Source organism: Colossoma macropomum, unplaced genomic scaffold, assembly GCF_904425465.1.
Source record: "Colossoma macropomum unplaced genomic scaffold, Colossoma_macropomum, whole genome shotgun sequence".
NCBI classification, from domain to species: Eukaryota; Metazoa; Chordata; class Actinopteri; order Characiformes; family Serrasalmidae; genus Colossoma; species Colossoma macropomum.
The window spans coordinates 1,750,113-1,821,025 of NW_023494808.1; the positions used below are offsets into that span (position 1 = coordinate 1,750,113).

Below are 70,913 nucleotides of genomic sequence, written 5' to 3' on the forward strand. Positions count from 1 at the left end.
GGTTCTTTAATTGAAAAAGTGGTTCTGTATAGAACCATAAACACTCAAAGAACTAATTGCATTATTAAAGTGTTCTTGGGATGGTGAAATTGTTCCTCAGATTCATGGAGAATGTGTTGTTGAACCATTTTCTTTATTAAAGAATCTTTGAAGAACCATCATTTTTAAGACCGTAGGCTTAGTCCACACACTTTAAAAAAGGTTCTTCAAGGATTCTTTGGTAAAGGTAGTGGTTCTATTTAAAACCATGAGTTCTATATAGAACCATTTGCATGCTAAAATGGTTCTTTGCTTCGTGAATTGTTCTTCAGATTGATGGAGAATGTGTTGTGTACAGTCCTAGATGAAACTTTTGTTGATAATGGTTCTATGTAGCATCAAAAATGGTTCTGCTATTGTTACAATGCCAAGCTTGCAATGATAGACAAACCCTTTTTTGGTGCTACATAGAACCATATACAACACATACAACTCTCCATCAATCCAAAGAGCGATTTCACCATACAAAGAACCATTTAAGCATGCAAATGGCTCCTTGAGTGTTCATAGTCCTTAACAGAATCATTGTTCTCACTATAGAACTCTCTCTTTAGAGTGTTCATATCTGGGAAACCAGGTCAGTGTTAGAACTTGCCTAAGCAGGTCTATTAGAGATTCCTTAACAGTTTCCACTGGTAAAGTCATAGACACTGTTGAACAATTCTTGTTTTTGCTCTGTGTTTGCCCCTCTCTCAGGTACAGGTCATGTGGTTTATAACGGTTCTCTGTACTATAACAAACACCAGACCAACATCATCGTCCAGTACCACCTGCACTCCCGGACCGTTTTGATGCAGCGTAACCTGGGCCAGGCTGGCTACAACAACACCTTCCCCTATTCCTGGGGTGGATCGTCTGATATCGATCTCATGGCTGACGAGACCGGGCTGTGGGCGGTTTACACCACCATTCCCAATGGGGGGAACATGGTGGTGAGCCGTCTGGACCCTGTAACCCTGGAGGTGGTGAAGTCCTGGGACACAGGGTTCCCTAAACGAAGCGCTGGAGAGGCATTCCTGATCTGTGGGACTCTTTACGTCACCAACTCCCACCTGGCCGGAGCCAAAGTCCACTTTGCGTACCACACGAACACATCTTCATACGAATACACAGACATTCCCTTCCATAACCAGTACTCGCACATCTCCATGCTGGACTACAACCCTAGAGAGCGGGCGCTCTATACGTGGAACAATGGCCACCAGGTGCTGTATAACGTCACGCTCTTCCACCTGATCAAAAGCATTGCGGACACCTAGACACCAAACCCAACGAGAAGCCAAAGAACGAGGAGAAAACTAAAGGATTAGGGATGTCCTGGTCCGATCTGAACAATCAGAACCAGAGGTGATCATGAGAAATTTTCATTTTATCTTACCAGCTATGTTCAGTCCTGTTCCCTTCCTTAAACCCGTAGATGTAAAGTTATCAAATGTGGTTTTGCTATACATTCAGTTTTAGTACTGATCAAAAGTCAGAAAGTCCCCTTCATTTATTTAATGTCCAGTTAAAATGGTACAAGTTCTTCTTCAGGAGATGTTTGTTAGAAAGGATTAAGAGAAAATTTGGCTCTTAGCAACCACCTGGAAGACCTGGTAGACACCAAAACTGCCCCGATCAGATAAACAGCACTTAAAGCTTTCATCTTTGAGAGAGAGGAGAAAATCAAGCTGCTTCAGATCTGAAAACATCCACAGGTGTTTCTGTCCATCCTTCCACTGTGAGAAGACGACTCAGCGCTGTGGGTCTGAAAGGATGTGTAGCTGTTCAAGAAGAACCTCACTGAGAAAAGGCGACGGACGCATCAAACAAAGAAGCTGAACAATGGACTGACCACCCCAGAGTCCAGACCTCAACACCACTGAATGTGTTTGATTACTTCAGAAAATGATCAACCAGCTTCTAAGACTGAACTTTGGAGGTGTGTCTGCAGATTCTTTGAGGAACTGAAAGTGAGTCTCCTGAAAAGAATGGAAGCTGGAATAAAGGTACAGAGTGACACACTGAACATTCACACAGCTGAGATTGGATTTAGCTGTTGAGGCTTCTGTGTGATTTTCTGGTTTTTTATATGTTGAAAAATGTATAATTTGATAGCCATTTTAATTGGAATAAATAATGGGTGATCTTTGACTTTTGCACAGGACTGTAATTAATTGTACTTATTAAAGAAGGCCGAGACATCATATTCTGAGACACATAAGCTGGACGCCCGTCCCACCGCGATGAACATGATCAGAACGGACTTAAACTTTCCGATAGGGAATGTAATCAGATACAGGCGTTTACATGGTTATTATTCTTCTGTTTAACGGATTATTTACAGGATTACCCACCTCGCTCAGTCGGATAGAAACTGTATTCCGAACAACCCAATCAGACTAGTCTATTCTGATTGAGCTGTTCTGGTTATTTTTTTTACTAATGCAGAACTCTTTCATCATCAAACATATCTTACCTAAACTGATTCAGCATCAGCCGACATTTGGACTGGGACATCCCTAAAGTGGACAGATGGACAGGAGATTAGAGAAATGTGTGGAGATGATGTAATCAGGAATGCTGAAATATTACTGGGGGGGATGAATGCAAAAAAGGACTTCTCTAACAAATGTGAATGCATAACTGAAAAATACAACAACAGCCACATTTCCAGCCCTGGAGCCAGAGCCCATCAGTCACAGTAAACAAAAGTTGAATAACAGATACCTGAATAAAATTTTTAGATGTTCTATCTCTTTTTGCCAATCAGTCAGTATTTTACCATGACCTTTAGAAGTCTGAAAAAGAATCTCAGTTTTGCTAAACCACAACTATTTAAATGTAATGATAACAACCATGTTGTAATTACATTGTAATTACCACATTATTAAACCATAAACACAGTCAGAGGTCTGAGTCTGGCTCCAAAAGAGGAAACATGGCAGTTGTTGGAGAAAAATCCTGAATGGTGCATTACATTGAAACCTGTCTGTTAAATCTGTGTTTGTTTATGATCGTGTGAAATGTCCCTGTCGTGTGGCCTTGTTTGCTGCTCTGATGTTCTGTCTGCATGGAACCGGCATCTTCAAATGAGCATTAAAGGTGAAATAATCTCGGCATCTGGTGGTGGTGTTTTTTCTGGAGGAGAACAACAGAGCTAGATGTGTTAAAGGACAAAGTCAAAGACAAAGAAGTAACAATTCAAAGTAACTTTTGAGCCAATGAAAAGGGTCTGAATTTGACCCCCGAGTTAAGTTACAAATAATTCATAGTGGTTACTGAATACTTCATAGTAGATACTAAATCATTCATAGTAGTTACTGAAAGATTTTTAACAGATACTAAATAATTCATAATAGTTACTAAATAATTCACAGTAGATACTGAATAATTCATAGTAGTTACTGAACAATTCATAGTGGACACTGAATGATTTTTAACAGATACTAAATAATTAATAGTAGTTACTGAATAATTTATACTAGATACTGAATAATTCATGGTATTTACTGAAGAATTTGTAGTAGTTACTGAATAATTCATAGTAGTTACTAAATAATTCATAGTAGATACTGAATAATTCATCGTAAATACTTAATAATGTATAGTAGTTGCTGAATAATTCATAGCGGTTACCAAATAATTCATAGTAGATACTGAATAATTCATAGTGGTAACTGAATAATTCATAGTAGATACTGAATAATTCATAGTGGTAACTGAATAATTCATAGACGATAAAGAATAAGAGTGGTTACTGAATAATTCATAGCAGACACTAAGTCATAGACGGGTCATAAACTGAAGAATAATAAAATCAGAATGGGTTCTTACACTGACGGAAAAGAATGCCGACTTCACCTGATTCACATGTATACACTGCTTCCACATTAATAAAATGTAATTCTTGATGTAACTGTGAGGAAATGTGAGAGTTCTACCAAATCGTTGTTTTTAAGATGGAATTGTCATAGTATGTTCTCTCTTTACAGGAAATGACACGTAGGAATGCTAAGAGACTCAATGTGCTACAAAAAATGTAGCAAATCTGCCTTTTTTGAAGACCCCAGCAATATTTAACGTGAGAAGCTTTTTTTAGTCAGTTTTATGTTTTATATTGTGTTGCTCGGTGCCTCTGTTTTTGTCAGCGTGTGTTTTGTGCCTTATGTTTGATTCTTTGCTCATTTAAAAAATAGTTTTAAAAAAATCAGTTGCAGTGCGGACCCCCCTGTTTCAGTGATGGTACGTTCCTGAGGGAAGAGAGGTATGTTTCTCTGTAGAACTGCAGTAAATAAAACGGATTACTGAATGATAGAAAACAGATTTATATGATTTCTCCTCGGACTGTACAAGATAAAGAGGTAATTAAACCAATTCTATCATCTGTCGCTCTGAAATGAGATCAGGTTTTCCTCTTTTGTGAGCTAAAAGTAGCCAGGTTGGCAGTTGCCAGCAAACATGCTAACGCAGCTAACGGAGCCTAGCAGCATTTTAGACAACCTGTCTGTGTTTAAGTTACGAAAAAATGATGTACACTAAAAATATTATACTTTCACCGCACGAAACGCCTTAACATCTATTTTATGCGCGAATCAGTGGTGGCTAAGGTAACGTTGGGTATCCACGGTAACCGTTTGAACTTAAACAACAATGCATTATGGGTAATGTAGTTTTAGGTACCATGTCTGTGATTAGTGCTCAGTTTGTGGTTCTTTTACCCAGAATATTGTGAAACTGTTATGGAATTTGACCGATTGTGAAAGAAAGCTTTAAATAACAAGATTCAGTTATGAATATATGTTTATTTTTGTGTCATGTTGTCAGTTGGTGAAGATGTTCAACAACTGTTAATAATAATTCTTTAGTAAAGAGAATTGTTCTGTTTAGAACCATGGGGTGCTATATAAAACCATTTCATGCTTAAATGGTTCTTTGCAGGGCGAAATGCTTCTTCAGACTGATGGAGAATGTGGTGTATACGGTTCTATATTAGTACCAAAAAGGGTTCTGCTGTTGTTGCAAGCTTCTCCATCAGACTGAAGAACCACCTCACCCTGCAAAAGCCATTTAAGGATGAAATGGTTCTATATAGAAGTCAAGGATCTGAATAGAAACATTCCCTTTACTAAAGAACCCTTGAAGAACCATCTTTTTAAGAGTGTACACCAAAGGTGTCCAAACTTTTTTCAAAGAGGGACTGAATGGACCTTATTAGAACCTGAGGGCTGGTCATTTTTTGCCAAATTATTATTCATAAATTAATTTTAAGGTATTCAGTGTACAAACAGCTGAATTTGCTCTGATTGATCTCTTTTTTTTCATATAATCAAGCAAGTTTTATGTCAGTTATTAACAAACTTTAAGAAAATACAGAGCATATGAAGTCTGGGCTGGGTTTAAATGGTCTCCTTGAATGGGGAACTGTTTGAACCCACTCGTGTTCCCAAAATGAAAAATTATTAGTTTTAATCATTGATAAACTTATGAACAACAGAAACACTTCACTTTAAAGGAATTAATAACACACTGGGAACCATTACTAATAAACATTTTTCATAATTTCAACATTTTATCCATTTAAGCTTGGGCTGTCTGTTCGACTAGTGAGTTAGTTGACGGTAAGTGTAGCATTTTTAGTCGGCTACTTATTATAAATTTTTCATATGTATTCAATTATTCACTTATTGCTTATTTTCACAAAGCTGTAAATATTTCTAGAAATAGAAGTTTCAGCCACGTAGCTGCTGGGTCTCGGTACAAGTTTAATCATCGTTTAGTTTTTCTAACAGTGTTGTTTATGTGCATCAGTCATGCTCTGGGTACTGAAGAGCAGATACACCATGGGAAAAATGGTGTAATATTTACCATTGACCATTAGTCAATGTTTATGTACATGGATGATGAATAAGATTGAAAATAAACTCTGTAAACAGCTCTTTATTTATTACCAGCGAGCCAGAGTGTTTATATTGTTTCCAGCCAAAGAAAATATATAAAACTCACCAAAATGCTTGAAAAAACACTCAAAAAAACACAAGATCAAAATCAGGTGGCGGGCAGCATTTCCACCATAACACTAGGTAATAGAGCATTTAAACAAACATGACATCAAGAAACTTTGCAGGTAACAATATAAGTTGTCACTAGATGGCACTGTTGGTCTTTTGTGTTTATTGTCACTGGAGCAAAGAACCAAAAGCTTATACCAGTGGTCATCAACCCTCCTCCTGGAGGTCTGCTTTCCTGCAGAGTTTATATCCAACCACAGTCTGCCACACCTGCTCCAGCTCATGAACTATTATAGAACCATCAAAAATGCTGCCTTATAATAACTGATACCTAATACTAATCCACCTGATCTAGCCAATCAAGAACTTCTGTAGTACCTGAGCTGGAGTAGGCATGGCAGATTGTGGTTGGAACTAGGAAGGTAGGTCACCAGGACCAGGGTTGGAGACCACTGACTTAGACTCCCTGTCAAACATCATCAAAGGTCTGGACATTACAAATAATTTCAATATAATAATAAAAGACATTTAAATGATTGATTTGCATATGTATCTTAATCCCACCACTTGCAGATGTTTGATTGTGTGGCACAAAACCATCATTTTGGCAACTTATACAATGCATTTGCAATATATATATGATAAGCATTGGCATCAGAAATCTAAATAAATAATAATATTGCAACCAATAGAAGTATAACTCATTGCTGTTGAACAAAACATCATATCTTCAAAATTGTAACTTGTAAATTTGTTTACCATTATAGTCAGTAATGCCGAGTGAACTGGATAATCAATGTTGTGTGTCGCCTTTGAGATACTGAACAGATGAGCACCTAGTAAAAAGTGACAGTCAAAGTGATACCTGAATGAATGTGGAGATATTTTAGGCCTAATCAAATTTAAGCTGCATTATTAAGCAACAATGTTTATTACTATTATATACTTGTTCAAAACCCACCAAAATCATGACAGACCTGCTCAAACTTTGTCCACCAGCCAAAACACTTTTCCCTCCCCAGTCCAACTACAATCCGCCCAAACCTGCCACTTAAATAATAGAAGAATGTGAGGCGTTGTTGCCGGCTACTTTTACTTTTTACTTTTGAACGTGCTCAAAAAGTGTAATCAAAACAGTTTACCGTTATGTGTAGTAATTCAGATTTCATATTCTGAAAGGACAACTCCAATTATATTTCTTCTTTTCAATGTTTTTCAGACATTCAGAGTTTTGACCAGACATATTCACTCCAGCACAGCGTGTTTTGTGAGACAGATCAGTAAAGATGTCTTATGTTAAAGAGGAATGTGAGGATATCAGTGTGATGGAGGCGACTGGACTGAAGATGGAAAATGAAGAGATGGAGAAAGGTCAGTATGGACTTCATGTGGATGAGATATATCAGTGGTTCTTGACTCAGAATCTCCAGACAGGCTGCGTTTTTACTCTTACCCAGTGATCGATCTCACTTGCCAGTCCCTCCAGAAATTTGCAATCACAAATTCACGTGTCACAGTATTTGCAAAGGCTTGCAGTTTTTTCCTGTCACTGCATTATCTCCATATTATATGTGGTAACTAGCACTGGGACGATGAGCATTTTGAAAAATCACTAAGTCAGGACTAAAAAGTTGATAAGTAGTGATATTTTTATTATTTAAAACTATGGGTATTCTACTGTAACATTCAGCACATCTAGGACATTTTCCCTTTGTGCCAGATGGGGGAGACAAAGCTCTATGGCCTCTTCACTCTGAGTCCAAGTTTTACAATAAATACATAAATACAATACAATACAATAGAACACAATAAAAACATTTTGAAATGTACATAACAACACTAAAGCTGTCTGTCATATTTTCATAGCTTCATAGCTCACAGTTCTTCAAAGTTTGTTTGCTTGTTTTAATGCTCAGAGCTCTTAGCTAAAGCAGAGCCTCAAACTCCTCCACACACGTACAGCTCTGTTGCAGAGCTTCAGCGATGAGTCACTAATTAACTTTTTAAAGTAGCCATCTGTGTCTTTCAAACTGGTAACTTTGTGAACTGGCTCCTCTCAGGGTGGAAGAGTAGTGGCTTTACTTTGAGCTCCTCACCCTTTCAAGTAGAGTGTAGCCTGCTACCCTGCGAAGAAAGCTCATTTCTGCCACTTGTATCTGTGATCTTATTCTTTCGGTCATTACCCAAAGCGTATGACCATAGATTAGGGTTGCGATGTAGACCGACCGGTAAACAGAGAGTTTTGCCTTATGGCTCAGCTCCCTCTTCACCACTACAGTCCAGCACAGCGACCATATTACTGCTGCCGCCTGACTCAGCCTGCGGCCGATCTCACGATCCCTCTTCCCATCACTTGTGAACAAGACACCGAGATACTTAAACTCCTCCACCTGGGGCAGGTCCTTTCCCCTTACCTAGAGTGGGCATGCCATCCTTCTCCAGGATAGGATCATGAACTCAGATTTAGATGTGCTGATCCGCATACCAGCCACTCCAGTGAGCACTGGAGGCATCCATTCGATGGAGAAAAAAGGACATTTTCATGATCATTCGCAAAAAGCAGAGATGCCACCCTCTGGCCACCACACATAAGTCAAGTCAAGTCAAGTCAAATTTATTTGTATAGAGCTTTTTACAACTGATGTTGTCACAAAGCAGCTTCACAGAAATCCATTAAAGACAAAGTTTTAACACGAAATGTAAATCCTCCAGGTGAGCAAGCCAGGGGCGACAGTGGCAAGGAAAAACTCCCTCAGAGCTGGGGAAGAAACCTTGGGAGGAACCAAGGCTCACAAGGGGGGACCCATCCTCCTCTGGTCAAAACTACTTACAAAATTATTATACTACTAATATTAATAGTAGTAGTAGTAGTAGTAGTAGTAATAGTTAGGAGTCATGAAAACTTCAGTGTAGAGTGGGCAGCTAGTCCAAGGCGGTAGCTGGGCAAGTGGCTGAAGCAGGTAGCAGGAGAGCTCCACAGACAATCATCCATCAGTGTCCGGCCGAACAGGTGGGCAGTCGTTTACTCGGAAAAAGGTAGGGAGATGGAGTTAGTTTTGTTCTGTATGGGTGTATGTATAATAATATGTAAGACATTTCCAGAGTGTGTCTAATGACTCCGGCAGATCTGACTATAACAGCTTAACTGTAAGGAGAGAACCAAAAGGACACACAGACACGGGAGCACCCTGAAACAATTTGGCATCCCTCCGCTCCACCGTCCACAAACCTGAGTGATCGCGTGCGAGCGGCGGGACGACAGCACCAGCGTCTCAGTTTACTATAATTCCCTGTGTCCATGGACCCCTGGATCTGCTGCCTTTATCCAAGGGGAAACATTAACTACCAAAAGCTAAACTAAACAAGTAAGTTTTCAGCCTAGATTTGAAGATTGCGACTGAGTCTGAGTCCCGAACATTTTCTGGAAGATCATTCCAGAGTTTGGGGGCTTTATAAGAAAAGGCTTTTCCCCCAGATGAAGCCTTCTGAATTCTGGGAACTATTAAAAAGCCAGCACTCTGTGATCTGAGTAATCGTGGTGGCTCGTAATGGGAAATAAGGTCTTGCAGGTACTCAGGAGTGAGCCCATGTAGGGCTTTATACGTCAATAAAAGAATTTTGTAATCAATACGGAATTTACCAGGCAGCCAATGAAGTGATGATAGAACTGGGCTGATATGATCACATTTTCTAGTTTTAGTGAGGACCCTGGCTGCAGCATTTTGAACTAGTTGAAGTTTACTTAAATTCCTGCTGGTGCATCCTGACAGTAGTGCATTACAGTAGTCTAGCCTTGAAGTAATAAATGCATGTACTAATGTTTCTGCATCATGCAGTGATAAGGCATTTTCTTATTTTGGCGATGTTGCGAAGATGTAAAAAAGCTGTCCTAGTGATACTGCCTATGTGTTGATCAAATGATAAATCTGGATCAATAATGATGCCAAGATTTTTTGCTGCTGAACCAGGTATAACTGGAAAGTCAGCAAGATTTAAAATTAAATCTGATAATTTATTTTTTGCCACTTTTGGACCCAGAAGGAAAACCTCTGTTTTGTTACTGTTTAGAAGGAGGAAGTTACGCAACATTCAACCTTTCACGTCCTTTACACAGTCCTCTATTTTCTTTAACCTGTATTTGTCATCAGGCTTGGCTGATATGTACAATTGCGTATCGTCTGCGTAACAGTGAAAGTTAATGCCATGGTTACTTATAACTGTGCCTAACGGTAACATGTATAATGTAAATAATAATGGTCCTAAAATAGAGCCTTGCGGAATTCCAAATCTTACTTTTAAATAATTGAAAGATAAATCGTTTACCTTTACGAACTGATAACATTGCGTTAAGTAAGATTTGAACCATGATAGGGCGGTCCCTGTGAATCCAACCATGTTTTCTAACCTTTCTAGGAGAATATTGTGGTCTATCGTATCGAAAGCTGCGCTGAGGTCAAGTAGCACCAACAGGGATATGTAGCCTTGATCAGAAGCAAGAAGAAGATCATTTGTTATCTTAACTAGAGCTGTCTCAGTGCTGTGATGTGGCCTGAATCCAGATTGGAATTTTTCATATATGTGGTTCTTATGTAGATATGAACTAAGTTGTTGGGCTACAGCTTTTTCTAAGATCTTAGATATAAATGGTCGTTTAGAAATAGGCCTGTAATTAGACAATACGCAGCGTCAAGGTTTGGTTTCTTGATCAGAGGTTTAATAACTGCTAGTTTAAAAGCTCTGGGTACATGGCCCAGGCTAAGGGACGAGTTTACTATAGTTAAAAGAGGATTAATGATAACTGGTAGTACTTCTTTGAGTAATTTTGAGGGAATTGCATCAAGTGTGCAGGTTGTACAATTTGCAGAGGAGATAATCTTCTCTAGTTCAAACTGTGGGAGTGGGTAGTTTCCAGCCTTTTTTCTGCAACTGTGTTATGTTTTATATCAATACTGTGGGTTGAATTTGTTGTCTAATATTTTCGATTTTATTATTAAAAAAGTCCATAAAAACATAACTGGTGAGAGTCGCCGGAATTTGTGGTTCAGTACCTGCCTGATTTTTTGTCATTCTGGAAATCACACTAAACAGTACTCTAGGATTATATTTATTATACTTGATCAGCTAGGCCAGATATGCTGAGCAAGCTTTAGTGAGAGCATTTCTATACTCTATAAGGCTTTCCTTCCAGGCAAATTAGAACACTTCTAGCTTGGGTTTTATCACTGTACCATGGGGCAAGCTTTTTCTGTCTTATCCTTTTTATTTTAAATGGCACCACATTTTCTAAAGTAGATCGAAAGGTATTTTCTAAATAGTCAGTTAGTACATCTAGCTCCATTGGGTCTGACGGAGTGGAGATTAAGCTTGTTAGTTCTGGGAGGTTTTCTACGAATTGTAGGGCGGTAAATAGTTTGATTGAGCGCTTTGTAAAATAGCGAGGGGACGTACATATATTATGGCTAAGACGTAGCTCATAAGAAATTAAGTAATGGTCGGAGATTGCTGAGGTTTGCGGTAGGATACTAAGCCTGTCTATGTTAAGCCCGGGTGTCAGAACTAAGTCTAAAGTGTGACTACAGTAGTGTGTAGGCCCTGTTACATTTTGGGTAATACCAACAGAGTCTAGGATTGAAGTAAATTTTTAGTGGGTCATCTGCCTTCTCAAAATGGATATTAAAATCTCCTGCAATTATTACTTTATCATTGCACACAGCTAGGTTTGCAGCGAAATCACTAAATTCTTTTAAAAATTCTGAGTAGGGCCCTGGTGGTCTGTAAATGTTAAATAATGAAAATGCATTTTTTTTTGTTGCCGGATTTGTAATGTTGATGGAAAGAGCCTCAAAAGAAGTGAAGGTGTCACATTGTTTCTGACAGATATCTAGGGTATTCTGGTAGATTACACATAATCCACCTCCTTTGCCTGATAATCTTGGGCTGTGTACATAATTATAGCCTACAGGGGTGGCTTCATTTAGTGCTGAATGTTCAGCCTGTCTAACCCATGTTTCGGTGGGACAGAAAAGGTCAAATTTATGATCACTTATAATTTCATTTACGATGACTGCTTTTGAATTTAGTGATCTTATATTGAGTAACCCAAATTTTAGAATTGAGGTGTTGCTGCTATCATCTGAATACGACTTAATATTGATTATGTTGTTGAAACAGGCTGATTGAGTTTTTCTACGTTTAGATTTTAATTCGGGGCAAAGACACAGTCTCAATACAGTGGAACCTAGGTGACGCCTCAAGGCAATTCGCAGACGGTCGTTTTAGCCTGTCCAGAGCACATTATGGCATCTGACATCATCTGGGCCAGTTTAATCACCTCTCTAATTTTACCCTTAGTTTCCTCAGATTGCTGCAGACGAATATCATTGGCCCCTACATGGATGACTATCCTCGAATATCTCTTATTAGCTAACAGTCTAAGGTTGCCACTAATGTCCGGCGCTCTGGCTCCCAGTAAACAGCTGTTACTGCTGGCGCTCCTAAAGGAGTAGCTAATTTCACGTGTCGAACGATCGAGTCTCCTATAACCAGAGCACTTTTAACAGGCTCCTCAGCGGGTGTTTCGCTGAGCGGGGCAAACCTGTTTGACACACGAATCGGAGAAGTGTGGTGTTGTGGTGGGCTAGCTTTGGCCTCAGCGTTAGCATTAGCCTTAGCTTTCTGGCTATGTCGTCGAGACGTTACCCATTCATCCCGCTGTGAGGGCTCTAACGCCGGAGTCGAGGGGGTGCTGACTCTCCCTAAGGCACCCGGAGCTGCTAGCAGTGAATCTCGCTGTCTGTCCCTTAATAAATCCCGGATGCGCACCTCTAGCTGGTCCACCTTATCCACCAGAGAGCTAACTAGCTGGCACTAGCCACTATCATTATCGCTAGAGGTGGAAAAGGGGATTAAACTAAACATGCCACACTCTGAGCAGGCAAAGAAACCAGCAGTAGCCATGATATTGCAGGAACTTACTGCTTTTGGTTGATTTAGGAACTTAGCAGGAAGATAGCGCTGGAGCGGTGGGTCGGCGGTCTGTCCTCCGTTTGTCCCCCACAGCACTGCTGTGTCTGATAATGCCCTCCTGACTTCAGCTACGCCTTGGCACTCTGTCCATGAATATCAGGAGTAGGAGTGGAAACACAGGACAACCTTGTCCAACACTCACACTGAAAGAGTTTGACTTAACGCTGAGTATACAGACGCAAGTCTCACTCCGGAAGTACAGAAACCAAATGGCTCTGGTACCCCATACTCCCGGAGGACCTCCCACAGATTGTCTTGGGGAACCTGGTCATAAGCCTTCTTTAAGTCCACAAAACACATGTAGACTGGGTTGGCAAACTCCCCTCAACAGTCTGCATGAGAGTGAAAAATTGGTCCATTATTGGTTGGAGCCTCCTTTTCAGCAGCTTGGCATAAACTTTCCCAGGGAGGCTGAGCAGTGTGATACCTCGTTAATTGGCACATGCTCTCTGGTCCCCTTTCTTAAATATAGTGACCACCACCCTTGTACGCCAGTCCGAGGGTACTGTTCCCAAGGTCCATGCGACATTGCAGAGGCATGACAGCTCCACAATATCCATAGCCAAAGCATTATCAGGCGAATCTCATCTGCCCCAGTGCCTTGCCACCAAGGACCTTGCCAACTACCTCAGTGACCTCCACCAAGGAAATAGAGTCTGACACACCAGAAGCCTCAAAGTGCTCCTTCCACTGACCAACACTATCCTCCTTCGAAGTCAGAGTTTCTCCATCCCCACTGAGTAAAGCTTGAGCAAAGCTTCTCTGACCGCTTCTGTTCTGGATTTTGCTTCAGTCACCACCGCTGCTGCCTTTTTGCCCATCGGTACCTATCTGCTGAGTTGGGAGTCCTCTGGGCCCACAAGTTCCTAAGGGCCTCCTACTCAGCTTGACGGCCTCCCTCACCACCGGTGTCCACCAGAGGGTTCTTGGGTTGCCACCCTGACAGGCACCAATAAGCTTTTGGCCATAGCCACGCCTGGCAGCTTCCACAATGGAGGTTTTGAACAGGATTCGTTCAAACTTCCCCTGCCTGTCCCCTACCTCCTCCAGAACATGAGAAAAGTTCTCCTGGAGGTGGGAGTTAAAATAATTCAGAGTCTGTAGGTTGGGTCCTGCACTCACTCCAAGAAGGCAGAATACTCCAAACTGTTGTTTGGTGCGTAGGCACACACAACAGTCAGAGTTTTCCTCCCTGTGAGTTTTATTCACATTGAACAATTTCCAACTACACAGCAGCCGGTGGCTTGTGAGTATCCCCATACCCGCACAGGGCCACTCACCCCGTGCAACTCCTGAGCAGGAGAGAGACCAACTCCTATCAAGGAGTTTTGTTCCAGAGCCAACACTGTGAGTGTGAGTGAGCCCAATTATATCTAGTAGGTACCTTTCAAACTGCCGCACAAGCTCCAGCTTCTTCCCCACCAGTGAGGTTACATTCCACACGCCAAGAGCCAGTTTCTGCCACAGGGGTACGTGCCACCAAGGACCTCCCTGCCATCTCCCATAGCCTATATGGCACTGCACCCGTCTGCCATGCTGGCCCTTGCGGGTAGTGGGCCCACATGGTCCCCCCACGTTGCCTTTTTGGGGTGAGCCCAACCAGGTTACGTGGGCTGCCTGGCTACTGGGCACTTACCAAGGAACACTACCCCCAGGCCAGGCTCCAGTTTTAGGTCCCGGTAACCCTCTCCCAGGCAGGGTACCCAGTATCTTGTGTTTCGTGATCATGGGGGGTTTTGGATGAAACATGCTGTTTTTCACTTTACAAACGCAAATACACATTTTGCAATTATGTTTAAATTGTGTCTTAAATGATGCACAGTCACATAGGAAATCCAATTGTACATATAATATTTAATTAGCATTTTCACATTTGCGTTTGAAAAAAGTTTGTAATATGCTGCCATAGGCATGCACACTGAATCTAAACCAGAGTTAACAGAGAAAGTTGTTAACAGCCATCATTCAAAATGCATGAATCAAGATTGTGTTTGTTAGGTTTAGTGAAACAAACTTATTCAGGAACAGAACTTTGGTCTATAGTGTTTGTATGACTTGGCTATGACCCACATCAACCTTTTCTGTCATTATAGAACATATATTCCAAGAAGACATTAAAGAGGACTTCAAACTGGAAGTGGAGCTATTCGAAGAAGAATGTACCGCACAGAAATTAGATCAAACCGCTCAGCATGAAAGAAGCTTCAGTGAGTCCTCCCAACAAAAAGATCACCTGAGAATTCATACTGGAGAAGAAACTTTCAGCTATTCACAGTGTGGGAAGAGCTTCACCTCTGAGAGTGCTCTGAAATGCCACATGGACGTCCATGAAGGAACGAGTTCTCATCAGTGCTCTCAGTGTGAGTGGAGTTTTGAACATTTTACAGATTTAGAACAACACGAAAAGACTCATACTGGAGAAAATCTGTTCGCCTGCTCTGAGTGCGGAAGAAGTTTTACGACGTCAAAAAACCTCAAAGTTCACATGGTCATACATACTGGGAAAAAACCCTTCACCTGCACTCACTGCGGAAAAGGTTTTTCAACAGCAAGCTACTGTAAAACCCACATGATGATTCATACTGGAGAAAAGCCTTTCAGTTGCTCCCAGTGTGGGAAGAGTTTTTTGACCTCAGCCCACTATAAAACCCACCTGATGATTCATACTGGACAGAAACCTTTTGTCTGCTCTGAGTGCGGAAAAGTTTTCTTAACGTCAGGCCACCTTAAAACCCACATGATGATTCATACCGGACAAAAGCCTTTTACCTGCACTCAGTGTGGGAAGAGTTTTGTATGTTTTGCAGAGTTAAAAGCCCACCAAAGGATTCACACTGGAGAAAGGCCTTTTGTCTGTTCTCATTGTGGAAAGACATTTAGAGTAAAAAGAAACTTAAAATTCCACATGATGATTCATACTGGAGAAAAGCCGTTTTCCTGTTCCGAGTGCGGAAAAACTTTTTCAAACTCAAGCCACCTGAAAGCCCACATGAAGATTCATACTGGAGAAAAGCCTTTTACCTGCACTCAGTGTGGGAAGAGTTTTTTTACATCAGCTCACTACAAAACCCACATGATGGTTCATACTGGATTAAAACCATTTGCCTGCTCTGAGTGTGGAAAAGGTTTTTCAAAAACAAGCGATGTTAAAAGACACATGATGACTCATGCTGCAGAAAAGCCTTTTACCTGTTCGGAGTGCGGAAAAGGTTTTTTAATGTTAAGCAACCTTAAAACCCACATGATGATTCATACTGGAGAAAAGCCTTTTACCTGCACTCAGTGTGGGTCAGGTTTCACCACTCCAAGTGCTTTAGCAGGTCACATGTACATACATACAGGAAACAAACCTCATCAGTGCTCACAGTGCGAGAAGAGCTTTGTACGTGTTTCAGAGTTAAAACTACACCAAAGAATTCATACTGGAGAAAGACCTTTCATCTGTTCTCAGTGTGGAAAGACATTTAGAGTAAAAAGAAACCTTCAACTCCACATGATGATTCATACCGGAGAAAAGCCGTTTTCCTGCTCTGCGTGCGGAAAAGCGTTTTCAAATGCAAGCCACCTGAAATCCCACATCATGATTCATACCGGAGAAAAGCCTTTTACCTGCACTCAGTGTGGAAAAGGTTTTTCAACATCAACTCATTACAAAACCCACATGAACACTCATACTGGAGAAAAGCCATACACCTGCACTGAGTGTGGAAAAAGATTTTCAAAATCGAGTGACGTTAAAAGACACATGATGATTCATACTGGGGAGAAGCCTTTTGTCTGTTCTAAGTGCGGAAAAGGTTTTTCAGTATCAAGTCACCTTAAAGGCCACATGGTGATTCATACACGGGAACAGTTTTTTAAATGCTCTCAGTGTGGAAAGACTTATAAGAGTCAGAAAGCATGTCAGAAGCACATGATGGTTCACACACAGTGAAGCCTTTTTCTTTGGATGAAGTGTTGGAGACAGGCTTGCCTCTGCAAATGCGCAGAAATCTGAAAATATCATATATAACATAACATACTGGATAAATAATTGTGTTTATTTGAGTCATTTATGCTTAAGGTACACTATGTGGCCAAAAGCACATAAGCACCTGACCATCACACCTGTATGAGCTTGTTGGACATCCCATTCCAAAACCATGGGCATTAATATGGAGTCACCCCCCTTTCGTGGCTATAACAGCTTCCACTCTTCTAGGAAGGTTTCCCCAAAATTTTGGAATGTATTTGTGGGAATTTGTGCCCATTCAGTCAAAAGAGCATTTTTGAGGTCAGAACCTGATGTTGGACGAGACGGTCTGGCTCAAAATCACCGTTCCAGTTCATATCAAAGGTGTTCAGTGGTGTTGAGGTCAGGGCTCTGTGCAGGCCACTGGAGTTCCTCCACACCAAACTGGTCACTCCATGTCTTTATGGAGCTGCTTTGTGCACTGGGGCTCAGTCATGCTGGAACAGGAAAGCTCTTCCCCAAACTGCTGACACAAAGCTGGAAGCAGATAACTGTGTAAAATGTCTTTGTGCTGCAGCATCAACATCATCCTTCACTGGAACTAAGGGACCCTGAAAAACAGCCCAGCCCATCATCCCTCCTCCACCAAACTTTACTGCTGACACTCTGCATTCCGGTAGGTAGCGTTCTCCTGGCATTCGCCAAACCCAGATAGTGAACCATGATTCATCACTCCAGAGAACACGTTTCCACTGCTCCAGAGTCCAGTGGCGGCGCTTTACACCACTCCAGCCGAGGCTTGGTGTTGTGTATAGAGATCTTAGGCTTGTGTGCAGCTGCTCAGACATGGAAAACCATTTGCATGAAGCTCCTGACCACAGTTTTTGTGCTGATTTTGCTTCCAGAACGTATACACCCGCTAGCAATTGGTGTGAGGTGTTCACATGGACACTTAAAAGATGGTTCTTCAAGGGTTCTTTAGGAAAGGCAATATTTCTGTTTAGAACCATGAGATCTTAATAGAACCATTTCATACTTAAAGCGTTGCATGATGAAATGGTTCTTCAGATTGATTGAGAATGTGTCGTATATGGTTCTATGTAGAACCTTTTTGACAATGGCTTGATATCTTAACAGTAGCAGAACCTTTGAAGAACTATCATCTTGAAGTGTGTTCTTTTGGTCTTATAGAATACTTATAAAAGGAACTTGTTTGTTGAAATCAAAAGTATTATCTTGTAAAAGTATTTTACTGCAGACAATGCTGGCACAAATACAGCTGATATTGCAACTATAGCCTGTTTTAGTGTTTTTGTTATGGTCCAAAAAAAAAAAAAGATCTGGATGCAAATATTGAAAAAGCAGACTTATACACACGTGATGCTTTTATTATTATGCATGATCAGCAATCATATACATTCTTTGTCATGCAAGCTGTATTGTTTGTTGCATAAAATTTGCAAAGTTTATAAAATAAAGTTTGTAAAATCCTCTTTTTATGCAACGTTTTATTTTACAGTAATAATGAATGTTGCATGTCTGCGTAAATTGTATTTGTAATTGTATCCACAAAAGCTCCCAATATGTTAAGAACTGTTAAATAGGTCTCAGTAATCTGGGTTAGTTTGCACTATGGCAACTTATCAATTAAAGCTACAAATGCCTTAAAGTTTGTCCACAAACTATAATTTATACTAAAATAATAACATATACTCTTCCGCCCAATGACAGCTGGGATAGGCTCCAGCACCCCACCGTGACCCAGAAGGATAAGCGGTTTAGGTGATGTATGTATGTATGTATGTAATAACATATACTTGATGACCAAGTAGCCTATGTATGGAAAGCAATGTTGATTCATATTGGGGAAAAGCCTTATTTTGCACCCAGTGTTGGAAGAGTATTTTCATACCGGCCCACTATAAAGCCCACTTGATGATTCATACTGGAGAAAAGCCTTTTATCTGTTCACAGTGTGAAAAGACACTTTTTATTTTTGGCAATTCCAGCCAGTATTTATGTCTCCCCCAATCACACGATACTATCAGTGCTAAGATGGTGAAGGCTAGCCGCTAATGCAAAGTTACTGGACAACGCAACACGCTTGGAGGAGAGCACCAAGCGGCAGTTTGGGAAGAGAGCGTGAGGCCAATTGTGCGCCCTTCGACTCCTGGCCACACCCGGCTGTAGCATTATCAGGGATCAAACTTGTGATGTCCTAATGACAGTTATAGACTTAGACAGTTGTACCACTCAGAGGTCATGACTGATTAAAAACCCAAACAATGATTCATACCGGAGAAAAGCCATATACCTGATCTCAGTGAGGAAAAGGTTCTTAAAAAATTGGCCAACCTTAAACTTGATGATTCATACTGGTCTAAAGGCTTTACCTGTTTTCAGTGTGGAGAGAAATTCTCAACATTGACTTTAATATTTACATGAGGATTCATACAGGAGTAGAAACTGAATTAAATGGTAGATCAACGTCAGAGATTCAAAGTACTAATGAGTAGTAACAAATGAATGCACACTAGCCTAAAATATAGATACTAAGATGATGATGATTAAAATAATAAAAACAACAATAATAATTACAATATTGTTGCTATTCTTATTTGTGGTTTTTATTATTGTACTGTAAAAACTGTATATTTACTCTTAAGTTACATCTGTTCTGCTTGGTTCCAAAAAGCTCAAAATTGGATTCACCATTTCCTCAAAAATTAAGGTAACAGTGCAATAACATATTTTGATAAAATCAATGGGTTTCTATGTCTGAGGATGGTAAGATATAAGTAACTATGTGGACCCCCCTGTTTCAGTGATGGTATGCTCCTAAAGGAAAGAACATGTAGAGGAGATTAAGATATCAGTAACTATGCGGACCCCCCTGTGTCAGTGATGGTACGTTCCTAATGGAAGAGAGGTAACCTGTTTCTCTGCAGTAAATAAAACTAAAGACTTTTAAAGTCTACAGAGCCGTTTTCTATGATTTCTCCTGCGACTGTGCGGGTAAAGTGGTAGTTAAACTAATTCCACCAACTATCGCTCTTAAATTAGACTAAGTTTCCTCTTTTGGTAAAAGTATCCAGGTTAGCAGGTGCTAGTAAACATGCTAACGGAGCTAACGGAGCCTCGCAGTTTTGTAGTGAATCTGTCTGTGTTTGAGTTACGAAGAGAAACGGTTCACTGAAAATGCGCTTATTATCACTGTAAGAACGTTTATAACATCTATTTTATGTGATAAACAGTGGTGGCTAAGCTAAAGCTACCCAAGCTGTATCCACGGTAACAGTTCAACGTGAAGACGCGCGTTCACAACAATGCATTATGGGTAATGTAGTTTTAAGACTCAAAACTGAACACGGAGGCTAAATTTGCTTCCTCTACCCGCAGTATTGTGAAACTATACAATGACAGACTGTGAAAGTTTGTTATAACGCATTTTTGTGTATGAATTTAAGATTTAGCTCATTATGGATGTTGTAAAGATGCACTGGAGGCCAGTATTAGTTAAACTAAGCTTTCAACATGGACCTGTATTATGTAGAACTAGCTGGGTAATCAAACAGAGTAGTGTAAGGTTAGTGTTGTCACCTACACTCACTACAGAATGAACAGTTTCACATACATTTTTGTTACTTTTTATGTTTCTTACTATTTTTATTAGTGACTTCAAGTCAGTTTTGACTCCTAGCGACTGTATGGACGGTGTTTCTCCAGAATATTCTGTCTTCTCTTTGGGTCTTCAGGTTTCTGAATGAATAAGAGCTTCAGTTTGGTTATCTGGGCTTCGAATGAGAGATGGGGATCCATTCATTTGTTTTCTTTTTCATCCAAGGTTCTCTCAGAAGTCTTCGCCAACACCAAAGTTCAAAGGTTTCTATATGTTTCCAGTCTTGCTTGTTTATCCATTCTTAAAGACCCACAGAGAAGACCACAGCCTGGACAATGCTGATCCTTGTAGAGACGAATTGTTGCATCTGAAGATCTTTTCAAGCTCCTTCATCCGTGTCCTGCCGAGTGCCAACCTGTGTCGAATTTCTCAACTCCTAGATTCTCAGTAATTGATCTGAGTTGGCAAAAGCTGTCCACCATTTACACATCTTCTCCATCAGTGGTAAAGCTATCAGTCTTTCCTGTCTAATAACTAATTGAATGTCTGGTCTAAACCAACCAACAGAGTTCACGAAACTTACTAAATTAATGACAGACCAGCTCTTTGTCCACCCACCAAAGCACAACCAAATACTACCCAAACATTGCTTACAGCACAACTTTGATAAGATGTAGGTTGACCACTTTCAAATATGCAAGTGCGTGAGGCGTTGCCATTGGCTACTTTTCGCCAGCCATGCTTAAAAAATGTGATTAAAACATTTAACGTTATATGCAGGAGTTCAGATTTCATATTCTGTCATGTTTTGAAAATACTCTGTCAACAATAAACCCAAAAATAGACTGTTGTTAATATGTGTTGTTCTCTATGAATGAGGTTCTGCAGTTACTGTTTACTTTCAGTTTCAGTTTCAGGGCCGGTTTTCCCGAAAACATCTTAGTACAAAGATACCTGTTAAATGTTTGGACGAGCCTCACACTGAACACTCTCTCTACCAGTTAAGATGATTCTAACACTAAGATGTTCTTGGGAAACCCAGCACAGAGGGTTTGAGAGCGACACTCGCAGCTTATCAGATTCTTCTTTTTCCTTTTTTTCAGTCACTCCAGCACTGTAAGTTTCATGAGGCAGTTCTGTGAAAATGTCCTGCGTTAAAGAGGAATGTGAGGACATCAGCGTCATGGAGGCGTCTGGACTGAAGACTGAAGACGAGGAGATGAAGAAAGGTCAGTGTGGACTTTGTGTGGACAAGATAGATCAGTGGTTCTCAACTCAGTGCTCAGAATCCTCCAGACAGTCCATGTTTTTGCTGTAACGTCACTTCCAGTACACCTGACCCAGCGGCCGCTCTCACAAAGCAGGGTTTCTTGCCAGTACTTAAATTCTTAAATTAACGCAAGCATCACAGAATTTGCAAAGCTGGCAGTTTGTCCAGTCACTGCATTATTTCCACATTATATTTGATAGTTTGAGCTGGATGTGATGAGCAGTTTTGAAAAATTTTAATTCAGGATAAAATAGTTGAGAAAGACTAATACATTTGTTATTTAAAACTATGGGTATTCTACTGTAACATTCAGTATATTGGGGCAGTTTCTCTTTGCGCCAGATAGGGGGGGCCAAAGCTGTATGGCCTTTTCACTTAGAGTCCCAGTTTTACGAACCAAAAAACCAATAAATAGATACATGAATACAAAAAAACAGAATAGAACACTATAAAAACATGTCTAAATTTACACATCAACACTAAAGATGTCTCACATCCGAGCTCACGGTTCTTCATGGTTCATTCGCTTGTTTTAATGCTCAGAGCTCTGAGCTTGAACTCCTTGACACAAAGCATTGCTGCGGAGCTTCAGCTGCATCTTTCAAACGGACAAGTTCGTTACTAGTTGATGAAACCATCTTTTTTGCTTTTCTTTATCTTCCTCCTGCGTGTTTTTAAGAAGGTCATTGCACTAAAAATCACATCTGTTTTTTCATCCTCACGGTCAATTAAATGTTAAACTAACTAAAGTTGAGATACAACAACTGCGATGAATTTTAAACTTGTATTAAATCAGGGTTTATCTGTCATTCCTGTTGTACCAAATTTTAAACCTACACTCTTAAAAAAAAAGGTTCTTCAAGGGTTCTTTAGTAAAGAAAAAGGTTCTAAACAGATCCATGAACATTCACAGAATTTTGCATGATTAAAGGATTCTTTACATTGTGAAAGTGTTCATCAGATTGAGGAGAATGTGCTGTAGATGGTTCTATATAGAAGCCTTTTGAAAAGGGTTCTATATGGCACCAAAAAGGGTTCTTCTATTGTTACAAGTGTTCATGGTTCTATATAGAACCATTTTCTTTACTAAAGAACTCTTAAAGAACCATTTTGAGTGTATGGTCTTATAAAAGATGGTTCTTCAAGGGTTCTGTAGTAAAGCAGGTGGTTCTATATAGAACCATGAACACTAATAGAACGATTTGCATGCTTTTTTTAAAAAGGTTCTATATAGCGCCAAAAGGGGTTATTCTATTGGTACATCTTTCACCATAACAAAAACAGAACCCTTTTTGGTGTTACATAGAACACTTTTCAAAAAGTTTCTGTATAGAGTCATCTCCAGCACATTGTCCATCAATCTGAAAAACCATTTCATGATGCAAAGAACCCTTTAAGCATGAAATGGTTCTTTGAGTGTTCATGGTTCTATACAGAAACATTTTTTACTAAAGAATCCTTGAAGAACCATCTTTTTTAAGATTGTAGTGTAAAATTAGGATTACTTTTAATCCCCCATTTTAATCCTGAATTACTTTTATAGTAAATCTAAATTAAATTAATCTTTTTGTACCTTTACTTTAAACTGAGATTTAATTCAGGGATTAAATTTAATCTTCCAACTTAAGTAGTTTAAATTTACTAAGTATGTTTAAAATGGGTGTTCCTCAGAACCTCACCTCAGAAAACTTGTACACGCTCACTTACTGATGGTTAACTATTCTGCCCACAAGGGGGAGCTAGTAGCACTTGAGTAAGGTATATGCGCATCACTGAAATAGAGTCGACCCACACCAGCAGGATCTCACTGATACAGGAATGAAGTAAAAAGCTGAAGACTAAATAACTCCATGTGAGAACGGAGTAAACCACACTCTTAAAAAAGATGGTTCTTCAAGGGTTCTTTAGTAAAGAAAATGTTTCTATACAGAACCATTACCTCTCACAGAAACCTTTGCATGATTAAAAGGTTCTTTGCATCATGAAAGCGTTCTTCAGATTAATGGTAAATGTGCTGTAAATGGTTCTATATAGCATCTAAAAGGGTTCTTTTATTGTTACGATGTCAAGCTTGTAACAATAGAAGAACCCTTTTGGGTGCTATATAGAGCCCTTTTCAAAGAGTTTCTGTATAGAACCATCTATAGCACATTCATGCACATTCTCCATCAATCTGAAGAACCTTTTCATGATGCAAAGAACCTGACTGACCAAAAAATCTGCAGACTAGAGCCGACCAGCTCAGGCTCGGACTGAGAATCGGGGCTAAAATCGTGTAGCGTAAACGCTACTTTAACCCTGTGTAAGTTAATCCTTGTTGGTGCCGCCAACCCTCAGGATGAAAATACTGTTTCTGATGACGTTTTTTCTCCGTGCACCCGCATGACGCCTCACCCACAAGACTGGAGTTTTAGATCATGGATCGGACTGCAAAACACTCACGCTTACAAAATAGAAAACAAATTTCTACATATAGATTTCATGACCGTTACCAATACGTTAATAACTAGAACTAGCTCTAGCAGTAGTAATGCACTGAATAGAAAAGATACAGCCGTATGCAAAAGTTTGGGCACCCCAAATCAAATTCCATGGTTAGTTTCTAAGTGTGAATAAGTGAACACATCCGGGACAGAGAACACACTTCTACACATTCTAATACGTAATTACTGTTTATTTACTGAATTTAACATACTGGAAAAAAATAACACTTAAAATGTGGCCAGTGCAAAAGTTACGGCACATTTTATATTTTATGTATTGTATTTTTCTAGTATGTTCAATTTAGCAAATAAATAGAAATCGTGCACCAACATTTAACTGTGTTCTATTTAGAGGATGTGTTCACTTATTTTCTTCAACAAAAGGTAATTTGACGAGCGGGTGTTTAGACTTTCCACATGGCTGTAACTGTGTTCTGACCTTGGATTTTCAATGGTGGATCACTTTTTACTGGGCTACTTCACCATAGCAACTTAAGTCGCACACCTAACCTGCTCCAGGGCCTGTTAAGTTCAGGATTTCGGATCATAAATGGCACTTTGACCAATCACGACCGAGCTTCTCACCAATCAGGGAAAGCCTTCTGATGGAGGAGGACCCCTGAGGTCCTTTTCAGGTCACTTATTTTTCCTTTGTGACATTTGAGATGCCAGTCATGTCAAAAATATCACTTTTCAGTAGAGAAAACAAATCATACTACACAGATATGAAGCATGTAAAGCAGTTATTATTCCAAGAAGCACTAACACACTGTCAGTGGAGACAGCACTGCTTTTACCGATTACGTCATACGATTTATTTGTTTCCTTTGTTGAGAAATAAGCAACTGGACTGCTCCTCAAGTTTCATGCTGTTGGCTGTTTGTCTTAAACTTCACACTTTGGTGTGCATGCATGCTAGTTTAATCACAGCCTGAGCATCTAAACCAGAGTTAAGAGAGACAGTTTCTAATCTCCATCATAAAAATCTGTTATATTCAGAAGCAGTTTTAATGTTTCAGTTACAGCTGTTATTTCAACACAATTGAACAATAGTGGTTTTACATATGAATAACATGCCCTCTTCTTTTATTATAGAACAAAGTTTCCAAGATGACATTAAAGAGGAGTTCAAACAGGAAGTGAAGTCATTTGAGGATGAATATTGTGTGTGGAAATCTCAGCAAACTGGTGATTGTGAAGAGAACAGTGATTCCCCCGATCAGAAAGATCACCTGAGAATTCATACCGGAGAAGAAGCTTTCAGCTGTTCACAGTGTGGGAAGAGCTTCACCTCTGAGAGAGCTCTGAAATGTCACATGGACGTCCATGACGGAACGAGACCTCATCAGTGCTCTGAGTGTGAAAAGAGTTTCAAACTTCCAAGAGACTTAAGACGACACAAGAAGATTCATACTGGAGAAAAGCCATTCACCTGCTCTAAATGCGGTAAAGGTTTTACAACCTCACAAAACCTTAAAGTCCACATGACAGTACATACTGGGAAAAAAGCCTTCATCTGCACTCAGTGTGGAAAAGGTTTTTCATCACCAAGCTACCGTAAAACCCACATGATGATTCATACTGGAGAAAGGCCTTTTACCTGCACTGAGTGCGGAAAACATCTTTTAACGTCAAGCCTCCTTAAAGTCCACATGAGGATTCATACCGGAGAGAAGCCATTTACCTGCTCTGAGTGCGGAAAAGGCTTTTCGATTTCAAGCCACCTTAAAACCCACATGATGATTCATACTGGACAGAAACATTTTACCTGCACCGACTGTGGAAAACAGTTTTTAAGGTCAAGCCTCCTTAAAACCCACATGATGATTCATACCGGAGAGAGACATTTCACCTGCGCTATGTGCGGAAAACAATATTTAAGGTCAAGCCACCTTAAAACCCACATGATGACTCATACTGGAGAAAAGCCTTTTACCTGCACTCAGTGTGGGAGGGGTTTTGTGAGTTTTGCAGAGTTAAAAGCACACCACGGGATTCACACTGGAGATGGGTCTTGTGCCTGTCCTCTGTGCGGAAAGACCTTGAGGCATAAGACGAGTCTCAAATTCCACATGATGATTCATACTGGAGAAAAGCCGTTTTCCTGTTCCGAGTGCGGAAAAGGTTTTACAAAATCAAGCCACCTGAAAGCCCACATGTTGATTCATACCGGAGAGAAGGCTTTTTCCTGCACTCAGTGTGGGAAGAGCTTTTTTACATCATCTCACTACAAAACCCACATGATGATTCATACTGGAGAAAAACCATTTGCCTGCTCTGAGTGCAAAAAAGGTTTTGCAAAATCAGGTGACCTTCAAAGACACATGATGATTCATACTGGAGAAAAGCCTTTTACCTGCTCGGAGTGCGGAAAAGATTTTACATTGTCAGGTCACCTTAAAACCCACATGAAGATTCATACTGGAGAAAAGCCTTTTGCCTGCACTCAGTGTGGAGCAAGTTTCAGCACTCCAAGCGCCTTAGCAGGTCACCAGTACATACATACCGGAAACAAACCCCATCAGTGCTCACAGTGCGAGAAGAGCTTTGTACGTGTTTCAGATTTAAAACTACATCAAACAGTTCATACTGGAGAAAGACCTTTCATCTGTTCCCAGTGCGGTAAGACATTTAGAATGAAGAGAAGCCTTCAACTCCACATGATGATTCATACTGGAGAAAAGCCTTTTGCCTGTTCTGAGTGCGGAAAAGCTTTTTCAAATGCAAGACACCTGAAATCCCACATCATGATTCATACCGGCGAAAAGCCTTTTACCTGCACTCAGTGTGGAAAAGGTTTTTCAACATCAACTCATTACAAATACCACATGAACACTCATACTGGAGAAAAGCCATACACCTGCACTGAGTGCGGAAAAAGATTTTCAAAATTGAGCGACATTAAAAGACACATGATGATTCATACTGGAGAGAAGCCATTTGTCTGTTCTAAGTGCGGAAAAGGTTTTTCAGTATCAAGTCACCTTAAAAGCCACATGGTGATTCATACACAGGAACAGCTCTTTAACTGCTCTCAGTGTGGAAAGTCTTATAAGAGTCAGAAAGCATGTCAGAACCACATGATGGTTCACACACAGTGAAGCCTTTTTGTTCAGCATGAGGGTTCATGAAGCAGAAGAATCTTTGGATGAATTGGTGGAGATGTGCCTGCCTCTGCAACTATGCAGAAATTTTAAATTATCATATATAACATACTTATCTGGATAAATAATTGTGTTTATTTAAGTCATTTAATGCTTACGGTACACTATATGGCCAAAAGCATATGTGCACCTGACCATCACACCTGTATGAGCTTGTTGGACGTTCCATTCCAAAACCATGGGCATTAATATGGAGTTGATCCCTCCTTTGTGGCTATAACAGACTCCACTCTTCTGAGAAGGTTTCCCCAAGATTTTGGAGAGAGTCTGTGGGAATTTGTGCCCATTTAGTCAAGTCAAGTCAAGTCAAGTCAAATTTATTTGTACAGCGCTTTTTACAACTGATGTTGTCACAAAGCAGCTTCACAGAAATCCATTAAAGACAAAGTTTTAACATGAAAAATCCATCAAAGACAAAGTTTTAACATGAAAGTCAAAAGAGCATTTGTGAGGTTAGACTCTGATGTTGGATGACAGGGCCTGACTCACAAATGACGTTCCAGTTCAACCCAAAGGTGTTCAGTGGTGTTGAGGTCAGGGCTCTGTGCAGGTCACTGGAGTTCCTCCACACCGAACTCATCAAACCATGGGGCACAGTCATGCTGGAACCAGAGAGGTTCTTCCCCAAACTGCTTCCACAAAACTGGAAGCATATAATTGTGTAAACTGTTTTTGTATGGTGTAGCATTAACATAAACGCTTCACTGGAACTAAGAGGCCCAAACCCTGAAAAACAGCCCCAGCCCATCATCCCTCCTCCACCAAACTGTACTGTTGGCACAGTGTATTCCAGTAAGTAACGTTCTCCTGACATCCACCAAACCCAGATTCATCATCAGACTGACAGGTAGTGAAGCTGATTCATCACTCCAGAGAACACGTTTGCACTGCTCCAGAGTCCAGTGGCGGCGCTTTACACCACTCCAGCCGATGCTTGGCATTGAGCATAGTGATCTAAGGCTTGTGTACAGCTGCTCAGCCATGGAGGCTCATTTCATGAAGCTCCTAACCACAGTTCTTGTGCTGATGTTTCTTCCAGAACATATGCACCTGCTAGCAATTGGTGTGAGGTATCCACATGGACACTTAAAAGATGGTTCTTCTGTAAAGGCAATAGTTCTGTTTAGAACCATTAGATCTAAATAGAACCATTTCATACTTAAAAGGTTGCATGATGAAATCGTTCTTCAGATTGATGGAGAATGTGTCGTATATGGTTCTGTGTAGAACCATTTTGAAAATGGCTTGACATCTTAACAATAGTAGAACCTTTGAAGAACTGTGATCTTGAGGTTTGTACTTTTGGTCTTATAGTGCACTTATATGAGGAATGTGTATGTTGATCAAGTATCAAGTATTATCTTGTAATCTCAAGTATTTTACTGCAGACAGTGCTGCCACAAAAACAGCTGATATTGCGACTGTAGCCTGTTTTAATGTTTTTGTTATGGTCTAACAAAAAAAGACCTGAATGTAAATAATGTAAAGCAGACTGATAAAAATGTGACGCTTTTATTATTATGCATGTATTGTTTTTTATTTTTTGTTGCATGACATTTGCAAAGTTTATGAAATAAAGTTTGTAAAATCCTCCTTTTGTGCAACATTTTATTTTACAGTAATAATGAATGTTGCATGTCTGTGTAAATTATATTTGTAATTGTGTCAACAAAAGCTCCCATTGTGTTAAGAACTGTAAAACAGTTCTTAGTAAACTGGGTTAGTTTGTACCGTAACATTAACTCGTCAATTAAAGCTACAAATGCCTTTTTCATACCAGCCAACTATAAATCCCACCTGATGATTCATACCAAAGAAAAGCCTTTTATCTGTTCACAGTGTGAAAAGACATTTTTTTTTTGGCAATTCCAGCCAATAGTTAGGTCTCCAATCACACGATACTACCAGTGTTAAGAGAGGGAAGGCTAGCCACTAAAGCAACATCACTGGACAGCGCAACACGCTTGGAGGAGAGTACTAAGTGGCAGTTCATTTAGCTAAGAAACACCTGCACTGAGTGCGTGGTCAGTTGTGCCGTCTTCAACTCCTGACCACAGTCAGCTGTAGTATTACCAGAGATAGAACTTGCGATTTCCTAAAGATAGGGCGCTTAGACAGTTGTTTCACTCGAAAGTCATGAAAAGACTATGATTAAAAACCCAAACAATGATTCATACTGGATAAAAAAGCCATTTACCTGATCTCAGGAAAGCATCTTCAAAATTTGGCCAACCTTTAAACTAATGATGATTCATACTGGTCAAAATTTACTGTAGATTTACATCTTTTGGATTGGTTCCAAAAAGCTTAAAATTGGATTTACCATTTTCTCAAAAACGAAGATAACAGTGCTACAACATAATTTGATAAAATCAATGGGTTCCTATGCCTGAGGATGGTAAAGAACATGTAGAGGAGGTTAGGATATCAGTAACTGTGCGGACCCCCTGTTTCAGTGATGGTACGTTCCTAATGGAAAGAACATGTACAAGAGTTTAGGATATCAGTAACTGTACGGACCCCCCTGTTTCAGTGATGGTATGTTCCTAAGGGAAAGAACATATAGAGGAATTTAGTTATATCAGGAGCTGTGCGGACCCCCCTGTGTCAGTGATGGTACGTTCCTAAGGGAAAGAACATACAGAGGAATTTAGGATATCGGGAACTGTGCGGACCCCCCTGTGTCAGTGATGGTACGTTCCTAAGGGAAGAGAGATAAGCTATGTTTCTCTGCAGTAAATAAAACTAAAGACTTTTAAAGTCTACAGAGCCGTTTTCTATGATTTCTCCTGCGACTGTGCGGGTAAAGTGGTAGTTAAACCAATTCCACCAACTATCGCTCTTAAATTAGACTAAGTTTCCTCTTTTGGTAAAAGTATCCAGGTTAGCAGGTGCTAGTAAACATGCTAACGGAGCCTCGCAGTTTTGTAGTGAATCTGTCTGTGTTTGAGTTACGAAGAGAAACGGTTCACTAAAAATGCGCTTATTATCACTGTAAGAACGTTTGTAACATCTATTTTATGTGATAAACAGTGGTGGCTAAGCTAAAGCTACCGTCATGTATCCACGGCAACAATTTAACGTGAAGACGCGCGTTCACAACAATGCATTATGGGTAATGTAGTTTTAAGACTTAAAACTGAACACGGAGGCTAAATCGTGCTGCGTTTGGTTCCTCTACCCGCAGTATTGTGAAACTATACAATGACAGACTGTGAAAGTTTGTTATAACGCATTTTTGTGTGTGAATTTAAGATTTAGCTCATTATGGATGTTGTAAAGATGCACTGGAGGCCAGTATTAGTTAAACTAAGCTTTCAACATGGACCTGTATTATGTAAGGCTAGCTGGGTAATCAGACACAGTAGTGTAAGGTTAGTGTTGACGCCTACATTCACTACAGAATGAACAGTTTCACATACATTTTTGACACTTAGAAAATCTGTAATAAGCCCACTTGAATCTACTTAAACTTATTTTTCATATTAATTTGTCACTTTTTATGTTTCTTACTATTTTTATGAGTGACTCCAAGTCAGTTCCAACTCCTGGTGACTGTATTAATGGTGTTTCTCCTGAATATCCCAGAATATCTCTTTGGGTCTTCAGGCTTCTGAATGGCTGCTTCTTTCAAAATATTTGTCCAGAATAAGAGCTTCAGTTTGGTTATCTGGGCTTCGAGTGAGAGATTTGTTTTCTTTTTCATCCAAGGTTCTCTCAGAAGTCTTCGTCAACACCAAAGTTCAAAATCATCTGTATGTTTCCAGTCTTGCTTGTTTATCTGTTCTTAAAGACCCACAGAGAAGACCGTTGGACAAGCATCACACTGAACACTCTCTACCAGTTAAGATGATACTAACACTAAAATGCTCTTGGGAAACCCAGCACAGAGGGTTTGAGAGTGACACTCGCAGCTGATCAGATTGTTCTTTTTCCTTTTTTTTCTGTCACTCCAGCACTGCGAGTTTGGTGAGGCAGTTCTGTGAAAATGTCCTGTGTTAAAGAGGAAGGTGAAGACATCAGCGTCATGGAGGCGTCTGGACTGAAGACTGAAGACGAGGAGATGAAGAAAGGTCAGTGTGGACAAGATGGATCAGTGGTCCTCAACTCAGAATCCTCCAGACAGTCCATCTTTTTGCTGTAACATCGCTCCCAGTACACCTGAGCCAGCGGCCGCTCTCACAAAGCAGGGTTTCTTGCCCGTACCTAAATTAACGCAAGCATCACGGTATTTGCAAAAGCTGGCAGTTTGTCCAATTAAACGCTGGCCAATTAAACGCTAAACTAATTAAAGTTGAGATACAACAACTGTGATGAATTTTAAACTTGTATTAAATCAGGGTTTATCTGTCATTCCTTTTGTACCCAATTTTAAACCTACATTCCTAAAAAATGGTTCTTCAAGGGTTCTTTAGTGAAGAAAAAGGTTCTAAACAGATCCATGAACTCTCACAGAATTTTGCATGATTAAAGGATTCTTTACATTGTGAAAGTGTTCATCAGATTGAGGAGAATGTGCTGTAGATGGTTCTATATAGAAGCCTTTCGAAAAGGGTTTCTTTACTAAAGAACTCAAAGAACCATCTTTTATGGACCATTCTTTTATTAGAGTGTATGGTCTTATAAAAGATGGTTCTTCAAGGATTCTGTAGGAAAGCAACTGGTTCTATATAGAACCATATGCATGCTTTTTGAAATATTGCACCAAATACAGTATCCGTGTAGCACCAAAAAGGGGTTATTCTGTTGTTACATTTTAAAAAATAGCAGAACCCTTTTTGGTGCTACATAGAACACTTTTCAAAAAGGTTTTGTATAGAGCCATCTAGAACACTCTTTGAGTGATCATGGTTCTATATAGAAACACTTTTTACTTGAAAACCCTTGAAGAACCATCTTTTTTAGGATTGTAGTGTAAAATTAGGATTACTTTTAATCCCCCATGTTAATCCTGAATTACTTTTATGGTAAATCTAAATTAAGTTTAATCTTTTTGTACCTTACTTTAAACTGAGATTTAATTCAGGGATTCAATTTAATCTTCCAACTTAAATAGTTTAAATTTACTAAGTATATTTAAAATGGGTGTTCCTCAGAACCTCACCTCAGAAAACTTGTACACGCTCACTCACTGATGGTTAACTATTCTGCCCACAAGGGGGAGCTAGTAGTACTTGAGTGAGGTATATGCACATCACTGAAATAGAGTCGACTCACACCCGCAGGATCTCACTGATACAGGAATGAAGTAAAAAGCTGAAGACTAAATAACGCCACGTGAGAACGGAGTGAACCACACTCTTAAAAAAGATGGTTCTTCAAGGGTTCTTTAGTAAAGAAAATGTTTCTATACAGAATCATTACCTCTCACAGAAACCTTTGCATGATTAAAAGGTTCTTCAGATTAATGGCAAATGTGCTGTAGATGGTTCTATATAGAACCTAACCTAAAAGGGCTTGTGATGATGTAAAGTACTCCTTTACACATCACATTATAATGACTGGTTGGTAACACTTACCTGTACTTGTTTGAAGACTGGTCGTCCTTGCTTTGAGGAGAAAAGAGAACTGAACGGGTTCACCTGTGATTTACTCACCTGGGTGAGTCCATCCTCTGTAGAAGAGGAGGGAAGGACAAAACCTGTAAGAAGAGTAAAACGGTTTAATAAGTGTACACTGTATTGTATATGCATATTAATGACGTTGTGAATATAAATCTGATCAGTAAGGAAGATCACAAATTATTTACTGTTGCATGTAAATATATTTAAATAGATTAAGTACTTGTTTTAACCCGGGCCAGTAATGGTATATTCTAGGGGAGGAGCACCCCAAATATAAGAAGCATTACTGGAGGGTACGGGGGAGATCCCTTCTTTCAGCTCGGTGGAAGTTTGAAGGTGATGAGTATAGACCTATATGACTTTGCAGTCACTGGTCCATTGTATAGTTGTAGAGACTATTTTCGTTTGGTTTCGTTTGTGATGTGTGCACGTGTAAATATGTATATAAGCCTGAGTGTTGGTGTGTAAATAAAGGTGACGGGGAGAAGAACTCTTGGAACAGCTGTATTTTATTCCAGTTACTTGGACCACTTGCCCGACGCTACCCATAAGGTGTGTCCCCTGCCACGGCATACTGTCAGGTTGAGGAACGCACTTTATCACAAATGGTGGCAGCGGCGAAGAGCCACGCTTCTTCGCAAATGGTAGCAGAGGAGCAGAGCCACGCACAACTGTGGCAGTAGCTTGTCAACTTCAGCGAACACAAGAGATTGCAAGGAGGAACAACGCACACTGTGGCGGCGAGCCGGACATTTCCAGCGTTCGCCACAAGGAGGCGATGGCTCCCAAGAAACCCCCAACCACCCAGAGAGAACACACAAACAGCAGCGAAGAAGAATGTGAGCCGTCCTCAGCACAGAGACCCACGGAGAGTGCATCCGAGATCGCTAACCTGCAGCTAATGCTCCAAGGCTTCATCGATGCTCAGCAGTGAAAGGACAAGGAGCAGCAGAGAGAAGTGAGGAGGCAGGACCAGAGGTGGCGCTCGCTACAGCACCAGTTCGGGCTGCTGCAGGAAGAAGTCCGGCAGGGTCAAAGGGGAGTGCAGCAGGACCCGGAAGCTCAACATACAACAACATCAGCGCACTCAAGGATATACAGACCGGTGGTACCAGCACATGAGACAGAGGGAGAGCACGCAAGGACCCCGCTGATGGCGTGGCCAAGGCTCCCACAGCTCAAAGACACTGACGACATTGAACACTACTTTCTAATGTTCGAGCGACTCGCGCTAGCGGCTAGATTGCCGAGAGCAGACTGGGCTTTCCATCTAGTCCCATTGCTGGAAGGAAAAGCAAGAGCAGCCTATGTTGCTATGCGCGTAGAGGAAATAAACGACTTTAACGCAGTGAAAGAACCCATTCTCCGAAAATTTGAGATCAACCCAGAGACTTATAGACAGCGTTTTTGTAAAGACAATGTTTTGGAAGACGAAACGCCAAAGGAACTGTTTACAAGGCTCATGGGACTGTATGAGAGATGGATGAGACCGAAGGAGAAATCAAAAGAGGAAATAGGACAAACCATCGTACTGGAGCAGTTCCTGAACATGATCAACCCCAAACTCAAGAGCTGGATAATGGAACGGAGCCCGGTTTCAGCAGAGCAGGCGGTGGAAATGGCAGACTGTATACGACCTATTAGGCATTAAAGGTATTCATACCACGCCATATCACCCTCAAACTGATGGTTTAACAGAACGTTTCAATCAGACTCTGAAACAGGCCCTGAAGAAACTGGCAAACAGCAACGGAACAGACTGGGACATGTGGCTACCTTATGTTCTGTTTGCATACCGCGAAGTACCCCAAGCCTCTAGTGGTTTTTCACCATTCAAGCTTCTTTATGGACGACAGGTGAGAGGCCCTCTGGACGTCTTGAAGGAAGCCTGGGCGGGAGAAAACAGAAAGCAGAAGCTAAACATCTTGTCTTATGTCCTGAAGATGAGAGAAAAGTTGAGCCAGCTGACAGAGATTGTCCATACAAACATGAAGAAGGCTCAAGAACAACAAAAGCGCTGGTATGACAAAGCGGCAAGGAAAAGAGTGCTGGAACCAGGACAGAAAGTACTTATCCTGTTGCCCACCAGTGACACTGGACTTTTAGCCAAATGGCAGGGGCCATATGAAGTGCACAGACAGGTTGGAGAAACCACTTATGAACTGTACCTTCCCGAATGGAAGAAGAGGCTCTAAAGTTTCCACATAAACAGGCTGAGGCCATGGAATGAGCCAGACATCACAAGCGCAGAACAGCTGTGGATAAGGGCTGTTGAAGAAGACGAGGAAGTGAAGGAGCAGTACTTTCCTACAGGAGGGGGAGGGGATGTTCTTCCTGTGGTGTCCCACCTGAGTGCACAACAGCAGAAGGAATTACTGCGGGTGATTCCAACAAAGGTCTTTTCAGAAGAACCAGGACGGACAGCAGTGACCCAGCACAGCATCAGACTCACCAAGGATGAGCCAATCCGGCAGACCACCTGCAGAGTGCCAGCACGACTCGTCCCAGAACTGAAGAAAGAGGTAGAGGAGATGCTGAAAATGGGAGTCATTGAACCGTCGGACAGTGAATGGTGCAGCCGGGTCGTCCTTGTTCCAAAAAAGGATGGAGGCTTACGCTTGTGTTGACTTCTCAAGGTTAAACGCCGTGTCAGCCTTCGATCCTTACCCCATGCCACGGGCAGATGAACTTATAGAGAGGCTGGGAAAGGCCAAGGTTTTATCCACACTTGACCTGTGCAAAGGGTACTGGCAGGTGCCACTAAGCCAGTCCTCTAGAAAGCTGACAGCATTTAGAACACCATCAGGGCTATACCATTTCCTCACGATGCCTTTTGGATTGCATGGAGCAGCTGCAACGTTCCAGCGGTTGATGGACGAAGTCCTCAGGGGCACCGAGAACTTCGCAGCAGCCTACATCGACGACGTGGTGATCTAGAGTTCGTCATGGGAGGAACATCTGAGGCATCTGAGCATCGTCCTGAAGAAGATCACTGAAGCCGGCCTCACAGCAAACCCAAGCAAGTGTCATCTCGCTCGTAAGGAGGTCTCATACCTAGGCTACATCCTGGGTGGGGGACAAATACGACCTCAAGTGGACAAGGTTGAGGCCGTGAGAGCAACCTCGCAACCCTCTACAAAGAGGAGGGTGCGCTCATTTTTGGGTCTTGTGGGATGGTACCGCAGGTTCATCCCCAATTTTTCGACCAAGGCAGCAGCATTGACTGATTTAACAAAGAAGGACATGCCACAAAGGGTGAAGTGGACGGAGGAATTTGAAAATGCTTTTAATGAGCTCAGGAATGCAATGTGTGAGGAGCCAGTTTTAGCCAGCCCAGACTTTTCAAAACCTTTTATTGTTCAGACGGATGCGTCGGGTTTAGGGCTGGGTGCAGTCTTATTACAGGAGGAGGGGGAGGACCGAAAACCCATCCTGTACATAAGCAGGAAACTGTTCCCGAGAGAGGTGAAGTATTCCACCATTGAGAAAGAGGCTCTCGCCATTAAATGGGCTCTTGACTCATTAAAGTATTATCTGCTGGGAAATGACTATGTTTTAGAGACTGATCACAGGGCTTTGCAAAGGATAAAGAGGAGCTGGTATCTGTCATTGCAGCCCTACTGTTTTGACATTCAATATAGAAAAGGCTCCCAGAATGTCACAGCTGACTTCCTTTCTCGCCACTGGGAAGGTGTCGAGCTTAAAGAGGGGGTGTGTGATGATGTAAAGTACTCCTTTACACATCACATTATAATGACTGGTTGGTAACACTTACCTGTACTTGTTTGAAGACCGGTCGTCCTTGCTTTGAGGAGAAAAGAGAACTGAACGGGTTCACCTGTGATTTACTCACCTGGGTGAGTCCATCCTCTGTAGAAGAGGAGGGAAGGACAAAACCTGTAAGAAGAGTAAAACGGTGTGGCATGCGCCCGCCCCCTTCCCACTGTCTCCCTGCCGTCGCGGCCGAGGTTTGTCGCCGCTGGGTGTTCGGGCCCCGCCTTCCTGCCGGCTCTCGCGGCCATCATCGTCGGGGCCCAGGGGGCGGGCACATGCCACAAACGGTTTAATAAGTGTACACTGTATTGTATATGCATATTAATGACGTTGTGAATATAAATCTGATCAGTAAGGGAGACCACAAATTATTTACTGTTGCATGTAAATATATTTAAACAGATTAAGCACTTGTTTTAACCCGGGCCAGTAATGGTATATTCTAGGGGAGGAGCACCCCAAATATAAGAAGCATTACTGGAGGGTACGGGGGAGATCCCTTCTTTCAGCTCGGTGGAAGTTTGAAGGTGATGAGTATAGACCTATATGACTTTGCAGTCACTGGTCCATTGTATAGTTGTAGAGACTATTTCCGTTTTGTTTTCGTTTGTGATGTGTGCACGTGTAAATATGTATATAAGCCTGAGTGTTGGTGTGTAAATAAAGGTGACGGGGAGAAGAACTCTTGGAACAGCTGTATTTTATTCCAGTTACTTGGACCACTTGCCCGACGCTACCCATAAGGTGTGTCCCCTGCCACGGCATACTGTCAGGTTGAGGAACGCGCTTTATCACAGGGCTCTTTTACTGTTAATCTTGTAACAATAGAAGAACCTTTTTGGGTGCTATATAGAGCCCTTTTCAAAGAGGTTCTATATAGAACCATCTATAGCACATTCTTGCACATTCTCCATCAATCTGAACGACCCTTTCATGATGCAAAGAACCCATAAACTCATGATGCAATCCATAAACCCCAACTGGTCTGAAACACCATTGGGAGGCGGTTAATCTGATCCTGCGCCCCTCAAGCATGACTCGACTCTCTCTCTAACTGTCGACTCCAACTGACCTAAAATCTGCAGACTAGAGCCGACCAGCTCAGACTTGGACTGAGAATCGGGGCTAAAATCGTGTAGCGTAAACGCAGCTTTAACCCTGTGTAAGTTAATCCTTGTTGGTGCCGCCAACCCTCAGGATGAAAATACTGTTTCTGATGACGTTTTTCTCCGTGCAGCCGCATGACGCCTCACTCACAAGACTGGAGTTTTAGATCATGGATCGGACTGCAAAACACTCACATTTACAAAATAGAAAACAAACTTCTACTTATAGATTTCATGACCATTACCAATACGTTAATAACTAGAACTAGCTATAGCAGTAGTAATGCACTAAATAGAAAAGATACAGCCATATGCAAAAGTTTGGGCACCCTTAATCAAATTCCATGTTTAGTTTCTAAGTGTGAATAAGTGAACACATCCGGGACAGAAAACACACTTCTACACATTCTAATGCATAATTAAGATTAAGATTAAGTGACCTTTATTAGTTCCACAGCGGGGAAATTTCACCTCTGCAATCTAACCCATCCATGCAGTGAAACACCACTACACACTAGTGAGCCCACACACTAGGGGGCAGAGAGCACACTTGCTCGGAGCAGTGGGCAGCCCTATCCGCAGCGCCCGGGGAGCAGTTGGGGGTTAGGTGTCTTGCTCAAGGACACCTTAGTCACGTACTGTCGGCTCAGGCGATCAAACCGGCAACCTTCCGGTCGCAAGGTTGGTTACCTAATCTCCAGCCCATGAATGCCCCTTACTTACTGTTATTACTTACTACTAGAATGTTAAATTTAGCAAATAAATAGAAACCGTGAACCAATATTTAAGTGTGTTCTATTTAGAGGATGTGCTCACTTATTTTCCTCAACAAAACTTAATTTGACCAGCGGGTGTTTGGACTTTCCATACGGTTGTAACGGTGATCTGACACTGGATTTTCGATGGTGGATCACTTTTGCTGGGCTACTTCACCATAGCAACTTAAGTCGCACACCTAACCTGCTCCAGGGCCTGTTAAGTTCAGGATTTCGGATAATAAATGGCACTTTGACCAATCATGACCGAGCTTCTCACCAATCAGGGAAAGCCTTTTGATGGAGGAGGTCCCCAGAGGTCACTTATTTTCGGGTCACTTATTTTTCCTTTGTGACATTTGAGATGCCAGTCATGTCAAAAATATCACTTTTCAGTAGAGGAAACAAATCATACTACACAGATATGAAGCATGTAAAGCAGTTATTATTCCAAGAAGCACTAACACAGTGTCAGTGGAGACAGCACTGCTTTTACCGATTACGTCATACAATTTATTTGTTTCCTTTGTTGAGAAATAAGCAACTGGACTGCTCCTCAAGTTTCATGCTGTTGGCTGTTTGTCTTAAACTTCACACTTTGGTGTGCATGCATGCTAGTTTAATCACAGCCTGAGCATCTAAACCAGAATTAACAGAGATTTTTAATCTCCTTCATAAAAATCTGTTATATTCAGAAGCAGTTTTAATGTCTCAGTTACAGCTGTTATTTCAACACAATTTAACAATAGTGGTTTTACGTATGAATAACATGCCCTCTTCTTTTATTATAGAACAAAGTTTCCAAGATGACATTAAAGATGAGTTCAAACAGGAAGTGAAGCCAATTGAGGACGAATATTGCGTGTGGAAATCTCAGCAAACCGGTGATTGTGAAGAGAACTTCAGTGCTTCCCCCGATCAGAAAGTTCCCCTGAGAATTCATACCGGAGAAGAAGCTTTCAGCTGTTCACAGTGTGGGAAGAGCTTCACCTCTGAGAGAGCTCTAAAACGCCACATGGACGTCCATGACGGAACGAGACCTCATCAGTGCTCTGAGTGTGAAAAGAGTTTCAAACTCCCAAGAGACTTGAGACGACACAAGAAGATTCATACTGGAGAGAAGCCGTTCACCTGCTCTAAATGCGGTAAAGGTTTTACAACCTCACAAAACCTCAAAGTCCTCATGACAGTACATACTGGGAAAAAAGCCTTCATCTGCACTCAGTGTGGAAAAGGTTTTTCATCACCAAGCTACAGTAAAACACACATGATGATTCATACTGGAGAAAGGCCTTTTACCTGCACTGAGTGCGGAAAACATCTTTTAACGTCAAGCCTCCTTAAAGTCCACATGATGATTCATACCGGAGAAAAGCCTTTCACCTGCACTCAGTGTGGAGCAAGTTTCAGCACTCGGAGCACCTTAGCAGTTCACACGTACATACATACCGGAAACAAACCTCATCAGTGCTCACAGTGCGAGAAGAGCTTTGTACGTGTTTCAGAGTTAAAACTACATCAAACAGTTCATACAGGAGAAAGACCTTTCATCTGTTCTCAGTGCGGAAAGTCATTTAGAGTAAAGAGAAACCTTCATCTCCACATGATGATTCATACTGGAGAAAAGCCTTTTACCTGCACTCATTGTGGGAAGAGCTTTTTTACATCATCTCACTACAAAACCCACATGATGATTCATACTGGAGAAAAACCATTTGCTTGCTCTGAGTGCAGGAAAGGTTTTGTAAAATCAGTTGACCTTAAAAGACACATGATGATTCATACCGGAGAAAAGCCTTTTACCTGCTCGGAGTGCGGAAAAGGTTTTATATTGTCAGGTGACCTAAAAACCCACATGATGAATCATACTGGAGAAAAGCCTTTCACCTGCACTCAGTGCGGAGCAAGTTTCACCACTTCGAGCGCCTTAGCAGGTCACATGTACATACATACCGGAAACAAACCCCTTCAGTGCTCACAGTGCGAGAAGAGCTTTGTACATGTTTCAGATTTAAAACTACATCAAACAGTTCATACTGGAGAAAGGCCTTTTGTCTGTTCTCAGTGCGGTAAGACATTTAGAATAAAGAGAAGGCTCAAACTCCACATGATGATTCATACCGGAGAGAAGCCGTTTACAGGCTCAGAGTGCGGAAAAGCTTTTTCAAATGCAAGACAGCTGAAATCCCACATCATGATTCATACTGGAGAAAAGCCTTTTACCTGCACTCAGTGTGGAAAAGGTTTTTCAACATCAGGTCTTTACAAAAAACACATGAGCACTCATACTGGAGAAAAGCCATACACCTGCACTGAGTGCGGAAAAAGATTTTCAAATTCAAGCAGCGTTAAAAGACACATGATAATTCATACTGGAGAGAAGGCTTTTTCCTGCACTCAGTGTGGGAGGAGCTGTCCTACATCATCTCACTACAAAACCCACATGATGATTCATACTGGAGAAAAGCCTTTTGTCTGTTCTGAGTGTGGGAAGAGTTTCATCACTCCAAGCGCCTTAGCAGGTCACATGTACATACATACCGGAAACAAACCCCATCAGTGTTCACAGTGTGAGAAGAGCTTTGTACGTGTTTCACAGTTAAAACTACATCAAAGAATTCACACTGGAGAAAGACCTTTCATCTGTTCCCAGTGCGAAAAGACATTTACAATAAAGAGAAGCCTTCAACTCCACATGATGATTCATACCGGAGAGAAGCCGTTTTCCTGCTCTGAGTGCGGAAAATCCTTTTCAAGTGCAAGAAACCTGAAATGCCACATCATGATTCATACCGGCGAAAAGCCTTTTACCTGCACTCAGTGTGGAAAAGGTTTTACAACATCAAGTCATTACAAAAACCACATGAACACTCATACTGGAGAAAAGCCATACACCTGCACTGAGTGCGGAAAAAGATTTTCAAATTCGAGCGACGTTAAAAGACACATGATGATTCATACTGAAGAGAAGCCTTTTTCCTGCACTCAGTGCGGAAAGACATTTCGAATACAGAGAAGCCTTCAACTCCACATGATGATTCACACTGGAGAGAAGCCTTTTGCCTGCTCCGAGTGTGGAAAAACTTTTACAAAATCAAACAGCGTTAAAAAGCACATGGAGATTCATACACGGAAAAAGCTTTCTGACTGTTCTTAGTGTGGAAAGACTTATACGAGACAGAAACGTTCACATCACCTGAAGCCTTTTATTTGTACCTAACTGTCCAGCATGAGGCTTCATAAAGGAGAGGAGAAGTTGAGTTGGTAAACTAGCCTATAGCATCGTGGTTTGTGTTCACAATTTCGCAAATCGAGAATGTGTGCTCTGAATAGCTAATTCAGCAAGAGAGCATGAGGTCAGTGTGTAGGGGGTGTAGCGATTCTGAAACCAAGACCAAAACCACAATACAAACATTCACGGTATAGTGTTGCAGTACTGGAAGACGAAACCATGATATCCCCAAATCCCAACTCACTGGTGCAGCCTGTTGAGCTCTCATTACATTACTAATGTTACAAAACTCATCCTCATTTCACATTTATCACTATAACACGTAATTCGTCAAGTTATTACTCTGTTTAAAGTTAGGGAAGCTGTATACCATGTTTTTAGTGTGCTTCTCTTTTAGTTTTCCAAATTGATGATGGTGATGATTTAATAAAACCCAGAAATTTTCCCCCCTTTTTTCTTATCACCCCCAACTCTCCCAAAACAACCCAAAAACCAGGGTATGGACCAAACTGTGGCTCGAAAATCGAGGTCTGAACTGAATCGTGGATTTGAAGGACTCTAACCCTAGCCTCCTCTACTCGTCTGATCATTCTAACTAACTGTTGATACTGGAATACATGGGTTCTGTAACATCTGGCGGAAAGCTAATACTGTGTTCCACCATAAAATCATACCAGCAGTGAAACGTGGTGGTAGTGTGATGGTCTGGGGCTGCTTTGCCTCTGTGGGACCTGGATGATTTATCAAAATTGATGGAACCACTGCAGAGGCGGCACAACCTGTTACTAGGTTTAGGGGGCAATTACTTTTTCACACGGGTGATATAGGTTTTGAGTAAATCTTTATCTTCAATAAATGGAATGATGGTTTAAAAGCTGCAATTTGTGTTTACTTGTGTTGCCTTTATCTTATATTAAAATTAGTTGGATGATCTGAAACATTTAAATTAATGTTTAAATTAACAAATTAGCGAAAATAGAAGAAATCGGGTGAGGGGCAAATACTTTATCACAGCATTGTAGACAATTTATCAAGTGATTTAAATATGCAGGTTAGAAGTCACCACTTCACCAATCGTTCTTAAGAAGACATTGCTTCTTAAAACCCCATCACGCAGTTTTCATGAAGACTCTGACGTCACTCCAGCATGATTGGGTTCCTGTGGAGCTTTTGAGTATAATAATAGTCTGTGAACTTTTAATCGTTTTAAAAAGAAAAATACACTAATTTCCTGAACACAGACCAGCCTAAATATTTCAACACTGCCGTTACATTTTTTGAGCACTTGAGAACTCCAGTTAAAAGAATTTATAATAGTGTCTCGTATGGCGTCAGACAGCCAGTGAGCTGCTCCGCTCACCAATCAATCAGCGCTCAGTAGCAGTGATGCTAACCAATCAGCATTCAGTAGCAGTAACACTAACCAATCAGCATTCAGTAGCAGTGATGCTAACCAATCAGCACTCAGTAGCAGTAATGCCAACCAATCAGCGCTCAGTAGCAGTAACACTAACCAATCAGCACTCAGTGGCAGTAACGCTAACCAATCAGCACTCAGTAGCAGTAATGCCAACCAATCAGCGCTCAGTAGCAGTAACACTAACCAATCAGCACTCAGTGGCAGTAACGCTAACCAATCAGCACTTAGTAGCAGTAATGCCAACCAATCAGCGTTCAGTAGCAGTAACACTAACCAGTCAGCACTCAGTGGCAGTAACGCTAACCAATCAGCACTCAGTCGCAGTAATGCCAACCAATCAGTGCTCAGTCGCAGTAACACTAACCAATCAGCCCTCAGTAGCAGTTACAATAATCAATCAGCGCTCAGTAGCAGTAACACTAACCAATCAGTGCTCAGTAGCAGTAACGCTAACAAATCAGCGCTCAGTAGCAGTAATGCGAATCAATCAGCCCTCAGTCGCAGTAATGCTAAACAATCAGCGCTCAGTAGCAGTAACGCTAACCAATCAGCACTCAGTAGCAGTAATACCAACCAATCAGCGCTCAGTAGCAGTAACACTGACCAATCAGCACTCAGTGGCAGTAACGCTAACCAATCAGCACTCAGTTGCAGTAATGCCAACCAATCAGCGCTCAGTAGCAGTAATGCCAACCAATCAGCATTCAGTAGCAGTAACACTAACCAATCAGCACTCAGTGGCAGTAACGCTAACCAGTCAGCACTCAGTCGCAGTAATGCCAACCAATCAGTGCTCAGTCGCAGTAACACTAACCAATCAGCCCTCAGCAGCAGTTACAATAATCAATCAGCGCTCAGTAGCAGTAACACTAACCAATCAGTGCTCAGTAGCAGTAACGCTAACAAATCAGCGCTCAGTAGCAGTAATGCGAATCAATCAGCCCTCAGTCGCAGTAATGCTAAACAATCAGCTCTCAGTAGCAGTAACGCTAACCAATCAGCACTCAGTGGCAGTAACGCTAACCAATCAGCACTCAGTAGCAGTAACGCTAACCAATCAGCACTCAGTTGCAGTAATGCCAACCAATCAGCGCTCAGTAGCAGTAACACTAACCAATCAGCGCTCAGTAATAGTAACAATAACCAATCAGCGCTCAGTAATAGTAACACTGACCAATCAGTGCTCAGTAGCAGTAACGCTAACCAATCGGCGCTCAGTAGCAGTAACACTAACCAATCGGCACTCAGTAGTAGTAACGCTAACAAATCAGCGCTCAGTCGCAGTAACACTAACCAATCAGCACTCAGTAGCAGTAATGTTAACCAGTCAGCACTCAGTAACAGTAACGCTAACCAATCAGCGCTCAGTAGCAGTAATGCTAACCAATCAGCGCTCAGTAGCAGTAATGTTAACCAGTCAGCGCTCAGTAGCAGTAATGCTAACCAATCAGCGCTCAGTAGCAGTAATGCGAACCAATCAGCGGTCAGTAGCAGTAATGCTAACCAATTAGCGGTCAGTAGCAGTAATGCTAACCAATCAGCACTTAGTAGCAGTAATGCCAACCAATCAGCGCTCAGTAGCAGTAATGCGAAACAATCAGCACTCAGTGGCAGTAACGCTAACCAATCAGCGCTCGGTAGCAGTTACAATAATCAATCAGCGCTCAGTAGCAGTAACACTAACCAATCAGTGCTCAGTAGCAGTAACGCTAACAAATCAGCGCTCAGTAGCAGTAATGCGAATCAATCAGCCCTCAGTCGCAGTAATGCTAAACAATCAGCTCTCAGTAGCAGTAACGCTAACCAATCAGCACTCAGTGGCAGTAACGCTAACCAATCAGCACTCAGTGGCAGTAACGCTAACCAATCAGCACTCAGTTGCAGTAATGCCAACCAATCAGCGCTCAGTAGCAGTAACACTAACCAATCAGCGCTCAGTAATAGTAACAATAACCAATCAGCGCTCAGTAATAGTAACACTGACCAATCAGCGCTCAGTAGCAGTAACGCTAACCAATCGGCACTCAGTAGCAGTAACACTAACCAATCGGCACTCAGTAGTAGTAACGCTAACAAATCAGCGCTCAGTCGCAGTAACACTAACCAATCAGCACTCAGTAGCAGTAATGTTAACCAGTCAGCACTCAGTAACAGTAACGCTAACCAATCAGCGCTCAGTAGCAGTAATGCTAACCAATCAGCGCTCAGTAGCAGTAATGTTAACCAGTCAGCGCTCAGTAGCAGTAATGCTAACCAATCAGCGCTCAGTAGCAGTAATGCGAACCAATCAGCGGTCAGTAGCAGTAATGCTAACCAATTAGCGGTCGGTAGCAGTAATGCTAACCAATCAGCACTTAGTAGCAGTAATGCCAACCAATCAGCGCTCAGTAGCAGTAATGCGAAACAATCAGCACTCAGTGGCAGTAATGCTAACCAATCAGCACTCAGTAGCAATAATGCGAACCAATCAGCACTCAGTGGCAGTAACGCTAACCAATCAGCACTCAGTCGCAGTAATGCCAACCAATCAGCGCTCAGTCGCAGTAACACTAACCAATCAGCGCTCGGTAGCAGTTACAATAATCAATCAGCGCTCAGTAGCAGTAACACTAACCAATCAGTGCTCAGTAGCAGTAACGCTAACCAATCAGCCCTCAGTCGCAGTAATGCTAAACAATCAGCGCTCAGTAGCTGTAATACCAACCAATCAGCGCTCAGTAGCAGTAACACTGACCAATCAGCACTCAGTGGCAGTAACGCTAACCAATCAGCACTCAGTTGCAGTAATGCCAACCAATCAGCGCTCAGTAGTAGTAACAATAACCAATCAGCGCTCAGTAGCAGTAACACTAACCAGTCAGCGCTCAGTAGCAGTAACGCTAACCAATCAGCACACAGTAGCAGTAATGCTAACCAAACAGCCCTCAGTCGCAGTAATGCTAACCAAACAGCACTCAGTAGCAGTAATGCTAACCAATCAGCACTCAGTAGCAGTAACGCTAACCAATCAGCACTCAGTAGCAGTAATGTTAACCAGTCAGCACTCAGTAACAGTAACGCTAACCAATCAGCGCTCAGTAGCAGTAATGTTAACCAGTCAGCACTCAGTAACAGTAACGCTAACCAATCAGCGCTCAGTAGCAGTAATGTTAACCAATCAGCGCTCAGTAGCAGTAATGCTAACCAATCAGCGCTCAGTAGCAGTAATGCGAAACAGTCAGCATTACTGCTACAGGGTTGGTTGTCTTTGATTTTCATTTAAATCATCCTTCTACTTTCCAAAATAAAAGGCCTGCAGAAAAGGTTAAAAATAAGTTTAGTTTTTCATTTTAGCCATTTAGCTCAGTGTTTCGCAGTGATGTTTTTGATATAAGGAGAAGAATAGGAGGTGGCCAGACCGCCCTTAAACCAGCTCTAGTGGACCCCCCTGTTTCAGTGATGGTACGTTCCTAAGGGAAAGAACATATAGAAGAATTTAGGATACCGGGAACTGTGCGGACCCCCCTGTTTCAGTGATGGTACGTTCCTAAGGGAAGAGTGGTATGTTTCTCTGTAGGACTGTGTTAAATACAACGAATTCTTAAATCAGACAAAGCCGTTTTCTATGATTTCTCCTGCGACTGTGCGAGTAAAGTGGTAGTTAAACCAATTCCACCAACTATCGCTCTTAAATTAGACTAAGTTCTCCTCTCTTGGTAAAGAAATCCAGGTTAGCAGGTGCTAGTAAACATGCTAACGGAGCTAACGGAGCCTCGCAGTTTTGTAGTGAATCTGTCTGTGTTTGAGTTACGAAGAGAAACGGTTCACTAAAAATGCGCTTATTATCACTGTAAGAACGTTTATAACATCTATTTTATGTGATAAACAGTGGTGGCTAAGCGAAAACTACCGTCGTGTGTCCACGGCAACAGTTTAACGTGAAGACGCGCGTTCACAACAATGCATTATGGGTAATGTAGTTTTAAGACTCAAAACTGAACACGGAGGCTAAATTTGCTTCCTCTACCCGCAGTATTGTGAAACTATACAATGACAGACTGTGAAAGTTTGTTATAACGCATTTTTGTGTATGAATTTAAGATTTAGCTCATTATGGATGTTGTAAAGATGCACTGGAGGCCAGTATTAGTTAAACTAAGCTTTCTACATAGACCTGTATTATGTAGAACTAGCTGGGTAATCAGACACAGTAGTGTAAGGTTAGTGTTGACGCCTACATTCACTACAGAATGAACAGTTTCACATACATTTTTGGTACTTAGAAATCTGTTATAAGCCCACTTAAATCTATTTAAACTTACTTCCCATGTTAATTGGTCACTTTCTGTGTTTCTTACTATTTTTATGAGTGACTCCAAGTCAGTTCCAACTCCTGGTGACTGTATTAATGGTGTTTCTCCAGAATATCCCAGAATATCTCTTTGGGTCTTCAGGCTTCTTAATGGCTGCTTCTTTCAAAATATTTGTCCAGAATAAGAGCTTCAGTTTGGTTATCTGGGCTTCGAGTGAGAGATTTGTTTTCTTTTTCATCCAAGGTTCTCTCAGAAGTCTTCGTCAACACCAAAGTTCAAAATCATCTGTATGTTTCCAGTGTTGTTTGTTTATCCATTCATAAAGACCCACAGAGAAGACCACAGCCTGGACGATGCTGATCGATATTTCTCAACTCCTAGATTCTCAGTAATTGATCCGAGTTGGCAAAAGCTGTCCACCATTTCCACATGTTCTCCATCAGTGGTAAAGCTAGCAGTCTTTCCTGTCTGATAACTGATTGAATCTGAGGTCTAATCAAATCGAGCTACATTATAAACCAGCGGAATTCACGAAACTTACTAAATTAATGACAGACAAGCTCTTTGTCCACCCACCAAAGCACAACCAAATATCACCCAAACATTGCTTACAGCACAACTTTGATAAGATGTAGATCGACCACTTTCAAAAATGCAAGTGCGTGAGGCGTTGCCATTGGCTACTTTTCGCCAGCCATGCTTAAAAAGTGTGATTAAAACATTTAACGTTATATGCAGGAGTTCAGATTTCATATCTTATCGTGTTGTGAATTTACACGGTGAACAGTAAACCCAAGAGTAGACTGTTGTTAATATGTGCTGTTCTCTATAAATGAGGTTCTGTAGTTACTGTTTACTTTGTTTCAGGGCCGGGTTTCCTGAAAACATCTTAGTACAAAGATACCTGTCCAATAGTTGGGCGAGCCTCACACTGAACAGCTGATCAGATTCTTCTTTTTTCTTTTTTTCAGTCACTCCAGTTTTCACTCCAGCACTGCAAGTTTGGTGAGACACATCTGTGAAAATGTCCTGCGTTAAAGAGGAATGTGAGGATATCAGTGTCACAGAGGCGTCTGGACTGAAGACAGAAGACGAGGAGGTGAAACAAGGTCAGTATGGACTTGTGTGGACAAGGTGGATCAGTGGTGCTCAGAATCCTCCAGACAGTCCATGTTTTTGCTGTAACATCTCTCCCAGTACACCTGACCCAGCGGCCGCTCTCACAAAACAGGGTTTCTTTCCAGTACCTAAATTACAGTTGAAAAAGTTGAGGTCAGAACAAACTATTTGCTAAGTATTGATACATACTAGGGGTGCGGGAAAAAAATGATTCTTAGATGCATCGCAATGCGGACGTGGGCGATTCTGAATCGATTCATTCAACGTCAAAATCGCTTTTCTAAATATTTAATTCATAACGTAATGTTGACGAAGCGCAAAGAGTTGAACTTGGAAGTGGGTAAGTGCAGCGCCCGGACAGTCTGTGGCGGCACAACGGGGTGCATTAAAAGCCAGGTTAGGTCAGGAGTTACAACCAAAATGTTAAGAAGAGCCATTTTGTCCTTTCAACGAAAATCAAACCACCTTGGGAGCCACAACATTTAATGTCCAGTATGTCTCAGTACATGCTGATGTCCTAGTATTGACTAAACAATATAAACCAAAAAGCGGACTTACTCTCCTCTGCTTTAAGCTTTAGCTATAGCCACTTTTTTTCCATCTCCGCCAGAAAACTTTTCCTCAAAAGTTAAATAGTTTCTTGTAAAATGTCTTTCAGCTTTCGGCTGTTTTACAAAGCTGAAGTCGCTTCTCATTCGCCAGCTTCTTGCTGAACTTTCCCATTCCACCTTAAATTCTGACTCAGGCGCCGAAGGTCTTTCTCTTTTCCTTTTTCGTTCGCCACTAGCCAGGCGAAACCTCGTTGCTAGGTGACCTGCAGTCTGCACGCCAATTCTCAGTCAAAGAAAACGGATAGGACGGCTATAATGTGCTGCGTGGTCATCCATTACCACTGGATCTTATTTCACCGTAACAGCGCATTTTATCACAGATGAGTGGCAGCAGCATCTCCAAACAAGAGCCATGAATGAGAGCCTTCCAGTTCACTTGTCACATCACTTTCACTTGTTTTATTAAAAGATATTGGACTTAAATGCATTGTGGATCATTACAAATACTTAGCTTTAAAAGTACCAAGTCCTCAGACAGTAAGAAAATAGAAATCATGTGTAGAAAAAAAAGATGCATCGATAATCGTTTTATCGAATCGAATGGTGAGATGCCTAGAGATTCCCACCCCTAATACATACACTGTATTGCCAAAAGTATTCACTCACCCATCCAAATCATTGAATTCAGGTGTTCCAATAACTTCCATGGCCACAGGTGTATAAAACCAAGCACTTAGCCATGCAGACTGCTTCTACAAACATTAGTGAAAGAATGGGTCGCTCTCAGGAGCTCAGTGAATTCCAGCATGGTACTGTGATAGGATGCCACCTGTGCAACAAGTCCAGTTGTGAAATTTCCTCACTACTAAATATTCCACAGTCAACCGTCAGTGGGATTATAACAAAGTGGAAGCGATTGGGAACGACAGCAACTCAGCCACAAAGTGGTCGGCCATGTAAAATGACAGGGGTCGGCGGATGCTGAGGCGCATAGTGCGCAGAGGTCGCCAACTTTCTGCAGAGTCAATCACTACAGACCTCCAAACTTCATGTGGCCTTCAGATTAGCTCAAGAACAGTGTAGAGAGCTTCATGGAATGGGTTTCCATGACCGAGCAGCTGCATCCAAGCCTTACATCACCAAGCGCAATGCAAAGCGTGGAATGCAGTGGTGTAAAGCGCCGCCACTGGACTCTAGAGCAGTGGAGACGTGTTCTCTGGAGTGACGAATCACGCTTCTTCGTCTGGCAATCCGATGGACACGGTTGCCAGGAGAACAGTACTTGTCTGACTGCAGTGTGCCAAGTGTAAAGTTTGGTGGAGGGGGTATAATGGTGTGGGGTTGTTTTTCATGAGCTGGGCTCGCCCCCTTAGTTCCAGTGAAAGGAACTCTTAATGCTTTAGCAGACCAAGAGATTTTGGACAATTTCATGCTCCCAAATTTGTGGGAACAGTTTGGGGACGGCCCCTTCCTGTTCCAACATGACCGCTCACCAGTGCACAAAGCAAGGTCCATAAAGACATGGATGAGCGAGTTTGGTGTAGAAGAACTTGACTGGCCTGCACAGAGTCCAGACCTCAACCTAATAGAACACCTTTGTGATGAATTAGAGCGGAGCCTTCTCGCCCAACATCAGTGTCTGACCTCACAAATGCGCTTTTGGAAGAATGGTCAAAAATTCCCATAAACACTCCTAAACCTTGTGGAAAGTCTTCCCAGAAGAGTTGAAGCTGTTATAGCTGCAAAGGGTGGGCCGACATCATATTAAACCCTATGGATTAAGAATGGGATCTCACTCAAGTTCATATGCGTGTGAAGGCAAAAGAAGGAATACTTTTGGAAATATAGTGTACATTATGTAACACTTGGGTTATTCTACTGGAACATTCATTACATCTTTGCACTAGATCAGGTGACTAAGCTGTATGGCTTTTTCACTCAGAGTCCAAGTTGTACAGTCCAAAAAAACAATAAATGCATGAATATAATACAGTAAGAACAACAATAGAACAGTATAAAAACATGCCTCAATGTACAAATCAACACATCAGAGCTCATGGTTCTTCATAGTTTGTACACTTGTTTTAATACTCATGAGCTGAAGCAGAGCCTCAAACTCCTCCACAAAAACAGTGTTTCAGCTGCATCTTTCTAACTGACAGCTTCGTTACTACTGAAGATGAAACCATCTTTTTTGCTGTTCTTAGTGAAGTGCATTGGAGAAAACGTTTCAGTGCACAAAAAGTCACATCTGTTCTTTCGTGCTCACGGTCAGTTAAACAATAAACTAACGCTAAAGTTGAGATACAGCAACTGTTATGAATTTTAAACTTGTATTAAATCAGGATTTATATATTATCCCTGTTGTACCACATTTTAAACCTACACTCTTAAAAATGGTTCTTCAAGGGTTCTGTAGTAAAGAAAATGATTCTAAACAGATCCATGAACTCTCACAGAATTTTCCATGACTAAAGGATTCTTTACATTGTGAAATGTTCTTCAGATTAATGGAGAATGTGCGGTAGACGATGCTATATAGAAGCCTTTCGAAAAGATTTCTACATGGCACCTCTACTACAGAACCCTTAAAAAAACCTTCAAGGGTTCTGTAAAGCAGTTGGTTCTATGTAGGACCGTTAACACTAATAATGGTTTTGAAAGAGTAGCATTTGAGTAAGGTATATGTGCATCACTGAAATAGAGTCGACCCACACCAGCAGGATCTTGCTGATACAGGAATGATGTAAAAAGCTGAAGACTAAATAACTCCTCATACGAACTGAGTGAACCACACTGGTGGTTCTTCAAGGGTTTTTTTAGTAAAGAAAATGGTTGTATACCAAACCATTACCTCTCACAGAACCCTTTGCATGATTAAAAGGCTCTTTGCGTCACGAAAGCGTTCTTCAGATTAAAGGTAAATGTGCTGTAGATGGTTCTATATAACACCTAAAAGGGCTCTTTTATTATTACATTGTTAAGATTGTAACAATAGAAGAACCCTTTTGGGTGCTGTATAGAGCCCTTTTCAAATAGGTTTTAAGTGGAACCATCTATAGCCCGTTCATGCACATTCTCCGTCAATCTGAAGGACCCTTTCATGATGCAAAGAAACCATAAACTCATGATGCAACCCATAAACCCTGACTGGTCTGAAACGCAATTGGGAGTCAGTAAATCTGAGTCTGCGCCCCTCAAACACGACTCGAGTCTCTCTCTAACGGTCGTATCCGACTGACCCAAAAATCTGCAGACTAGAAAAATAAGCTGCTTGAAAGCTCCTCAAGTTTCATGCTGTTCGCTGTTTGTCTTAAACTTCACAATTTGGTGTGCATGCATGCTGGTTTAATCACAGCCTGAGCATCTAAACCAGAGTTAACAGAGCAAGTTGTTAACCAGAATAATAAAAAAAATATATATTCAGAAGTGTTTTAATAGTTCAGTTACAGCTGTTATTTCCTTTTTTTTTAACAGTAGTGGTTTTACATATGAATAACATGTCCTCCCCTTTTATTATAGAACGAAATTTCCAAGATGACATTAAAGAGGAGTTCAAACAGGAACTGAAGTCATTTGAGGACGAATATTGTGCGTTGAAATCTCAGCAGACTGGTGATTGTGAAGAGAACTTCATTGATTCCTCCCACCAGAAGGATCACCTGAGAATTCATGCTGGAGAAGAAGTTTTCAGCTGTTCTCAGTGTGGGAAGAGCTTCACCTCTGAGAGAGCTCTGAAATGCGACATGGACGTCCATGACGGAACGAGACCTCATCAGTGCTCTGAGTGTGAAAAGAGTTTCAAACTCCCAAGAGATTCAAGACAACACAAGAAGATTCATACTGGAGAAAAAACGTTCACCTGCTCTGAATGCGGTAAAGGTTTTACAACCTCACAAAACCTTGAAGTCCACATGACAGTACATACTGGGAAAAAAGCCTTCATCTGCATTCAGTGCGGAAAAGCTTGTTCAAATTTAAGCCACCTGAAAAGCCACATGTCGATTCATACCAGAGAAAAACCATTTGTCTGCTCTGAGTGTGGAAAAGGTTTTGTAAAATCAGGTGACCTTAAAAGACACATGTTGATTCATACCGGCGAAAAGCCTTTTACCTGCTCGGAGTGCGGAAAACGTTTTACATTGTCATGTCAGCTTAAAACCCACATGATGACTCATACTGGAGAAAAGCCTTTTGCCTGCACTCAGTGCGGAGCAAGTTTCACCACTTCGAGGGCTTTAGCAGGTCACAGGTACAGACATACTGGAAACAAACCCCATCAGTGCTCACAGTGTGAGAAGAGCTTTGTACGTGTTTCAGAGTTAAAACTACATCAAACAGTTCACACTGGAGAAAGGCCTTTCGTCTGTTCCCAGTGCGGTAAGACATTTAGAATAAAGAGCAGCCTTGAACTCCATATGATGATTCATACTGGAGAAAGGCCTTTCGCCTGTTCTCAGTGCGGTGAGACATTTAGAATAAAGAGAAACCTTCAACACCACATGTTTATTCATACTGGAGAGAAGGCTTTCTCTTGCACTCAGTGTGGGAAGAGCTTTTTTACATCATCTCACTACAAAACCCACATGATGATTCATACTGGAGAAAAACCATTTGCCTGCTCTGAGTGCAAAAAAGGTTTTGCAAAATCAAGTGACCTTAAAAGACACATGAAGATTCATACCGGAGAAAAGCCTTTTACCTGCTCGGAGTGCGGAAAAGGTTTTACATTGTCAGATCAGCTTAAAACCCACATGAAGATTCATACTGGAGAAAGGGCTTTTGCCTGCACTCAGTGCAGAGCAAGTTTCAGCACTTCGAGTGCTTTAGCAGATCACATGTACACACATACCGGAAACAAACCGCATCAGTGCTCACAGTGCGAGAAGAGCTTTGTACATGTCTCAGATTTAGAACTACATCAAACAGTTCATACTGGAGAAAAGCCTTTCGTCTGTTCTCAGTGTGGGAAGAGCTTCACCACTGAGAGAGCTCTGAAACGCCACATGGATGTCCATGAAGGACAGAAATCTCATCAGTACTCTCAGTGTGAAAAGAGTTTCAAACTTTCAAGAGACTTAAGACGACACAAGAACATTCATACTGGAGAAAAAACGTTCACCTGCTCTGAATGCGGTAAAGGTTTTACAACCTCGCAAAACCTTGAAATCCACATGACTGTACATACTGGGAAACAAGCCTTCATCTGCACTCAGTGCGGAAAAGCTTGTTCAAATTCAAGCCACCTGAATGCCCACATGTCAATTCATACCGGAGAGAAGGCTTTTTCCTGCACTCAGTGTGGGAGGAGCTTTTTTACATCATCTCAGTACAAAACCCACATGATGATTCATACCGGAGAAAAACCATTTGTCTGCTCTGAGTGTGGAAAAGGTTTTGCAACATCAGGTGGCCTTAAAACACACATGATGATTCATACCGGAGAAAAGCCTTTTACCTGCTCGGAGTGCGGAAAACGTTTTATATTGTCAGGTCACCTAAAAACCCACATGATGACACATACTGGAGAAAAGCCTTTCACCTGCACTCAGTGCGGAGCAAGTTTCACCACTTCGAGGGCTTTAGCAGGTCACATGTACATACATACCGGAAACAAACCCCTTCAGTGCTCACAGTGCGAGAAGAGGTTTGTACAGGTTTCAGCGTTAAAAGTACATCAAACAGTTCACACTGGAGAAAAGCCTTTCGTCTGTTCTCAGTGCGGTAAGACATTTAGACTAAAGAGAAACCTTCAAATCCACATGATGATTCATACTGGAGAAAGGCCTTTCGCCTGTTCTCAATGCGGTGAGACATTTAGAATAAAGAGAAGCCTTCAACACCACATGTTTATTCATACTGGAGAGAAGGCTTTCTCTTGCACTCAGTGTGGGAAGAGCTTTTTTACATCATCTCACTACAAAACCCACATGATGATTCATACTGGAGAAAAACCATTTGCCTGCTCTGAGTGCGAAAAAGGTTTTGCAAAATCAAGCGACCTTAAAAGACACATGAAGATTCATACCGGAGAAAAGCCTTTTACCTGCTCGGAGTGCGGAAAATGTTTTACATTGTCAGGTCAGCTTAAAAGACACATGAAGATTCATACTGGAGAAAAGCCTTTTGCCTGCACTCAGTGAGGAGCAAGTTTCAGCACTTCGAGTACTTTAGCAGGTCACATGTACAGACATACCGGAAACAAACCGCATCAGTGCTCACAGTGCGAGAAGAGCTTTGTATGTGTTTCAGATTTAAAACTACATCAAACAGTTCATACTGGAGAAAAGCCTTTCGTCTGTTCTTAGTGCGGTAAGACATTTAGACTAAAGAAATGCCTTGAACTCCACATGATGATTCATACTGGAGAAAGGCCTTTGGCCTTCTCTGAATGCGGTAAAGCTTTTTCAAAATCGACCAACATTAAAAAGCACATGGAGATTCATACACGTGAAAAGCTTTCTAACTGTTCTTAGAGTGGAAAGATTTAAGAAACAGAAAACCTTTCACAATCACATGATGGTTCACATCAACTTAAGCTTTTTATTTGTACCTGACTGTCCAGCATGATGCTTCATGAAGAAGAGAAGTTGAGTTGGTTAAATAGCCTATAACATTGCGATTTGTGTTGACACCCCTAGTCTGTAGCCTGCTCTACTCGTCTGATCGTTCTAACTAGCTGTTACTATTGAAAGACATGGGTTCTGTAACATCTGGCGTAAAGCTAACACTGCATTCCACTATCAGATCATACAAACAGTGAAACATGGTGGTGGTAGTGTGAAGACCTGGGTCTGCTTTGCTTCTGCAGGACCGGGATGACTTGTCAAAATTGATGAAACCATGATTTCTGCTCTTTGTAGGAGAATCCTTAAGAGAATGTCCACCCGTCAGTTTGTGATCTCAAGCTCATTTGGGTTATGCAGCAGGACAGTGATCCAAAGCACACAACCACGTCCATCTCTGAATGGCTCAAAAGAAACCAAACGAAAGTTTTGAAGTGACCGAGTCAAAGTCCTGACTTGAATCCCACTGAGATGCTATGGCTAGACATTAAACGGACAGTTGACGCTCAAAATCCCTACAATGTAGCCAAATTAAAACAATTCTGCAAAGAAGAGTGAGCCAGAATTCCTCCACTGTGATATAAAGGACTCATTGCAAGTTTTTGACTGCAGTTGTTTCTGCCGAGGGCAGCACAACCTGTTACTAGGTTTAGGGGGCAGTTTCTTTTTCACGTGGGTGATATAGGTTTTGAATACATGTTTACCTTCAATAAATGGAATGATCATTTAAAATCTGCCTTTTGTGTTTACTTGTGTTGTCTTTATCTTAGAATTTGTTGGATGATCTGAAACATTTAAATGTGACAAATTAGCGAAAATAGAGGAGTGAGGTGCAAATACGTTTTCACAGCATTGTAGACAATTTATCAGTGATTTAAACATGCAGTTTACAAAGTCACCACTTCACCAACCGTTCACCAGCACTGACCAACTGCTCTTGAGAAGACGTTTCTTCTTAAAACCCCCTTACACAGTTTTCACAAAGACCCTTTATAAGTGTCACAAAGTTTTCAAGAAGATTTATAAGTGTCTCATATGTGCCTGGCGTCAGTCAGCTAGTGAGCTGCTCCGCTTACCAGCCAATCAACGCAGTATCAGTAATGCTAACCAATCAGCACTCAGTATCAGTAATGCTAACCAATCAGCACTCAGTAGCAGTAGCGGTAATATTAGCATCCTGTGGCCCAAAAATGCTTTATCAAAATGGAAACATAACGGTTAGTTGTCTTTGATTTTGATTTAAATCATCCTTCCCCCTGTTTCAGTGATGGTACGTTCCTAATGGAAAGAACATGTAGAGGAGTTAGCATATCAGTAACAGTGTGGACCCCCCTGTTTCAGTGATGGTACGTTTCTAAGGGAAAGAACATGTAGAGGAGTAAGGATATCAGGAACAGTGCGGACCCCCCTGTGTCAGTGATGGTACGCTCCTAAGGGAAAGAACATGTAGAGGAGTAAGGATATCAGTAACTGTGCGGACCCCCCTGTGTCAGTGATGGTACGTTCCTAGGGAAGAGAGGTATGTTTCTCTGTGGAACTGCAGTAAATAAACCGGACTCAGATTATAAAACACCGTTTTTTATGGTTTCTCTGGTGACTGTCCAGGATAAAGAAATGATTAAGGGAATTCTGCCAAGTGTCGCTCTTGGATTAGACCAGGTTTTACTCGCCTGGAAAAGGTAACCTGGTTAGCCGTTGTTAGCAACCAGGCTAACGGAGCTAACGTAGCCTAGCGGCATTTTAGAGAATCTGTCTGAGTTTAAATTATGAAAAGGAAACTGCTCTCATTTTCCCTTACGTTAAAAAAACGCGTCTAACATTTGTTTTATGTGCGATTATATGTTGGTTAAAGTCCCGTTCGGTATCCACGGTTACCACTTAACTAGAACAGTAACGCTTGCAACAGTGCATTATGGGTAATGTAGTTTTTAAGCCTAGAAACGGACGAGATGCGATTGTGTTGGCCTAATTCTTTTACATGGAGCATTTATGCAATTATTGGACACACATAGATATGTATGCATATATGTATATACGTATTTTCTGATTATAACGGATCAGATTCTTCTTCTTTTATGTTTTTCAGTCACTGAGGGGGTTTTGACCAGGCTTATTCACTCCAGCACTGTTTGGTGAGACAGATCAGTAAAGATGTCCTGTGTTAAAGAGGAGTGTGAGGATGTCAGCGTCATGGAGGCGCCTGGACTGAAGACTGAAGACGAGGAGGTGGAGACGGGTCAGTATGGACTCTATGTAGTTCTCGACTCTCGGCTCCTCCTAATCCTCCAGACGCTAATCTCTGCTCTAACGTCGCTCCCAGCACACCGGACCCTGCGGCTGGTCTCACAAAGCACAGTGTTTTGCTTGGCCAGCTACGTATATGGGGACTTGTCTTGTTTGGTGTGGACTTTTTTCAGTTCAGTCTATTTGACAGATGCCAAGACTCCGCCTGTACTCAGGTGTGCAGTGAACTCACTAAAAGTCTGCCAGTAATCTCAGGACTTGGTCCGCTTCCAGGTGAACGCTGGTCCAATGTCGGTATCATCTGCTTGCTCTAACATTGACCCCTGAAAGACCCTCGTTGTTCTTGCAATGTGAGCTGCTGCCAATATAGCAATACAAATAACAGCAAAGCAGTGTGTTTGACTTCAGCACTTGCTATTTTTGTCAAGCATCAGCGACCTGATTGGGTAAATTCAGATTGATAACCCATCATAAAGACACAGAAATCAAGTACAGTTTATTTTGACTGCTTTGATTTGTTTTTCATTAGGTTCTCCCTTCAGCAGAGCTACATGATGTGAAGTATTTGATGGTGATGATGATGTGTTAACTGCCCACCAATACTCACTTCATAATCCTTCATGTTGTCTGATTAGTTTTATTTATGGTATTCATGACGTAGGCGAGTTTGGGATGAGGTCAAATTAGTAGATGGGTGAAGCTAGTTGTGCCCCTCACCCACTCCCCACCCACTTTTCAACATTTATAAAGCTGTTGTTGGAAGAAAACCTCGTATCTCCAGTTTTTGACTGATAATCTGAAAATGCCTGTTGCTCTTTACATTGTGTGTAAATTTCATGATGAATAGATTAAAACAAATGGCCCAAAAACACTTGGAAAAAATTCTGGTTCCAGTGACTTACATTAAAACTAAAGCTTCCTTCCTTCTCCTGTAAAGTTACCATTTTGGAGATATGAGGTTTTGTTCCGACAACAGCGATAAGCATACATTTTCATGAACATCCATTTTAAAATCTATGTGTACGAATCTTTTATAAATGAGGCTTCCGCTCTGCGCTCTTAAAAAAGATGGTGATGGTTTTTTAAGGGTTCTTCATTAAAGAAAATCGTCCTATATAGAACCATGAACGCTTAAAGAACTATTTTCATGCTTAAATGGTTCTCCGCATGGTGAACTGGTTCTTCAGAATGTCCTGTATATGGTTCCCGTATATGGTACCATTGTGCTTACGTTAGCTCATATTCACAAAGCATCTTGGAGTCGCAGTGCTGATCCATGATCAGATTCCTACTTTTTTTTACTGAGGCCATACTGACAAGAACAGGTCCTAGATCAGTGTTTCTACTCTCAGAAGCTCCGTAAGTGTAGACCGTCAGTCACACCTGCATCTGTCTTAAAAAAACACCTGCATCTGTCTTAAAAAAACAGATTATATATGCAGGTAATTATCCATTAAATAAAACAGTTACCTTCACCTGTAAGCTCAGTTCACAGGCATTGATGCGTTTTATCACACTTGCACAAGCAGAAATGTGTTTGTGGAGCTCTGACTAGCAGGCGAGAGAATAAACACCAAAAGAGGAGGAGACGCAAGGCTGAAGGTCCCCGAACCAGCAAACTGTCCCAGCAGAGCTTTTGACTCGTATCATAACAGGCAAGAGGGAACAAGTGAAACAGAAACAACATATGTGTTGTTACCTTTTACGCAGTGACTAATAATAATTACAGAGCCATATAAGACCATGTAAAGGTCTTTTTACACGAATCAACCAATATATAAAGAATCTAGAGTATGTCCAGCACTCAACATGATTCAGATGTTTCTAAATTTCTGTCCATTTCAAGAGCTTAAACACTCCGTAAATGTTGCTGACAGCAGAAAATCCAAGAAACATCTATATCATGTTGAGTGCTGGACATACTCTAGACTCTTCATATATTGGTTGATTGATTATTGCAAACATGTCAGTGTTATTGCAGCATAGTCTTCAGTCCTTGAACTATTTTCTTTATTTTTCTTGCATGAAGAAGAAAAGTTTATTAAGAACAGTCTGGAAACAGGAATGTATATTTTGAAAAGCAAAACAGAATTGGTTTATGAAATAGAAGGTATTCTTTTCCAGAAGTATTGTTTATTTATATATTTTATATAAATGAACAGCACCATTAACATCATTCTGTCCTGAGCCTACACTATATGGACAAAAGTATCGGAAAACCTCCACATCACATCTACAGGAGCTTCTATGAATCCCATTCTAAATCCATAGGCATTAATATGGAGTTGGTCCCCTTTGCAGCTCTAACAGCTTCCACTCTTCTGGGAAGCTTCTACAAGATGTTGGAGAGAGTCTGTGGGAATTTCTGCCCATTCATCCAGAAGAGCATTTGTGTGGTCAGACACTGATGTTGGACGAGAGGGTCTGGCTCACAATCTCCATTCTAGTTCATCCCAAAAGTGTTTGATGAGGTTGAAGTCAGGACTCTGTGAGGGCCATCAAGTTCTTCCACACCAAACTCACCCAGTCAGGCCTTTATGGAGCTGCTTTGTGCACTGGGGCTCAGTCATTCTGGAACAGGAAAGGTTCTTCCCCAAACTGTTCCCACAAAGTTGGAAGCGTATAATTGTCCAGAATGTCTTGTTCTGCTGAAGCATTAAGATTCTCTTCACTGGAACTAAGGGTTCTAGACCAACCCCTGAAAAACAACCCCATAGCTTCATCCCTCCTAACGTGCTCCAAACCCAGACTCATCCATCAGACTGACAGATAGTGAAGCTGATTCGTCACTCCACAGAATACATTCAGAAAATATATATAAACATGTCATTTTATTGTTTTTTTTTTATACCAGTGGTGTTTTGCTTATGAATAATATTTCCCTTTTTCCCTTTTTTTACTTATGAAAAATTTTCCCTTTATTATAGGAACAGTTTTACAAGAAGACATTAAAGAGGAGTTCAAACTGGAAGTGAAGCCATTTGAGGGAAGAGTGTGCTGCACAGAAATCTGACCAAACCGCTCAGCATGAAAGAAGCTCCAGTGATTCTTCCCAACAGAAGGATCACCTGAGAATTCATACTGGAGAAGAAGCTTTCAGCTGTTCACAGTGTGGGAAGAGCTTCACCTCTGAGAGAGCTCTGAAATGCCACATGGACGTCCATGAAGGAAAGAGACCTCATCAGTGCTCTCAGTGTGAGTGGAGTTTTGAACATTTTACAGATTTAGAACAACACGAAAAGACTCATACTGGAGAAAATCCTTTCGTCTGCTCTGAGTGCGGGAAAGGCTTTTCAACCTCAAAAAAATTTGACATCCACATGACAGAACATGCTTGGAAAAAGCCCTTCACCTGCACTCAATGTGGAAAGGTTTTTTCAACAACATGCTACCTTAAAATTCACATGAGGATTCATACTGGAGAAAGGCCTTTCAGCTGCACCCAGTGTGGGAAGAGTTTTTTGACCTCAGCCCAGTTTAAAATCCACAAGATGATTCATACTGGAGAAAAGCCTTTTACCTGCTCTGAGTGCGGAAAAGGTTTTTTAATGTCAAGCCACCTCAAAACCCATATGATGATTCACACAGGAGAAAAGCCTTTCACCTGCACTCAGTGTGGGATGGGTTTTGCATGTTCTGCAGAGTTAGAAGTCCATCAAAGAATTCACACTGGAGAAAGGCCTTTTGTCTGTTGTCAATGTGGAAAGACATTTAGAGTAAAGAGAAACTTTAAAGCCCATGTGAAGATTCATACTGGACAAAGGCCGTTTTCCTGCTCTGAGTGCGGAAAAAGTTATTTAAGATCAAGAGACCTGAAAACCCATATAAGGATTCATACCGGAGAGAAGCCATTTACCTGCTCTGAGTGCGGAAAAGGTTTTTATATGTCACGCCTCCTTAAAAACCACATGATGATTCATACTGGAGAAAAGCCATTTTCCTGCTCCGAGTGCGGAAAAAGTTTTTGTAAATCAATCGACGTCAAAAGACACATGATGACTCATACTGGAGACAAGGCTTTTACCTGCTCGGAGTGCGGAAAAGGTTTTATAGCGCCAAGCCACCTTAAAGCCCACATGAAGATTCATACTGGAGAAAAGCCTTTTACCTGCACTCAGTGTGGGAGGAGCTTTTTTACATCATCTCACTATAAAATCCACATGATGAGTCACACTGGAGAAAAGCCCTTTACCTGCTCTGAGTGCGGAAAAGGCTTTTGTACATCAAACGATGTTAAAAGACACATGAAGATTCATACTGGAGAAAAGGATTTTAACTGCTCTCAGTGTGGGAAGACTTATAAGAGAAAGAAAGCCTTTGATGATCACATGTTGGATCACACATTATGAAGCTTCTACAACCCCATTTCCAAAAAAGTTCGGACGCTGTGCAAAATGTAAATAAAAACAAAATGCAACGATGTGCAAATCCTTTAAACCCTATATTTAAAAGTACTACAAAGACAACATGTCAGATGTTGAAACAGAAATGTTATTGTTTTGTTTTTGTTTTTTTGTTTTTTTTAATTTGCCCATTTTGAATTTGATGCCAACAACATGTTACAAAAAAGTTGGGACGGGGGCAACAAATGGCTGGTAAAGTTGTGTAATGCTAAAAAAAACACCTGGTTGTAAATTGGCAACAGATTAGTAACATGATTGGGTATAAAAAAAGCATCTCAGAGAGGCGGAGTCTTTCAGAAGTAAAGATGAGGAGGGGTTCACCACTCTGTGAAAGACTGCACCATCAAATGCAACAATTCAAGAATAACATTTCTCAACGTAAAATAGCAAAGAACTTTTGCTTTTCCTCATCTACGGTACATAATAACATTAAAAGATTCAGAGAATCTGGAGAAATCTCTGTATGTAAGTGACAAGGCCAAAAACCAGTATTTGCTGGCTGTGAGGACTGCATTAAAAACAGACATGATTCTGTAGTGGAAATCACTGCATGGGCTCAGAAACACTTCTGAAAACCACTGTCTGTGAACACAGTTCATTACTGCATCCACAAATGCTAAAACTCTAAAACGCATCCATAAATGCTGCCACCTTCTCTGGGCCGGAGCTCATTTAAAATGGAATGAGGCGAAGTGGGAAAGTGTCCTGTGGTTCGCTGAATCAACATTTGAAATTCTTTTTGGAAATCATGGTCACTGTGTCCTCCGCTAAAGACCACTCAGCTTGTTATCAGTGCACAGTTCAAAAGCCAGTATTCATGATGGTATGGGGGGGCATTAGTGCACATGGCATGGGTGATGTGCACATCTGTGAAGGCACCATTAATGCTGAACGATATATACATGTTTTGGCAACATATGCTGCCCTCCAGATGACGCCTTTTTTCAGAGAAGGCCTTGCTTATTTTAGCAAGACAATGTAAAACCACATTCTGCGTGTATTACAACAGCATTACTCCAAATTAGAAGAGTATTGTAGAAGGAAATGTGTAGTGCGGAATTTGAAAAGTTGTGTATTAGCTTGTAATTTGTAAAGAAATGTTGGACTGCAGGGATGTTGGGACACAGTGTTTTTGGAGGGTTTTTAAAACATAAAACAAAAAATAAAAAGATCTGAATGTAAAAATTGAAAAAGCAGGCTTATAAAGATATGATGCTTTTTTGTATTTTATTTATGTATATTTATATTATATATGTATAGTTATATTTCTGTTCTACTGTTACAGTTCGTTATATTTATATTGTATAGTTAGCTAGTTATATTGTATAGTATATAACTAAGGTCAAAACAAAACTACAGTGTGCTAAACTGTAAGTTGTGAATACTGTGAGAGCGCCCCCTGCTGTATATCAGAACGTCACTGCTCTCCAGTTTCAGTCTACATTTCCCAAACGCTTTAATGCCTCGGTGTAGTTCTTGCAGCGACAACGTTCACCTGGCTTCAGCAAACAATATGATGGAATTGTGGAAAAAACGAACAACCGCAGATGCCACAGTGTCGTGCACATGGCAACTAGCTGAACTCCACGGACGAAGACACTACAAGACAAAGCCTGTGACTGGTCGGTGAAAAAGAGGTGTGCCATGAAGCAAAGATGGACGACTTTGAGGAGCTTTTTTTCTCAAGGCATACGCTGACTGTAAGACGCTGAGTCTATTACTCGGTAGTCCTAACTAGTAGGAAGCACCAAAACATATAGGTTGTTCACAAGATTAACTAGGCTGAAATTGGCTTTGTATTTGCCAGCTTCTTGTTCAGAAAGTATGTGAGCTTGTAAGCTCGCAAGAAGTATGCTGATACCTTTAGCCAAGCGCGCTAACGTTACTCCTCCTAATAAACAGACACACGTTCAGCTCCGTCTCCTCATTATTCACCACCACCACTGTAATATTTCATCATCAACATTAACACACGAAGGTGATCAGAGGGGCGGTGGAGATCGAGTCTGCAGCGTCTGAGATCTTTAAAACGCAGAGTTAGAAAAGAAAATCATCTCACAGTGAAAGCAGCGTTTTACAGTAGAAATAAATGGAGCTCATTATGCTGGTAGTGAACTATGCTGCTGACTCAGCTGCCTAAAAACCATAGAAACGGACCTTAAACAGAAGTGAGGACCCTGTTGGGGTTCATCCTAAAGTTAGGACAGGATTTAGGAGGTTTAGTCTAGTTACCCTGATAGCGAGCATGTATCGGTCCGAGGCTTGAAAAGGTCAGCACCCCACTGACTGTTTGCCACTGCTGGTCCACCTTCGGACCACCCTGATTACTGTCATGCTTACAAGTTTTAACTAGTTTTTAATCTCCTCGAACGAATTTTAAATGCACCCAGACTTTTATTTTAAAAATGTGTTGTTGCTGGTTCTGTGCTAGATTAAAATTATTTACTAAACTAATTTATAAAGTATAACTAAAGAAAGGAAGGAAGGAAAAATCAGTAATTTGGACCGTGAGTGGAAAATGAGTGACGATAAGTGGAATTTTGTCTAATACTCTGCTTAAACACCGGTGGACCACCAGATTTGCCATCAGTGGCCCAACAGTGGTCCACTATCCTCTTGCTATCAGGGTAAGATGTTTGTGTGATGCTGTTTTCTTATCTGGAGTTAATGATGAGATTATGAAGTTAGGAGCTGTTATTCTTTAATATCTACTGTCCGAAATTCAGTCTGTAGTGAAGTTGTCATGGAGACTAAACACAGCAGATTTCAGAGGTAAGATGTTTCTGCAATACGGTAAATAAAACGGACTCTTAAGATTTTAAATTAGATTAGGTTTTCCTCATTTGGAGGTATCCAAGTTAGCAGTTGCTAGCAAACAGGCTAACGGAGCTAACGTAGCCTAGCAGCATTTTAGAGGGTCTATCTGTGCTGCAGCTATTAAAAGGACACTGGACGCTTTTTCTGTTACTGGTAAAATGCTTCAACGTTGCTGTGTGTTTAAAATGCTGTTCGGTATCCATGGTAATTAAAACCTAAAAGACTGACCAGACGCCCAGAGTCTTTTACAGCCCTGCTGAAACATTTGGGATTGAAATCCAACAGTTTTTTTCTTCTAATGGGAATTGACTTAGTGGTTTACAATAGAAACCACCAGTGTCCTGTAGAACACCTTTGGATTCCATTAGGAAACCATGAGATGCATTTAGAAACAGCCACTATCACCAGTTAAACCATTAGGAACCTTTAAATTGTGATATCAATTGTAAAAAAAAAAGCTGAAAACACATTACTAACCAATAGGAACCAACAGAAATGCTTAATGGTTTCTGTGGGTTTTTTCAGTTAGGAAGGGATGGCAAATGTACTCAGTTTGCCTAGTTCTTTGACCTGAGCGTTTGAGCAATTGTGCCATACTCATCTAATTTACATTTGAATATATATATATATATATATATATATATATATATATATATATATATTCATATATAAATGTGTGTGTGTGTGTACATATACATACACTGATCAGGCAAAACATTATGACCACCTCCTTGTTTCTACGCTCATTGTCCATTTTATCAGCTCCACTTACTATATAGGTGCACTTTGTAGTTCTACAGTTACAGACTGTAGTCCATCTGTTTCTCTGCATACTTTGTTAGCCCCCTTTTACCCTGTTCTTCAGTGGTCAGGACCCCCATGGACCCTCACAGAGCAGATACTATTTGGGTTTTGGGTCATTCTCAGCACTGCAGTAACACTGACGTGGTGGTGGTGTGTTAGTGTGTGTTGCGCTGGTACAAGTGGATCAGACACAGCAGTGCTGCTGGAGTTTTTAAACAGTGTGTCCATTCACTGTCCACTCTTAGACACTCCTACCTTGTCGGTCCACCTTGTAGATGTAAAGTCAGAGACGAAAGCTCATCTGCTGCTGCACAGTTTGTGTTGGTCATCCTCTAGTCCTTCATCAGTGGTCACAGGACGCTGCCCACAGGACGCTGCCCACAGGACGCTGTCGGCTGGATATTTGTGGTTGGTGGACTATTCCCAGTCCAGCAGTGACACTGAGGTGTTTAAAAACTCCAGCAGCACTGCTGTGTCTGATCCACTTGTACCAGTGCAACACACACTAACACGAAACAAGAGAAGAAACAAGGAGGCGTTCATAACGTTATATCTGATCGGTGTATATATGTATATGTACACACACACAAAAATATTGGGACACACCATCATTCAGTCGCATTGCCACAGGTGTGTAAAATCAAGCATCTAGTCATGCAGTCTGCCTTCACGCACATAATTGAAAAAATAGGTCGTTCTAAAGAGCTCACTGAATTCCAGCGTGGTGCTGTAATAGGATGCCACTGTTACAACAAGTCAGTTCCTAAAATTTCTTCCCTCCTAGATTTTCCACGATCAGCTGGTAATATTGAAAAGTGGAAGCATTTAGGAATCACAGCAACTCAGACATGAAGTGTCAGACCATGTAAAGTTACACAGCGGGTCACTGAGTGCTGAGGAGCATAGTGCATAAAAGTCACCAACGCTCTGATCAATAACTGCAGAGTTCAAACCGCCTCTGGCATCAACATCAACACAATGACTGAGCGCCGGGAGCTTCATGGCAGGGTTTCCATGGCTGAGCAGTTGCCGGCAAGCCTTCCATCACCAAGCACAATGCCAAGTGTCAGATGGAGTGGAGTAATGCGCCGCCACTGGACTCTGGAGCAGTGGAAACATATTCTGTGGAGTGACAAATCACACTTCTCTGTCTGTCAGTCTGATGGACAAGGCTGGGTTTGGCGAAAGGACTGTTGGAAGAGGGTGAACTAAGAGATGCCAGTGTTCTTCCTTGCTCACCACCAGTCCATAATAACTTTGTGCTCATCGGCTGTGATGGTTTAACTACTCATCCAAAGTGCATATATGAATTGAACATTGAAGTACGTGAATCTAGGTTCATGCCGGTTCTCATCATTCCTGGCCAGCATGATGAATTCATCATTGGTACTAATGTTAAACCTGTTATATAAACAGTGAAGTCTGATGAGAAATACTGGAAACTCGTCCAGAACCAGAGATCCAGAAAGTTGCCTAGAGATGGTCAGCAAAGTTGGCACAGTGAAACTGCGACAAGCATTTACTCTCTTCCCGCAGAAGGAATGTCTAGTGTGGGGGAGGCTTCCAAACAATATCACTGCATCACCAGGAGTCACTGTTATGGTTGAGTGTATGTCTTCTAGAGCAGGTCCTAGGAACATTCTGGTGGGTAGAGTCATAACACCTGTGTGGGGTGATCGCTGTGTAGTTATGAATGCATCCCAGTGCCTTGTTATGCCGCAGCGCAAGATGGCCGATGTGTCTTACTGTCTTGCTGTTGAAAACCAAGCAATCATTCAAGGTTTATCTTGACGTCACTCTGACCATTCATACTTTGTATCTCCAGAAGTGGTGTCATCACCTGACACTACGCAGCTACTTAAGGATTGAGGTGTGATGCTGACATTCATGCAAGTTTCAGAATATTGGAAAGCAAAGCTGGCTGAGCTGCTGGTGAGATTCTAAGATGTTTTTCTATAGGCAAAAGATTCTGTTCTTTGGATTAATCTCTCTGATGATCACTCATTGCTCATTATCACAAGCTGAGGGAGGTCTTGAGTGAAATGGAGGAAGAAGATGTTATTAGCAAATTAGGGAAACACAAAGTGGAAGCCATGTATCTACACTGGTATGTCTTTTCGTTCCAAGTACAGGCAAATGTTGTATAGGTGTAAAAAACTCTGTGGGATGTCAAGAGAATTGATCACTTTCTGTTTCTTCATAACCTTTAATAAGATAACTGCTGAGCTGACTTAAAAATCTATATAAGTTTTAGCATTTTAATTACACAAAATTCTCTATAATATAAAAACACAGTGCAATGTTCCTTTGTCTATTGGTGGCAGTATCACCATTCACCGGTTACACTGGGACCATTCCACAATTTATGTACAAGAAAAGAAATGATGTAAATTAAATGTAATGAACCTGCCTGGAACCATTGTGAAAGTTGGCGGAGGCCCCCATCCTGTTTTATGGGCCTCAGCCTCTTTCTTTCTAAACAGCCAGAATCAACTGTAAGCCATGCTTAGTAAGGCTACAATTAAGGACATAGTTATGTCCTTAACAAGTAGTTATGTGCAAAAAGTCATACCACCAGGAATGTGGGATGTGGGGTGCTGTTCTTAACAAATAATCTAATTATAACATTCCATTAGAATTAGATTATAATTTTCAAAATAATCTAATAAAATTGATCAACCATAAAATCTCCTGCTCAGTGGCATTCCAGTGTGTGACTGTGGGCATGACACAGTTACAGCACCACTCAGTCAATTTGCATAAAGTTTGTTTGAGACAGTGCCATGATGAACCTATCTCGCATAAGCTTGCCTGTCTCAATATTGTTAGCTCGGGCCCTTAATGGCTTCCCTGTCGGCCTTTGGTGGTTACACAGTTCAGAACAAAGGAGCTTGGGCCAATAACACTGCCCTAAACACCTTTGGAGCATCCCAACTAACGCGCTGTAATCGGACGTCTCCTTTGGGTCAAGTAATAGCAGGCAAGTTAATACATCATTGGTCAAACAAGGTGTCAGCTGTAGGGAAAAGTAGGAAAGGGCCCCCCGCTGAAAAGGCTGGTAGGGTAAGGAGGCAGCGTGGTTGGTGAGGCTGCCAAGCAGGGCACTCGAACAGGCACAGTCGCTGTCATCCTCAATTTTCACTTGAACAGAGCACTCCAGCTCTCCTTTTTGTTACGAGCTTAGCGGCTAATGGCTAGAAACCAAAAAGCCTAAATATTTCCAGGTAGGCTGACTTTTACTTCCTGACTGTAGAGGGACCGCTAAGAAAGACACCCAATTTATGCATAAGTTGTTGGGCTTTATTGAAGGCTGTTGTTGTCCACAACCACAGCATGCACAAGAGAGTGTTTTTGGCTAACAGTATGCTCAAAAGTCTCGCTACATGTTGCCTCCTCGGCCGTCGGCGACAGACTGACATAATACTTATCTAAGAGAACACACACGGGTGAACTACGTGTTCACAGTAAGAGTCTGTCAGAACAACCCATAAAATAATCTTTTATCGTTGAAACATTAATATAGCGTTTTTCCTAAAAGTATAAAAATGATAAAGATAACAGCAACAAGAACATGTAATGTTATTTTATCTGTATTTTAGCCAAGTGTGGATTCATTGGTACTATTCATTACTACTTTGAATCTCCAGTGTTGATCCACCACTTACTCTACAGTTTCTGCTCTTGTATGAATCCTAATTCAATATGGATATTAAAGTCAGATAATGTTGGAAGATTTCTCTCCATATTGAAAAAAAGATAAAGCCTGTTTTGACCAGAATAAAACATCATTATAGGCTTTAAGATTTTTTTGATTTTTGAGAACCTTTTCCACACTCAAAGCAGGTCAATGGATTTTTCTACGTATGAATCATTGTGAGGGTTTTCATTGCAGATTTTCATTTCTAAAATTTCTCTTTCTTGTGAACAGATAAAAGGTTTTTCTCTGGTATGAACTGGTGCCTCGGAGATGTAGTTGCTAGTGTAGAGACTGAACAAAAGGGGTAAGAGCACACAACCTGGTAGTATTCCAGAACTGTGGGTCAGGGGGGCAAACACTATATGGACATACGAACTGGGACATTCCTCCTAATGATAGGGTTTAGGTGTTTTAGCCACACTCATTGCAAACAGGTGGATAAAATGAAGCACATAGCTTTGTAATCTCAATAGACAAACATTGGCAGTAGAATGGGTCGTACTGATGAGCTCAGTGACTTTAAACATGGCACTGTAACAGGATCCCACCTTTGCCACAAGTCAGTTTGTGACTGTCGTGCTAGATCTGCCCTTGTCAGCTGTGCTATTATTGTGAAATTGAAGCATCTAGGAGCAACAACAGCTCAGCCACGAAGCGATAGACCATGCAAACTCAGAGAGCGGGCTGCCGAGTGCTCTGTTCAATCACTCACTAAATTTTCCAAAATTCCAAATTGCCTCTGGAAGCAACATCAGCAAAAGAACTGTGTGTTAGGAGCTTCATAAAATGGGTTTCCATGCCTGAGCAGTTGCACACAAGCCTAAGATCAACAAGCACAATGCTAAGCATCAGTGGGGGAGTGGTGTAAAGCGCCACTACTGGACTCTGTAGCAGTGGTAGCGTATTCTGTGGAATGCCACTTCTCTATCTGGCAGTCTGGTGGACAAGCTTTGGTGAAACCTAGGAGAACATTATCTGCTTGCCTGCACTGTACCAGCTGTAAAGTTTGGTAGAGGAGGGATAATG

At 41.3% G+C, this 70,913-nt stretch overlaps 6 protein-coding genes across 10 annotated transcripts in view; all 6 read left to right on the forward strand.

The window, feature by feature from the left end:
• The window catches only part of LOC118798209 (noelin-2-like), a 24,508-nt gene extending 22,859 nt beyond the window's left edge, over positions 1–1,649 (forward strand). The window contains exon 7 of the mRNA XM_036557582.1: positions 736–1,649. Coding sequence (XP_036413475.1) covers positions 736–1,298 — 563 coding nt within the window. The 3' untranslated portion in view covers positions 1,299–1,649. The remainder of the gene's footprint in view (positions 1–735) is intronic.
• Positions 1,650–4,183: 2,534 nt separating this feature from the next.
• Positions 4,184–17,166, forward strand: LOC118798214 (gastrula zinc finger protein XlCGF57.1-like). 2 transcript variants are annotated; one of them, XM_036557593.1, is made up of 3 exons: positions 4,184–4,382; positions 7,249–7,400; positions 15,149–17,166. In XM_036557593.1, exons 2-3 carry the CDS (start codon positions 7,316–7,318, stop codon positions 16,987–16,989), a joined length of 1,926 nt encoding a protein of 641 aa, XP_036413486.1. In that variant the 5' UTR covers positions 4,184–4,382; positions 7,249–7,315; the 3' UTR covers positions 16,990–17,166. The 2 variants fall into 2 exon arrangements, with proteins under 2 accessions (XP_036413486.1, XP_036413487.1); XM_036557594.1 differs by having other exon boundaries at positions 4,188–4,285.
• LOC118798212 (oocyte zinc finger protein XlCOF6-like) lies at positions 7,298–27,702 on the forward strand. 3 transcript variants are annotated; one of them, XM_036557589.1, is made up of 3 exons: positions 7,298–7,400; positions 21,730–21,855; positions 25,475–27,702. In XM_036557589.1, exons 2-3 carry the CDS (start codon positions 21,771–21,773, stop codon positions 27,478–27,480), a joined length of 2,091 nt encoding a protein of 696 aa, XP_036413482.1. In that variant the 5' UTR covers positions 7,298–7,400; positions 21,730–21,770; the 3' UTR covers positions 27,481–27,702. The 3 variants fall into 3 exon arrangements, with proteins under 3 accessions (XP_036413482.1, XP_036413480.1, XP_036413481.1); XM_036557587.1 differs by lacking the exon at positions 7,298–7,400 and adding an exon at positions 19,872–19,936; XM_036557588.1 differs by lacking the exon at positions 7,298–7,400 and adding an exon at positions 20,767–21,130.
• Positions 27,703–30,234: 2,532 nt separating this feature from the next.
• LOC118798211 (oocyte zinc finger protein XlCOF6-like) lies at positions 30,235–42,834 on the forward strand. Its single transcript, XM_036557585.1, has 3 exons — positions 30,235–30,346; positions 31,255–31,616; positions 39,534–42,834. The coding sequence occupies exons 2-3, from the start codon at positions 31,532–31,534 to the stop codon at positions 41,897–41,899; spliced, it is 2,451 nt and encodes an 816-aa protein (XP_036413478.1). The 5' UTR covers positions 30,235–30,346; positions 31,255–31,531; the 3' UTR covers positions 41,900–42,834.
• Positions 42,835–46,905: 4,071 nt separating this feature from the next.
• On the forward strand, positions 46,906–56,871 carry LOC118798210 (zinc finger protein 850-like). 2 transcript variants are annotated; one of them, XM_036557584.1, is made up of 4 exons: positions 46,906–46,934; positions 48,658–48,795; positions 52,879–53,232; positions 56,220–56,867. In XM_036557584.1, exons 2-4 carry the CDS (start codon positions 48,711–48,713, stop codon positions 56,255–56,257), a joined length of 477 nt encoding a protein of 158 aa, XP_036413477.1. In that variant the 5' UTR covers positions 46,906–46,934; positions 48,658–48,710; the 3' UTR covers positions 56,258–56,867. The 2 variants fall into 2 exon arrangements, with proteins under 2 accessions (XP_036413477.1, XP_036413476.1); XM_036557583.1 differs by having other exon boundaries at positions 52,879–56,871.
• Positions 56,872–58,073: 1,202 nt separating this feature from the next.
• On the forward strand, positions 58,074–62,610 carry LOC118797693 (gastrula zinc finger protein XlCGF57.1-like). The gene is made up of 2 exons (XM_036556967.1): positions 58,074–58,381; positions 61,144–62,610. The coding sequence occupies exons 1-2, from the start codon at positions 58,074–58,076 to the stop codon at positions 62,513–62,515; spliced, it is 1,680 nt and encodes a 559-aa protein (XP_036412860.1). The 3' UTR covers positions 62,516–62,610.
• Positions 62,611–70,913: the final 8,303 nt, after the last annotated feature.

Coding starts and splice junctions, on each gene's coding strand:
- LOC118798214 (XM_036557593.1), top strand. CDS start 7,316: ATGTCTTATGTTAAAGAGGAATGTGAGGATATCAGTGTGATGGAGGCG. Junction 7,401..15,148: donor AAATGAAGAGATGGAGAAAG/GTCAGTATGGAC, acceptor CTGTCATTATAG/AACATATATTCCAAGAAGAC.
- LOC118798212 (XM_036557589.1), top strand. CDS start 21,771: ATGTCCTGCGTTAAAGAGGAATGTGAGGACATCAGCGTCATGGAGGCG. Junction 21,856..25,474: donor AGACGAGGAGATGAAGAAAG/GTCAGTGTGGAC, acceptor CTTTTATTATAG/AACAAAGTTTCCAAGATGAC.
- LOC118798211 (XM_036557585.1), top strand. CDS start 31,532: ATGTCCTGTGTTAAAGAGGAAGGTGAAGACATCAGCGTCATGGAGGCG. Junction 31,617..39,533: donor AGACGAGGAGATGAAGAAAG/GTCAGTGTGGAC, acceptor CTTTTATTATAG/AACAAAGTTTCCAAGATGAC.
- LOC118798210 (XM_036557583.1), top strand. CDS start 48,711: ATGTCCTGCGTTAAAGAGGAATGTGAGGATATCAGTGTCACAGAGGCG. Junction 48,796..52,878: donor AGACGAGGAGGTGAAACAAG/GTCAGTATGGAC, acceptor CTTTTATTATAG/AACGAAATTTCCAAGATGAC.
- LOC118797693 (XM_036556967.1), top strand. CDS start 58,074: ATGTCCTGTGTTAAAGAGGAGTGTGAGGATGTCAGCGTCATGGAGGCG. Junction 58,382..61,143: donor AAGACTCCGCCTGTACTCAG/GTGTGCAGTGAA, acceptor CTGGAAGTGAAG/CCATTTGAGGGAAGAGTGTG.